General features: G+C 41.0%; 3 protein-coding genes across 3 annotated transcripts in view; 2 read left to right on the forward strand and 1 right to left on the reverse strand.

Annotated features, from left to right (window-relative positions):
- The window catches only part of LOC133536650 (protein-lysine 6-oxidase), a 6,816-nt gene extending 3,799 nt beyond the window's left edge, over window positions 1–3,017 (forward strand). Inside the window, exons 3-4 of the mRNA XM_061877271.1 lie at window positions 1,155–1,270; window positions 1,339–3,017. Of these exons, the coding sequence (XP_061733255.1) occupies window positions 1,155–1,270; window positions 1,339–1,345 (123 nt within the window). The 3' untranslated portion in view covers window positions 1,346–3,017. The remainder of the gene's footprint in view (window positions 1–1,154; window positions 1,271–1,338) is intronic.
- Window positions 3,018–11,678: 8,661 nt separating this feature from the next.
- On the forward strand, window positions 11,679–29,635 carry LOC133536099 (sorting nexin-24-like). Its single transcript, XM_061876301.1, has 7 exons — window positions 11,679–11,880; window positions 17,931–18,014; window positions 19,935–20,039; window positions 22,431–22,525; window positions 22,598–22,627; window positions 22,707–22,771; window positions 28,574–29,635. Exons 1-7 carry the CDS (start codon window positions 11,812–11,814, stop codon window positions 28,642–28,644), a joined length of 519 nt encoding a protein of 172 aa, XP_061732285.1. The 5' UTR covers window positions 11,679–11,811; the 3' UTR covers window positions 28,645–29,635.
- A 2,541-nt stretch (window positions 29,636–32,176) lies between these two features.
- Window positions 32,177–59,825, reverse strand: LOC133536098 (vitamin K-dependent gamma-carboxylase-like). The gene is given in 16 exon segments (XM_061876300.1): window positions 32,177–33,375; window positions 37,996–38,200; window positions 38,268–38,415; window positions 38,488–38,618; window positions 42,431–42,600; window positions 44,393–44,544; window positions 45,802–45,933; window positions 46,019–46,299; window positions 50,961–51,038; window positions 51,041–51,074; window positions 51,076–51,124; window positions 51,190–51,296; window positions 51,358–51,436; window positions 51,501–51,666; window positions 59,404–59,562; window positions 59,632–59,825. Coding segments are annotated over 16 exon segments (2,169 nt in total). The 5' UTR covers window positions 59,747–59,825; the 3' UTR covers window positions 32,177–33,212.
- Between the last annotated feature and the right edge of the window lie 5,528 nt (window positions 59,826–65,353).

Raw genomic sequence — 65,353 nt, forward strand, 5'->3', positions numbered from 1 at the left:
TTTCACTGGCGTCCCACTGGATGTGAATTCTCCCTGCCCACTGGGTGTGAGTTTTCCTTGCCCCTTTTGTGGGTTCTTCCGAGGATGTTGTAGTCGTAATGATTTGTGCAGTCCTTTGAGACATTTGTGATTTGGGGCTATATAAATAAACATTGATTGATTGATTGATTGACAATATGTCACATCATCATATATTTGTGTTTATTATGGGAGTCAAATGGGGGTAAAAAGTGTGTGCAAATATGCCAATCAAATCTTTTTTAACCCTTGAAATAGGCGGTCCATGTAGTTTAATTATTATATATATATATTTTATATATATTATCCCGGAAAAGGGTGGAGTGCCATCTCCGGGTTGGGGAGGAGACCCTGCCCCAAGTGGAGGAGTTCAAGTACCTAGGAGTCTTGTTCACGAGTGAGGGAAGAGTGGATCGTGAGATCGACAGGCGGATCGGTGCGGCGTCTTCAGTAATGCGGACGTTGTACCGATCTGTTGTGGTGAAGAAGGAGCTGAGCCGGAAGGCAAAGTTCTCAATTTACCGGTCGATCTACGTTCCCATCCTCACCTATGGTCATGACCTTTGGGTCATGACCGAAAGGACAAGATCACGGGTACAAGCGGCCCAAATGAGTTTGGGTCTCTCCCTTAGAGATAGATTGAGAAGCTCTACCATCCGGGAGGGACTCAAAGTAAAGCCGCTGCTCCTCCACATGGAGAGGAGCCAGATGAGGTGGTTCGGGCATCTGGTCAGGATGCCACCCGAACGCCTCCCTAGGGAGGTGTTTAGGGCACGTCCAACCGGTAGGAAGACCCAGGACACGTTGGGAAGACTATGTCTCCCGGCTGGCCTGGGAACGCCTCGGGATCCCCCGGGAAGAGCTAGACGAAGTGGCTGGGGAGAGGGAAGTCTGGGTTTCCCTGCTTAGGCTGCTGCCCCCGCGACCCGACCTCGGATGAGCGGAAGAAGATGGATGGATGGATGGATATATATATATTTTTAAACAAACTAACCTTAGCCTTTAAAAGTTTTTATTTTTAATATGTGTAGCGAAGCCTATTTAAATCCAATTTTTTTTTTTTTTTTTTAACAAAACTCTGTCAAGCAAAGTGTTTAGGAATTTCTGAGTAATCTCAAGCGTGGATCCGTCCACAGGTCAGCGTCAACCCCTTCTACCAGGTGCCCGAGGAGGACTACACCAACAACAACGTGCGCTGCGATGTCCGCTACACGGGGAACTACGCCTACCTCTCCGGTTGTCACGTGTCCACGTGAGTGACGTGTTGCATTCAAGGACCCTCGTCAACGATCACTTCATCTGGTTTCTGTTTGTCGGCAGGTATTAATGGAGGAGGACTGGCGGCTGTGTGACGGACACTGAGGAGGAGCGCATATGAAAGTCTTTACAAGTTTGTTTAGTTTAGACGTGACTAGAATCTGACTGTTGTCTCTGCATGCTGTGTTCCTTCTTTGTGTGAAAGCCATTGATTTGCCTCTTTTCTTGTTTCCCTTTAAAGCAGGGGTCACCAACCTTTTTGAAAGCAAGAGCTACTTCTTGGGTACTGATTAATGCCAAGGGCTACCAGTTTGATACACACTTAGATAAATTGCCAGAAATAGCCAATTTTCTCAATTTACCTTTAATAAATAAATCTATATATATATATAAAAAAAATTGGTTTTTCTGTATGTCATTCCGTCGTACATTTTTTTTCTTTTACAGAAGGTTTTTTGTAGAGAATAAATGATGAAAAAAACACTTAATTGAATGGTTTAAAAGAGGAGAAAATGTGAAAAAAATGCAAACCTAATTTTGAAACATAGTTTATCTTCAATTTCGACTCTTTAAAATTCAAAATTCAACCGAAAAAAATGAAGAGAAAAACGAGCTAATTCGAATCTTTTTGAAAAAATTAAAAAAAATAATTTATGGAACATCGTTAGTTATTTTTCCTGATTAAGATTAATTTTAGAGTTTTGATGAGATGTTTTAAATAGGTTAAAATCCAATCTGAATTTTGTTAGAATATATAACAAATTGGACCAAGCTATATTTCTAACAAAGACAAATCATTATTTCTTCTAGATTTTCCAGGACACGAAATTTTAAAAGAAATTCAAAAGACTTTAAAATAAGATTTAAATTTGATTCTACAGATTTTATAGATTTGCCAGAAAATTTTCTTGGAATTTTAATCATAATAAGTTAGAAGAAATATTTCAATAATATTGTTCGTCGTAAAAACAGAAGCTAAAATGAAGAATTAAATTAAAATGTATTTATTATTCTTTACAATAAAAAACGTTAATTTACTTGGAAATTGATTTAAATTGTCAGGAAAGAAGAGGAAGGAATTTAAAAGGTAAAAAGGTATATGTGTTTAAAAATCCTAAAAATCATTTTTAAGGTTGTATTTTTTCTCTAAAATTGTCTTTTTGAAAGTTATAAGAAGCAAAGTAAGAAAATAAATGAATTTATTTAAACAAGTGAAGACAAAGTCTTTAAAATATTTTCTTGGATTTTCAAATTCTATTTGAGTTTTGTCTCTCTTAGAATTAAAAATGTCGAGCTAAGCGGGACCAGCTTGCTAGTAAATAAATACAATTTAAAAAATAGAGGCAGCTCACTGGTAAGTGCTGCTATTTGAGCTATTTTTAGAACAGGCCAGCGGGCGACTCATCGTTGGTGACCCCTGCTTTTTAAAGCATCCAAAATCATAAAAAGCTTTAAAATTGTTTTGAAATGTAAAAAAAAAGAAGAAACATTTAGCCTTTTTTTTTTTTTTTTTTTTTTTAAATCACTGTCAATGTGACAGTCTAGTGCACGGGTGTCAAACTCAAGGCCCGCCACTTCATTTTATTTGGCCCTGGAAATAATATTTATAAATAAAGTACTGTAACTTTTCTTACTAAATGTATTATTTCTATCTATTTTGGGAGAAGAACTCCATTTAACCGCAATTTATGTTAACTTAAATATTGTCTAATTATGCAAATAAAAATATATTATCCATATTATATCCATCCATCTATCCATCCATTTTCTACCGCTTAGTCCCTTTTTTTGGGGTTGCGGGGGGGCGCTGGTGCCTATCTCAGCTACAATCGGGCGGAAGGCGGTGTACACCCTGGACAAGTCGCCACCTCCACACAGGGCCATCCATATTATATCCATCCATCCATTTTCTACCGCTTGTTCCCTTTTGGGGTCACGGGGGATGCTGGCGCCTATCTCAGCTTCAATCGGGCGGAAGGTGGTGTACACCCTGGACAAGTCGCTTCCTCAACACAGGGCCATCCATATGATATCCATCCATCCATTTTCTACCGCTTGTTCCCTTTTGGGGTCACGGGGGGTGCTGGTGCCTATCTCAGCTTCAATCGGGCGGAAGGCGGTGTACACCCTGGACAAGTCGCCACCTCAACACGGGGCCATCCATATTATATCCATCCATCCATTTTTACCGCTTGTTCCCTTTTGGGGTGACGGGGGATGCTGGCGCCTATCTCAGCTTCAATCGGGCGGAAGGCGGTGTACACCCTGGACAAGTCGCCACCTCAACACAGGGCCATCCATATTATATATAATTTATATATATAAATATATTATATAAATTATAAGATATCCATCAAATTGTACAATGTAAAAGTTGCAATACGGTAAAACTGTGACATTTGCTGTGGTTTTTACAGCATTTTTCTCTAAATGAAAAACACTTTTTTTTTTTACTATAATAAAACTGTAGTGCCGTTTTGGCATTTTTACAGTAATACAGCGAAAAATCTAGTTGTTGATTTGCGGTAGAAAAAAGAAACAAAAAAAATTGGCGGCTCAGGTGCCAAAATTTTACTGTAAAATTGCAGTTTTTTTTAATATACGGTAAAAGCACAAATGTAAAAATATACAACAACATTCTGGTAACTGAGCTGCCTTTTTTTTTTATACCATACAAACAACAGTAATGTTTTTCCATTTACAGTAAGATCAAATTATTACAGCTTTCCATATTTTATTTTATAGTTTAGTTTTTAAAAAATCGACTACTAAAATGCCCTCCATCCATCCATCCATCCATCTTCTTCCGCTTACCCTAGGTCGGGTCGCGGGGGCAGCAGCCTAAGCAGGGAAGCTCAGACTTCCCTCTAATATTATTCACATGCCAGAAGCGGCCCTCTGGGGCCGAACATAACTGCGATGTGGCCCTCAGTCAAAACGACTTTGACACCTCTGGTCTAGTGAGTCTACTTTGTTTTAGTGTTATTTAGTAGTGGGTTTAAACCGTGTTTTAGAATGAATTTAATTTGGAATAAAAGATGGTATTATTTACAAGAAATATTCATTTACCTGCCTTTGCAATTTGTCTCCCTCTATTTTTACCCACTATACTTCATTTTTTTACAAGGTAGTTTTGATCTTAAGGATGCAGATGAACCAGGTTGAAACGTGAGGTAAAAAATGGGGAATTTATTAATAAAAGAAATAAAAAGCAAGAGCAATGGGGAAGTACTCGGAAAAAAAAGGAAAAACACTTACGGGAAATGTGGAGAAGATGGCATCCACACATACGAGCACACTTGCAATAAGCATCAAAAAGTATCGTCTATGTTCACCAGAGTCGAGAATAGATGACATCATCAACAATGTCCCGACAAGCGAGGTAGAAAAAGGGTCAACTTAAATAGTTTTGATTGCAAAACCCAAAACAGGTGAAGGGAAATGCTCTGGGACAAAAGAGAAGCAGCCATTGGGAAACACCAACAAAACCGGAAAGGCCGCCAAAGTAAAAGCACAGGACAGGAACTAACACAAAACACCGGCGAACACCAACAAATTTTCTTGTCACTTCATCTTTACAGCACGTATTGAACTGAAAATCAAGCCTATTTATTTCCTCTAAGCCTTAAAAAATGACCATAAATGTCGTTGTTTTGCAAAAAAATAATTGCTAAACTAAATTTATAATCTTCATCCATAACAGTGTTTTTTAATGATTTTTTTTTTACATACACAGTTGCCAAAAACACAATCAAAAACATATAAAATGCTCTTTTTTTTGCCAAACAAGTAACCCACAAAAAAGATTTTAAATAAAATAAAAATAATGGTAAAAAAAATAACTTGCACCAAGCAAATGAGTACAGGCAAATATTGACAAAAGGCACTCATGGGAAAAATACAACAAAACCGAAAAAGCTGCCAACATAAAAGCACCGGACAGGAACTAACACAAAACACCGGAGAACACTTAACAAAACCCAACAAAGAGCCGGGACAATTTTGTTGTCACTTCATCTTCATAGCACTTAATGAATTGTGTTTAAAAAATTAGAATAAAAGTGGTTAGTTTGCGAAAAAGTGTCAGGTTCAAACACCAATGGCATCTATTAAACAGACAAGAAGCAAGGAATTAAATGGAGACAGGATTCAATTTAGCTCAATTGAGGAGAAACGTCTGGGCTGCAGCTCCGTAAATGGGTTGTACTTTTATACCGCTGTTCTACCTTTTTTTTTTAAGGAACTCAAAGCGCTTTGACACTATTTCCACATGCACGCATTCACACACTGATGTGCCATGCACGGCGCTAACCAGGACCCATCAGGAGCAAGGGTGAAGCGTCTTTCTCAAGGACACAACAGACATGACTAGGATGGTAAAAGGTGGGGATTGAACCCCTAACCCTCAGATTGCTGGCACGGCCACTCTCCCAACTTCGCCACTCCGTCCCTCGTACAGTTTTCCACCACGCTCCGACGGAAGAATTGCACGCCTTCTCTTTTATTTGGACTTTCCCTGATTACATGGCAACAGGGGTTTGTAAAGGGAGAGGGGGTCATAAACAGCCGTCGCCTTTGGTCACAAAACAGTTCGAAAAAAATACGCCTGGCGCTTGGGCAGGTCCTGCTTTCTCTCTGCTTTGTAGAACTTGGGTCAAGATAAGATCTTCCTGTGGACCATCGTACACAGCCGAGTTTTACAAGCCTTTTTGCTTGGTAGCTCATGTGATAACTTACATACAATTATGCTGACAAAAAGAATTGAATTAATAATCTTCATCCATAACAGTGTTTTTTTTAAACATTTGTTTAATATTTTTTGGGGACATACACAGTTGCCAAAAATACAATCAAAAACATATAAAATGCTCTTTTTCCCCCCAAACGTATAAAATTAAAATATTGGGACGAATAAATACTGAGTACAGGCAAATATTGACAAAATGTCACTCCTGATTGGGCCCAACAAGGTGCAACAATACGCGAAAGTAAACAAAAGGCTCATCAATTATCTCTATTTAAGTTATGTTTCGATCAGTTTTTTATTTGGTTAATGACTTTTACAGACCCATTTAACTCCACTAGCATAGCTCGGTTGGTAGAGTGGCCGTGCCAGCAACTTGAGGGTTGCAGGTTCGATTCCCGCCTGTGCCATCCTAGTTACTGCCGTTGTGTCCTTGGGCAAGACACTTTACCCACCTGCTCCCAGTGCCACCCACACTGGTTTAAATGTAACTTAGATATTGGGTTTCACTATGTAAGGCGCTTTGAGTCACTTGAGAAAAGCGCTATATAAATATAATTCACTTCACTAATTGCATTCATGTTGAGTTTAAGCACATATTTAATTCCATATTAAAACTGTCATAGGCTAAAATAGTTTTCTGCAGCTATAAGATGCTTCCTAATGCAACTTAAAACAATGTAAGTTGTTATTTGTAGTCAAAAGCGTACAATTGTTTTAATAGACAAAATTGTAGGCATTTGATAAAAAAAATTATGTTGAATAGTTGAAAATTTTACATTAACTCTGGCCAAATTAAGCACTAATGGAATCATAACAAAACAAGAATGCGAGGAAGTTTTTCAAATGCAATAAACATATTTTTCATTTTTTGTACTATTTTATACTACTGTAATTGGAAGGGGAATAATTTGATTAGTCTCAATAGGTAAAATAAAATGGACTCTCAATATTTGTGTGATTTGAAGTGAAGTATATTTATATAGCGCTTTTTCTCTAGAGACTCAAAGCGCTTTACATGGGGAAACCCAATATCTAAGTTACATTTAAATCACTGGGAGAAGGTGGGTAAAGGGTTTTGCTCAAGGACACAACGGCAGTGACGAGGCTGGCGGAAGCGGGGATCGAACCTGGATCCTCACGTTGCTGGCCAGGCCACTCGACCAACTGAGCTATACCGACCCCCATTTATCATAAATATCAAACACCTTAAAAAGCAGTTTTTCCCGCTAACTGGACAAACTGAGTGGAGTGGTTTGTTTTGTTGTCTTTTGTGTTGCCAATTGCAATGCTATTGATTTTTTTTTGTCTATAGATATCTTAGTTAATATGTTTTTTAATGCCATTTTCGCATTTTTCAAAAAAAACAATTTTTTATGAAACCCTGTAGTCTGTCGTAAACTGATACAACATCCATCCATCCATCCATCCATTTTCTACCGCTTGTCCCGTTCAGGGTCGCTGGCACCTATCTCAACTGCATGTGGACGGAAGGCGGCGTACACCCTGGACAACTCGCCACCTCATCACAGGGCCAACACGGATAGGCAGACAACATTCCCACTCACATTTACACATTTTCCCCCCTAATTGGACAAACTGAATGAAGTGGTTTGTTTTGTTGTCTTTTTTGTTGCCAATTGGAAAGGTATGGATTTTTTTGGTCTTTAGAGATCTCATTTAATGCTTTTTAACGCCATTTTCGCAAAATTATTATTATTTTTTTTTTTTCAAATAAAACCCTGTAGTCTGTCACAAACTGATGCAACATCCATCGATTTTATACCGCTTGTCCCATTCAGGGTCGCAGGGGGTTGCTGGAGCCTATCTCAGCTGCATTTGGGCGGTAGGTGGTGTACACCCTGGACAAGTCGCCACCTCATCGCAGGGCCAACACAGATAGACAGACAACATTCACAATCACATTCACACATTTTTTCCCCCTAATTGTACAAACTGAGTGGAGTGGTTTGTTTTGTTGTCTTTTTTGTTGCCAATTGTATGGATTTTTTTGGTCTTTAGACATCTTATTAAATGCTTTTAATGCCATTTTCGCAAAATTCTAACTTTTTTTTAATGAAACCATGTAGTCTGTCGTAAACTGATGCAACATCCGTCTATCCATCGATTTTATACCGCTTGTCCCGTTCAGGGTCGTTGGAGCCTATCTCAATTGCATGTGGGCGGAAGGCGGCGTACACCCTGGACAAGTCCTCACCTCATCACAGGGCCAACACAGATAGACAGACAACATTCACACTCACATTCACACATTTTTTCCCCCTAATTGTACAAACTGAGTGGAGTGGTTTGTTTTGTTGTCTTTTTTGTTGCCAATTGTATGGATTTTTTTGGTCTTTAGACATCTTATTAAATGCTTTTAATGCCATTTTCGCAAAATTCTAACTTTTTTTTAATGAAACCATGTAGTCTGTCGTAAACTGATGCAACATCCGTCTATCCATCGATTTTATACCGCTTGTCCCGTTCAGGGTCGTTGGAGCCTATCTCAATTGCATGTGGGCGGAAGGCGGCGTACACCCTGGACAAGTCCTCACCTCATCACAGGGCCAACACAGATAGACAGACAACATTCACACTCACATTCACACATTTTTTCCCCCTAATTGTACAAACTGAGTGGAGTGGTTTGTTTTGTTGTCTTTTTTGTTGCCAATTGCAATGGTATGGATTTTTTGGGGTATTTAGACATCTTATTTAATGATTTTTATGCCATTTTCTCAAAATTCAATTTTTTATTTTTATTTTTATAAAACCCTGTAGTCTGTCATAAACTGATGCAACATCCATCCATCCATCCATTTTCTACCGCTTCTCCCGTTCAGGGTCGCGGGGGGTCGCTGGAGCCTATCTCAAGGAAGGCGGTGTACACCCTAGACAAGTCGCCACCTCATCACAGGGCCAACACAGATAGACAGACAACATTCACACTCACATTCACACATTTTTTCCCCCTAATTGTACAAACTGAGTGGAGTGGTTTGTTTTGTTGTCTTTTTTGTTGCCAATTGTATGGATTTTTTTGGTCTTTAGACATCTTATTAAATGCTTTTAATGCCATTTTCGCAAAATTCTAACTTTTTTTTAATGAAACCATGTAGTCTGTCGTAAACTGATGCAACATCCGTCTATCCATCGATTTTATACCGCTTGTCCCGTTCAGGGTCGCTGGAGCCTATCTCAATTGCATGTGGGCGGAAGGCGGCGTACACCCTGGACAAGTCCTCACCTCATCACAGGGCCAACACAGATAGACATACAACATTCACACTCACATTCACACATTTTTTCCCCCTAATTGTACAAACTGAGTGGAGTGGTTTGTTTTGTTGTCTTTTTTGTTGCCAATTGTATGGATTTTTTTGGTCTTTAGACATCTTATTAAATGCTTTTAATGCCATTTTCGCAAAATTCTAACTTTTTTTGTTGTCTTTTTTGTTGCCAATTGTATGGATTTTTTTGGTCTTTAGACATCTTATTAAATGCTTTTAATGCCATTTTCGCAAAATTCTAACTTTTTTTTAATGAAACCATGTAGTCTGTCGTAAACTGATGCAACATCCGTCTATCCATCGATTTTATACCGCTTGTCCCGTTCAGGGTCGTTGGAGCCTATCTCAATTGCATGTGGGCGGAAGGCGGCGTACACCCTGGACAAGTCCTCACCTCATCACAGGGCCAACACAGATAGACAGACAACATTCACACTCACATTCACACATTTTTTCCCCCTAATTGTACAAACTGAGTGGAGTGGTTTGTTTTGTTGTCTTTTTTGTTGCCAATTGCAATGGTATGGATTTTTTGGGGTATTTAGACATCTTATTTAATGATTTTTATGCCATTTTCGCAAAATTCAATTTTTTATTTTTATTTTTATAAAACCCTGTAGTCTGTCATAAACTGATGCAACATCCATCCATCCATCCATTTTCTACCGCTTCTCCCGTTCAGGGTCGCGGGGGGTCGCTGGAGCCTATCTCAAGGAAGGCGGTGTACACCCTAGACAAGTCGCCACCTCATCACAGGGCCAACACAGATAGACAGACAACATTCACACTCACATTCACACATTTTTTCCCCCTAATTGTACAAACTGAGTGGAGTGGTTTGTTTTGTTGTCTTTTTTGTTGCCAATTGTATGGATTTTTTTTGGTCTTTAGACATCTTATTAAATGCTTTTAATGCCATTTTCGCAAAATTCTAACTTTTTTTTTAATGAAACCATGTAGTCTGTCGTAACCTGATGCAACATCCGTCTATCCATCGATTTTATACCGCTTGTCCCGTTCAGGGTCGCTGGGGCCTATCTCAGCTGCATTTGGGCGGAAGGCGGTGTACGCCCTGGACAAGTCGCCTCCTCATCACAGGGCCAACACAGATAGGCAGACAACATTCACACTCACATTCACACATGTTATTCCCCCTAATTGGACAAACTGAGTGGAGTGGTTTGTTTTGTTGTCTTTTTTGTTGCCAATTGCAATGGTATGGATTTTTTTTTGTATTTAGACATCTTATTTAATGCTTTTTAATGCCATTTTCACAAATTTCAAACATTTTTTTTTAATGAAACCGTGTAGTCAGTCATAAACTGATGCAACATCCATCCATCCATACATTTCCTACCACTTGTCCCGTTCAGGGTCGCAGGGGGTTGCTGGAGCCTATCTCAGCTGCATTTGGGCGGAAGGCGGTGTACACCCTGGACAAGTCCCCACCTCATCACAGGGCCAACACAGATAGGCAGACAACATTCACACTCACATTCACACATTTTTTTCCCCCTAATTGGACAAACTGAGTGGATTGGTTTATTTTGTTGTCTTTTTTGTTACCAATTGTATGGATTTTTTTGGTCTTTAGACATCTTATTAAATGCTTTTTAATGCCATTTTCGCAAAATTCTAACTTTTTTTTAATGAAACCCTGTAGTCTGTCGTAAACTGATGCAACATGCATCCATCCATCCATCCATTTACTACCGCTTGTCCCGTCTAGGGTCACTGGAGCCTATCTCAGCTGCATTCGGGCGGAAGGCGGAGTACACCTTGGACAAGTCCCCACCTCATCACAGGGCCAACACAGATAGGCAGACAACATTCACACTCACACATTTTATTCCCCCTAATTGGACAAACTGAGTGGAGTGGTTTGTTTTGTTGTCTTTTTTGTTGCCAATTGTATGGATTTTTTTGGTCTTTAGACATCTTATTAAATGATTTTTGCTGCCATATTCTAACATTTTTTTAATGAAACCCTGTAGTTTGTCGTAAACTGATGCAACATCTATACATATATATATATATCTACATATATGTAGATATATATATATATATTGTATTCTTGCATGCACGTTCTAAATTACACCACTAGAGAGCGCTAGTGAGTATTTATCCTGAGGGAAAAGGCATTGAAAGTTGTTAGTTGACTTTACTCCCCACTCCGCACTTTTTTAACTTCATCGACAATCGAACTCCGATTGTCCTGACTTATGTTTTATGTTCGTCTGCCTTACAATATCGTGTTTATGTGAAAATAAACGACCAAAGTACAATACCTGGATGTCCTCCACCCGGTTTATCCCAGTTCGCGGTGCATTCTGGGATTGGGCATCACAAGTGAGATGTGCGCATGTGCCTGAGTGATGTTCGGGAGCTATGACGTCATGAAGTCCGCCAAGTGTCCACTCGACGCCTGCGAATAAGTACACAAGTACGCACCAGCCTCCTCGCCGCCAGGCTATCATTATATGTTTAAATTTCACGACAATGCATGCAATCAGCGTGACTATTCCGTCTTTTCGCTCAGAGAACAACAACGTCGAGCGAGGATACACGGTGAGTTGTATGTTTGAGTCTCCTTCAGCCCCATTGATGGTTATCACGTAGTCCCTCCGTGCTGTCTTGTCCCACCCGCCACAGCCGTCTAATACCCGCAATTATGTCCACTAGTGTCGTCATTTCACGTCAAATATCTCGCCTTACATTGAACTGAATTACGTTGAAGGCGTGTGACATCACTCCCCGTCATTCCAAACACGGCAAGACGAGTTCGCCTACATATCCCAGAATGCACCGCGACACTGTTTACCCTTACAAAAACAATTGTTTATTATAATACACGGAAATAAAATACTTTTTGTAGCTTAATATGACAATACATGGATATACAGCCGTCTAATACCCGCAATTATGTCCACTAGTGTCGTCATTTCACGTCAAATATCTCGCCTTACATTGAAGTGAATTACATTGAATGCGTGTGACATCACTCCCCGTCATTCCAAACACGGCAGGACGAGTTCGCCTACATATCCCAGGATGCACCGCGACACTGTTTACCCTTGCAAAAACAATTGTTTATTATAATTCACGGAAATAAAATACTTTTTGTAGCTTAATATGACAATACACGGATATAAATTTAATTTTTGTGGTTTATATGATAATGCACCCGAGTAAATATACTTTTTGTAGTTTAAAGGATAATACACAAAATAAAGATACTTTTTGTTGTTTAAATTAGTGGTTCTCAAATGGGGGTACACGTACCCCTGGGGATACTTAAAGTATGCCAAGGGGTACGTGAGATTTAATAAAAATATTCTAAAAAATAGAAAAAATCCTTTATGAATATATTTATTGAATAATATTTCAAGAAAATATAAATGTAAGTTCATATACTGTGAAATGAAATGCAACAATGCAATATTCAGTGTTGACAGCTAGATTTTTTTGTTGACATGTTCCATAAATATTGATGTTAAAGAGTTAGTTTTTTGTGAATAAATGTTTAGAATTAAGTTCATGAATCCAGATGGATCTCTGATACAATCCCCAAAGAGGGCACTTTAAGTTGATGATTACTTCTATGTGTAGAAATCTTTATTAGGGACCGAATGTCCCTTTGAGACAGAGGACCCTATTGAATTTCTAGCGTTTTATTCTTACTTTATTGTTTTTATTCCGCAGCTTTGAGCTGTAATTTGACCCCCTTAACATGCTTCAAAACTCACCAAATTTGACACACACATCAGGACTGGCAAACATTGAGATTTAATCAAAAATCCCAACCTCAAAACTAAAAATTGCGCTTTAGCGCCCCTAGGAAGAAAACAGACAAAACTGCCTGTAACTTCCAGTAAGAATGTCGTAGCGACATGAAACAAAAACCTCTATGTAGGTCTCACTTAGACCTAGATTTCATACACTGACATCCTTCAGCAAAAATCAACAGGATGTTTAAAATTCCCCCTTCAAAACAAACAATTGTAAAAACACTCACCATTGCCTCTTTGAGCTGTAATTTGACCCCCTTAACATGCTTCAAAACTCACCAAACTGGACACACACATCAGGACTGGTGAAAATTGTGATCTAATCAAAAAAACCTAACCCCAAAACTCAAAATTGCGCTCTAGCGCGCCCTAGGGATAAAACACAGACAAAACTCCTGGGAAGAAAACACATACAAAACTGCCTGTAACTTCCAGTAAGAATGTCGTAGCGACATGAAACAAAAACCTCTATGTAGGTCTCACTTAGACCTAGATTTCATACACTGACATCCTGCAGCAAAAATCAACAGGAAGTTTGCAATTCCCCCTTCAAAACAAAAATTTGTAAAAACACTCACCATTGCCTCTTTGAGCTGTAATTTGACCCCCTTAACATGCTGCAAAACTCACCAAACTGGACACACACATCAGGACTGGCGAAAATTGTGATCTAATCAAAAAAACCTAACCCCAAAACTCAAAATTGTGCTCTAGCGCGCCCTAGGGATAAAACACAGACAAAACTCCTGGGAAGAAAACACATACAAAACTGCCTGTAACTTCCAGTAGGAATGTTGTAGCGACATGAAACAAACACCTCTATGTAGGTCTCACTTAGACCTAGATTTCATACACTGACATCCTTCAGCAAAAATCAACAGGAAGTTTGCAATTCCCCCTTCAAAACAAAAATTTGTAAAAACACTCACCATTGCCTCTTTGAGCTGTAATTTGACCCCCTTAACATGCTGCAAAACTCACCAAACTGGACACACACATCAGGACTGGCGAAAATTGTGATCTAATCAAAAAAACCTAACCCCAAAACTCAAAATTGCGCTTTAGCACGCCCTAGGAATAAAACACAGACAAAACTTCTCCTAGGAAGAAAACACATTCAAAACTGCCTGTAACTTCCAGTAGGAATGTCGTAGCGACATGAAACAAAAACCTATATGTAGGTCTCACTTAGACCTAGATTTCATATACTGACATCCTTCAGCAAAAATCGACAGGAAGTTTGCAATTCCCCCTTCAAAACAAAAGTTTTGTAAAAACACTCACCTTTGCCTCTTTGAGCTGTAATTTGACCCCCTTAACATGCTTCAAAACTCACCAAACTGGGCACACACATCAGGACTGGCGAAAATTGTGATCTAATCAAAAAAACCTAACCCCAAAACTCAAAATTGCGCTCCAGCGCGCCCTAGGAATAAAACACAGACAAAACTGCCTGTAACTTCCAGTAGGAATGTTGTAGCGACATGAAACAAAAACCTCTATGTAGGTCTCACTCAGACCTAGATTTCATACACTGACATCCTTCAGCAAAAATCAGGAAGTTTGCAATTCCCCCTTCAAAACAAAAGTTTTGTAAAAACACTCACCTTTGCCTCTTTGAGCTGTAATCCGACCCCCTTAACATGCTTCAAAACTCACCAAACTGGACACACACATCAGGACTGGTGAAAATTGTGATCTAATCAAAAAAACCTAACCCCAAAACTCAAAATTGCGCTTTAGCACACCCTAGGAATAAAACACAGACAACACTTTTCCTAGGAAGAAAACACACACAAAACTGCCTGTAACATCCAGTAGGAATGTCGTAGCGACATGAAACAAAAACCTCTATGTAGGTCTCACTCAGACCTACATTTCATACACTGACATCCTTCAGCAAAAATCAGGAAGTTTGCAATTCCCCCTTCAAAACAAAAGTTTTGTAAAAACACTCACCTTTGCCTCTTTGAGCTGTAATTTGACCCCTTTAACATGCTTCAAAACTCACCAAACTGGACACACACATCAGGACTGGCGAAAATTGTGATCTAATAAAAAAAAAAACCTAACTCCAAAACTCAAAATTGCGCTGTAGCGCGCCCTAGGAAGAAAACACATACAAAACTGCCTGTAACTTCCAGTAGGAATGTTGTAGCGACATGAAACAAACACCTCTATGTAGGTCTCACTTAGACCTAGATTTCATACACTGACATCCTTCAGCAAAAATCAACAGGAAGTTTGCAATTCCCCCTTCAAAACAAAAATTTGTAAAAACACTCACCATTGCCTCTTTGAGCTGTAATTTGACCCCCTTAACATGCTGCAAAACTCACCAAACTGGACACACACATCAGGACTGGCGAAAATTGTGATCTAATCAAAAAAACCTAACCCCAAAACTCAAAATTGCGCTTTAGCACGCCCTAGGAATAAAACACAGACAAAACTTCTCCTAGGAAGAAAACACATTCAAAACTGCCTGTAACTTCCAGTAGGAATGTCGTAGCGACATGAAACAAAAACCTATATGTAGGTCTCACTTAGACCTAGATTTCATATACTGACATCCTTCAGCAAAAATCGACAGGAAGTTTGCAATTCCCCCTTCAAAACAAAAGTTTTGTAAAAACACTCACCTTTGCCTCTTTGAGCTGTAATTTGACCCCCTTAACATGCTTCAAAACTCACCAAACTGGGCACACACATCAGGACTGGCGAAAATTGTGATCTAATCAAAAAAACCTAACCCCAAAACTCAAAATTGCGCTCCAGCGCGCCCTAGGAATAAAACACAGACAAAACTGCCTGTAACTTCCAGTAGGAATGTTGTAGCGACATGAAACAAAAACCTCTATGTAGGTCTCACTCAGACCTAGATTTCATACACTGACATCCTTCAGCAAAAATCAGGAAGTTTGCAATTCCCCCTTCAAAACAAAAGTTTTGTAAAAACACTCACCTTTGCCTCTTTGAGCTGTAATCCGACCCCCTTAACATGCTTCAAAACTCACCAAACTGGACACACACATCAGGACTGGTGAAAATTGTGATCTAATCAAAAAAACCTAACCCCAAAACTCAAAATTGCGCTTTAGCACACCCTAGGAATAAAACACAGACAACACTTTTCCTAGGAAGAAAACACACACAAAACTGCCTGTAACATCCAGTAGGAATGTCGTAGCGACATGAAACAAAAACCTCTATGTAGGTCTCACTCAGACCTACATTTCATACACTGACATCCTTCAGCAAAAATCAGGAAGTTTGCAATTCCCCCTTCAAAACAAAAGTTTTGTAAAAACACTCACCTTTGCCTCTTTGAGCTGTAATTTGACCCCTTTAACATGCTTCAAAACTCACCAAACTGGACACACACATCAGGACTGGCGAAAATTGTGATCTAATAAAAAAAAAAACCTAACTCCAAAACTCAAAATTGCGCTGTAGCGCGCCCTAGGAATAAAACACAGACAAAACTGCCTGTAACTTCCAGTAGGAATGTTGTAGCGACATGAAACAAACACCTCTATGTAGGTCTCACTTAGACCTAGATTTCATAAACTGACATCCTTCAGCAAAAATCAACAGGAAGTTTGCAATTCCCCCTTCAAAACAAAAGTTTTGTAAAAACCGGTCACCTTTGCCTCTTTGAGCTGTAATTTGACCCCCTTAACATGCTTCAAAACTCACCAAACTGGACACACACATCAGGACTGGCGAAAATTGTGATCTAATCAAAAAAACCTAACCCCAAAACTCAAAGTTGCGCTCTAGCGCGCCCTAGGAATAAAACGCAGACAAAACTTCTCCTAGGAAGAAAACACATACAAAACTGCCTGTAACTTCCAGTAGGAATGTCGTGGCGACATGAAACAAAAACCTCTATGTAGGTCTCACTCAGACCTACATTACATACACTGACATCCTTCAGCAAAAATCAGGAAGTTTGCAATTCCCCCTTCAAAACAAAAGTTTTGTAAAAACACTCACCTTTGCCTCTTTGAGCTGTAATTTGACCCCTTTAACATGCTTCAAAACTCACCAAACTGGACACACACATCAGGACTGGCGAAAATTGTGATCTAATAAAAAAAAAAACCTAACTCCAAAACTCAAAATTGCGCTGTAGCGCGCCCTAGGAATAAAACACAGACAAAACTGCCTATAACTTCCAGTAGGAATGTTTTAGCAACATCAAACAAAAACCTCTATGTAGGTCTCACTCAGACCTAGATTTCATACACTGACATCCTTCAGCAAAAATCAACAGGAAGTTTGCAATTCCCCCTTCAAAACAAAAGTTTTGTAAAAACCGGTCACCTTTTTTCAAACATGATCTCCTCTGAGCGAGGGTACTTGAATTAAAATAATGTTCACAGGGGATACATCACTGCAAAAAAGGTTGAGAACCAATGGTTTGAATAATACACCAAAATAAAGATACTTTTTGTAGGAAGCCGGCTTCCTCCCACCTCCAAAAACATGCACCTGGGGATAGGTTGATTGGCAAGACTAAATTGGCCCTAGTGTGTGAATGTTGTCTGTCTATCTGTGTTGGCCCTGCGATGAGGTGGCGACTTGTCCAGGGTGTCTGGATGGATGTAAATGGATGGATGGACAAGAAATGCTCTTCAGTGTGTTGACCTTCATTATATTCAGTGTTTGACACTGGATTTACAGGGTGTGTGTGGGGTGGAGGGAGATAGGAAAGAGAGGAAGTTGTTGTCCATATGTTTCCTCCTATAATCACTGACGCATCAACAATGTGGATCTTGACATCCCCACCCCAACCCCCCCTTCCCGCAATGGTTCCTCTTTTAGGTGTTCAGAGTGGACGTGCTGATGAGCGGAAGGCAACACAGCGTGGAGAAACGCTACAGTGAATTCTACACCTTACATAAAATGGTGAGACGTGACATCGCCAAGTTGCTAGTGTGTTTTAATGATATGATTATATAGTAATCATGATAATTGCCCTCCACTTAGTTAGGGCTGGGCGATATGGCCTTTTTTTTAATATCTCGATATTTTTAGGCCGTATCGCGATACAATATACCACGGGGTAGGGAACCTATGGCTTTAGAGCCAGATGTGGCTCTTTCGATGACTGCATCTGGCTCTCGGATAAATCTGAGCTGACATTGCTTAACACAATAAGTAATGAATAATTCCACTTGTAATCAAAGTGTTAAAAATAACGATTAAAATAGAAAACATGCTCTTGCATTTGAATCCATCCGTCCTTTTTTCTACCGCACTTATTCAAGAAGTTGCATTAAGGGTAAGAAGTGATTTATTTAATGTGGGTTAGTTTAGGGCTTGCTCTCCTGGGGGTTCTTCAGACCACCAAGCACCGACATGAGAGCCCGTTTCAGGGTTACAATATTTTTTATTTTTCAATAAGTCTCTTAGTTGGTTTCCAGCAATTGTCTTTTTCTTTCGTTCACGCTCGCGCTCTGGCTCCAGCTCCATCCCCGTCTCTACTCCTGGCTGCTGCTTATAAACAGAGCGACAGGGGATGAGATAACAAGGCCCAGGTGGGCCATCTACGCACCTGTCGCTGATTTCGAGGCTGGTCCTGGCAACACCCAGCTTTGAAGTGAAGTGAATTATATTTATATAGCGCTTTTCTCTAGTGACTCAAAGCGCTTTACATAGTGACACCCAATATCTAAGTTACATTTAAACCACGGTGGCAGAGGGGTTAGTGCGTCTGCCTCACAATACGAAGTTCCTGCAGTCCTGGGTTCAAATCTAGGCTCGGGATCTTTCTGTGTGGAGTTTGCATGTTCTCCCCGTGACTGCGTGGGTTCCCTCCGGGTACTCCGGCTTCCTCCCACTTCCAAAGACATGCACCTGGGGATAGGTTGATTGGCAACACTAAATTGGCCCTAGTGTGTGAATGTGAGTGTGAATGTTGTCTGTCTATCTGTGTTGGCCCTGCGATGAGGTGGCGACTTGTCCAGGGTGTACCCTGCCTTCCGCCCGATTGTAGCTGAGATAGGCGCCAGCGCCCCCCGCGACCCCGAAAAGGAATAAGCGGTAGAAAATGGATGGATGGATGGATGGATGGATAGCGCTTTTCTCTAGTGACTCAAAGCGCTTTACATAGTGACACCCAATATCTAAGTTACATTTAAACCAGTGTGGGTGGCACTGGGAGCAGGTGGGTAAAGTGTCTTGCCCAAGGACACAACGGCAGTGACTAGAATGGCACAAGCGGGAATCGAACCTGCAACCCCCAAGTTGCTGGCACAGCCACTCTACCAACCGAGCTATACCGCCCACATACCTTTGCTACAGGCCCGCAGGCCACGCCCCCTCACAGTTAGCTTCAGAATAACAATGTTATTACAAAGAATAAGAGACCTGTTATACTCTATGTTGGTCTTACTTAAAAATGCACACGGTTAGTCGTGTTCAGTGCTAAAAAATATTTTATGGCTCTTACGGAAATACATTTTTAAATATTTGGATTCTTGGCTCTCGCAGCCAAAAAGGTTCCCGACCCCTGCACTATACAGTATATATATCTCCATATTTTTGCCTTAGCCTTGAATGAACACTTAATGCTTATAATCACAGCAGTATGATGAAAATGTGAAATTCCATTATGTTTTCAAGGTGGTGTGTCATAATGTTTTTACCATCCAATAAGACATTATTGTGAGGTTTTTGTATAAGTGTTTTTCTTTAAAATTTGGCCATCCGAGTCAAAATAATTGCCCAGGCCTGGACGAACATGACCCCATTAAAAAAAAAAAAAGTAATTTTAATTGAGCTTGGTTCAGTGTCGGGTCTAACCCGGGTCCTTCTTTTTTCCAGCTGAAAAAGAGCATCAAACCGCCTGAGATCCCTTCCAAACATATCAGAAACTGGGTTCCCAAAGTGCTGGAGCAGAGAAGACATGGTCTGGAGTTTTACCTGCAGGTACACGCCTTATCACTCTTTTAGACTTCCTTTTATTGTCATTCCAATGTGAACTTTGCAGTACAGATAAGACGTACATTTCCCTGCATTAGCTCATGTTAGTGCAGGATAAAAGAGCAATAAGGTGCAGATGTAAACATTTATATCTATATAATAATTTTTGGAAATGTTAGCTCATTTGGAATTTGATGCCTGCAACATGTTTAGAAAAAAGTAGCAAAAAAGACTGAGAAAGTTGAGGAATGCTCATCAAACACTTATTTGGAACAACCCACAGGTAAACAAGCTAATTGGGAACAGGTGGGTGCCATGATTGGGTATAAAAGCAGCTTCTATGAAATGCTCAGTCATTCACAAACAAGGACGGGGCGAGGGTCACCACTTTGTCAACAAATGCGTGAGCAAATTTGTTTAAGAACAACATTTCTCAACGAGCTATTACGAGACATTTAGGCATTTCACCATCTATGGTCTGTAAAATCATCAAAAGGTTCAGAGAATCTGGAGAAATCACTGCAATGCCCGTGACTTTAGATCCCTCTGGCAGTACACCATCAAAAAGCAACATCAGTGTGTAAAGGATATCACCACGTGGGATCAGGAACACTTCAGAAAACCACCGTCAGTAACTACAGTTGGTTGCTACATCTGCAAGTGCAAGTTAAAACTCTACTATGCAAAGCGAAAGCTATTTATCAACAACACCCAGAAACGCAGCCGGCTTCGCTGGACCCCAAGCTCATCTAAGATGGACTGATGTAAAGTGGAAAAGTGTTCTGACGAGTTCACATTTCTAATTTTTGGGGGAAACTGGAGGAAAAGAACCAACCATACTATTATAAGTGCAAAGTTGAAAATCCAGCATCTGTAAATGGTAAATGGGTTGTACTTGTATAGCGCTTTTTTACCTTTTTTTAAGGAACTCAAAGCACTTTGACACTATTTCCACATTCACCCATTCACACACTGATGGCGGGAGCAGCCATGCACGGCGCTAACCAGGACCCATCAGGAGCAAGGGTGAAGTGTCTTGCTCAAGGACACAACGGACGTGACTCGGATGGTAGAAGGTGGAGATCGAACCAATAACCCTCAGATTGCTGGCACGGTCACTCTCCAAACTTCGCTACGCCGTCCCCCAGCTTTTTATCAACAACACCCAGAAAAGCTTAGTGGACTGATGCAAAGTGGAGAAGGGTTATGTGGTCTGACGAGTCCACATTTCTAATTTTTGGGGGAAACTGGAGGAAAAGAAGCATCCAGACTATTATAAGTGCAAAGTTGAAAATCCAGCATCTGTAAATGGGTTGTACTTGTATAGCGCTTTTCTACCTTTTTTTAAGGAACTCAAAGCGCTTTGACACTATTTCCGCATTCACCCATTCACACACTGATGGCGGGAGCTGCCATGCACGGCGCTAACCAGGACCCATCAGGAGCAAGGGTGAAGTGTCTTGCTCAAGGACACAACGGACGTGACTCGGATGGTAGAAGGTGGAGATCGAACCAATAACCCTCAGATTGCTGGCACGGCCACTCTCCAAACTTCGCTACGCCGTCCCCTAACTTTTTATCAACAACACCCAGAAAAGCTAAGATGGACTAATGCAAGGTGGAGAAGCGTTATGTGGTCTGACGAGTCCACATTTCTAATTTTTGGGGGAAACTGGAGGAAAAGAACCATTCAGACTTTTATAGGTGCAAAGTGTAAAAGCCAGCATGTGTGATGGTATGGGAGTGTATCCGTGCCCAAGGCTTGGGTAACTTTCACATCTGTGAAGGCACCATTAATGCTGAAAGGTACGTACAGGTTTTGGAGCAACATATGTTGCCATCCGAGCGACGTCTTTTTCATGGACGCCCCTGCTTATTTCGGCAAGACGACGCCATGCCACACAAGATTACAATCACAGCATTTAAACAGAGCGTTGTTGAACGTTTTTTTTTTGCATTGTTAGCTACCACAAAGTACCAGTTTGCCACTATTCACACCCCACAGAAAAGGGAAAGACGTGTCCGTGTCTCAGGTAGGGATTATGGATGATGTCGTGCCCAACACTCCAAAATTAAATTAGATTAGATTAGATTAGATAGTACTTTATTTATTCCGTCAGGAGAGTTCCTTCAGGAAAATTACAATTTTCAGCACAATCCCATTCAAGATCAGACAAACATTACAGGGAGACAGAACAGGATCGCTGACGGGTCTGCCGGCTTCCAGCGCCCCTTACAAAAAAGATGACATACAGGTAAACAAGGGGGAGGGGGATAGAAGATTAAAATAAAATTTAAAAAATCGTTCCCAAAAATGTTCCCAGCGTAGAGCGGGTGTGGTACGTGAGGATCAAAGTGTCACACAACATAACAATGCTGCAATTTGTTCTGGTCCAGACTATAATTATGGAGAACGAGGTTCTTCCAAAGATATTCCTGGACTTCCTCAATCTGCGCCATTTCCCCTCCTTGCCAAAAACCGAGAGCTGCGGGTAAGCCGAGACCGCGGAGCTTTATTTACCAGAAGGTTCTATGTCTGACTCCCCATTCCCCTTCCTTCCCAGGTCCTTTGATACCGACTCCATGGAATCCAGGTGACTCATTTTGCAAGTGACTTTTCCTGGCTTAAGTGTGCTAAAAATAAACTTTTTCTATTTTTTTGTTTTGTGTCAGCAAACTGTCGCACCAGCCGGTCATGGTGTTTCTGAACGACCCCTACCTGCGGCCCCACCCCCACGGTGAGTGCAGGACACAACATTAGGTACACGGCTTTGCCTGGGACCAGGGGTGTCCAAACTTTTTCCACTGAGGGCCGCACACTGAAAAATCAACGCGAGCGGGGCCCATTTTGATATTATTTTATTTCAAAAACCAATACAATATCCATCCATCCATTTTCTACTGTTTATTCCCTTCGGGGTCGCGGGGGGCGCTGGCGCCTATCTCAGCTACAATCGGGCGGAAGGCGGGGTACACCCTGGACAAGTCGCCACCTCATCGCAGGGCCAACACAGATAGACAGACAACATTCAATTTTAGTGTTGCCAATCAACCTATCCCCAGGTGCATGTTTTTGGAAGTGGGAGGAAGCCGGAGTACCCGGAGGGAACGCACCCAGTCACGGGGAGAACATGCAAACTCCACACAGAAAGATCCCCAGCCTGGATTTGAACCCAGGACTGCAGGAACTTCGTATTGTGAGGCAGACGCACTAACCCCTCTGCCACCGTGAAGCCCACCAATACAATATATGTGTAAAAATATACATTTAGGCCTCCACTCAGGCTTGGGACCCCACAAATTTTGGTCAAAAAAATATTTAAAATGTGTCATTATTTTGTATTATTGTTATTCAAGGTTTAAATCTCTAGAGCAGGGGTCACCAACGCGGTGCCCGTAAGGACCAGATGAGTCGCCCGCTGGCTTGTTCTAAAAATAGCTCAAATAGCAGCACTTACCAGTGAGCTGCCTCTATTTTTTAAATTGTATTTATTTACTAGCAAGCTGGTCTCGCTTTGCTGGACATTTTTAATTCTAAGAGAGACAAAACTCAAATAGAATTTGGAAATCCAAGAAAATATTTTAAAGATTTGGTCTTCACTTGTTTAAATAAAGACAATTTGAGAAAAAATACAACCTTAAAAATGATTTTCGGATTTTTAAACACATATACCTTTTTACCTTTTAAATTCCTTCCTCTTCTTTCCTGACAATTTATATCAATGTTCAAGTATTTTTTTTTTTTTATTGTAAAGAATTAATGTCATTTTTCATTTCAGCTTCTGTTTTTTTGACAAAGAATATTTGTGAAATTTTTCTTCAAACTTATTGTGATTAAAATTCCCAAAAATTATTCTGGCAAATCTATAAAATATTTAGAGTCAAATGTAAATCTTATTTCAAGTTCCTTTGAATTTCTTTTAAAATTTTTGTTCTGGAAAATCTAGAAGAAATAATGATTTGTCTTTGTTAGAAATATAGCTTGGTCCAATTTGTTATATATTCTAACAAAATGCAGGTTGGATTTTAACCTATTTAAAACATGTTCTCAAAATACTAAAATTAATCTTAATCAGGGAAAATTACTAAGGACGTTTCATAAATTCTTTTTTCAATTTTTTCAAAAAGATTCGAATTAGCTCGTTTTTCTCTTCATTTTTTTCGGTTGAATTTGGAATTTTAAAGAGTCGAAATTAAAACTAAACTACGTTTCAAAATTTCATTTTAATTTTTTTCGTGTTTTCTCCTCCTTTAAACCGTTCAATTAAGTGTTTGTTTCATCATTTATTCTCTACAAAAAACCTTCCGTAAAAGAAAAAAAAAAGTACGACGGAATGACAGACATAAATACCCATTTTTTATATATATAGATTAATTTATTAAATTTAAATTGAGCAAATTGGCTATTTCTGGCAATGTATTTAAGGGTGTATCAAACTGGTAGCCCTTCGCATGAATCAGTACCCAAGAAGTAGCTCTTGGTTTCAAAAAGGTTGCTGACCCCTGCTCTAGATCAACATTAGGTCTATCTGTCAATATAACGTTTTTAAAGATTTAAGTTGTATGCTCTTTTTGTCAAAGAAAACCCTGTTTTGTTACGGGGAAAAAAACACAAAATATGCAATAGTTTCCCTCAATAAAACTTTAAAGTGGAATATTTGAGATTATAGAATAATTGGAGCCTTAAAAATGCCATCACATAACACCATTGAATTCAATTTATTATTTTTTTTTTTTAGCAATGACACACACAAAAAAATCGCACTAAAATTATTGGGGATCCAAAAGGGTCCTACTCATTAAAAATAAAAATAAAACATTTTTTCACTGTTTATTTTAAACACAATTGTCTTGAGATCAACTTCAGATCCATCTGTCAATTATAGCTTTTATTGTTATTTATGTTTTTGGTTTGTTCTTAATTAGGCCCTTCTTTACAAAAAAATCATTTTTTGAATATGGCAAAAAACAAAATATGCAACATTTTCACAAAAAAATATCTCAAAGTGGAATATTTAATGTGACATTTATTTTGATTAACTATTATTTTTCTAAAGAAAATAACAGCCTGCATGGCAGCTTTGTGTTATTAGAGTCAACATTGCAACATTTTATTGTCACATTCCACCCGTTTACTCTTTTATACCACTTTTTCTGTTTTTTATTTTTTTAATTTTTAGAATGTGCCTGAGACGATAGAGACGACTATTAGCAAGATCGTCATATTTGTGTGATCATGGTTTTTTAGTTTGCACCAAGTAGGGTTCGTTAGAAAAATTGGGATTCATATCATTTTTCTTTGATTAATCATATGAGGGTAACTTCTAAAAAAATATTACACACACCTTTTATTAATACGCATGTTAAAAGTGCAATTTAAAAAAAAAAAATGAAGGTTGCAGCAAGCAGAAAAATGTCTAAAATACGCATTAGGCCTGTTAAGTGTGTTTTAGCATATTTGCTGGATCCAATTAATATTATTGATAACTCTATTACTAAAATAATTGATAGCTGCAGCCCTATTTTGCAGTGTTATGACTAAGGGGTACAGCAAAATATTGACAAAAAAAAAAGTTAGCATGATTGTATTAGCAGGCTAACATGCTAACAGTTGTGTCAAGTACCAAGTTTTATGGTTCTGAAGTGTTGAGCTGCAAAATTGGCTAAAAAGTTAGCATGTGTCAAGCACCAAATTACAAGACTGGGGTGTTGGGCTTAAAAAATGCGGAAAAAAAGTTAGCATGTTAATGTTAGCATGCTAACCGTTAGCATGACTGGGGTGTTGGGTTGAAAACATGGGGAACATTTTTTGCATGCTAGCAGCTGGCATGTGGCAAGTACCAAGTTATATGGTTCTGAGGTGTTCAGCTGCAAAATTTGCTAAAAAGTTAGCATGTGTCAAGTACCATGTTACCTGACTGTGCTGTTCGGCTGAAAACATGGGGAAAATTTTGCATGTTAGCAGACTAAGAGCTGGCATGTGGCAAGTAGCAAGTTATATGGTTCTGAGGTGTTGAGCTGCAAAATGGGCTAAAAAGTTAGCATGTGTCAAGTACCACGTTACCTGACTGGGGTGTTCGGCTGAAAACATGGGGAAAATTTTGCATGTTAGCATACTAAGAGCTGGCATGTGGCAAGTACCAAGTTATATGGTTCTGAGGTGTTCAGCTGCAAAATTGGCTAAAAAGTTAGCATGTGTCAAGTACCACGTTACCTGACTGGGGTGTTCAGCTGAAAACATGGGAAAAAATTAGCATGTTAGCATGCTAAGAGCTGGGATGTGGTAAGTACCAAGTTATATGGTTCTGAAGTGTTGAGCTGCAAAATTGGCTAAAAAGTTAGCATGTGTCAAGCACCAAGTTACAAGACTGGGGTGTTGGGCTGAAAAAATGCAGAAAAAAGTTAGCATGTTAATGTTAGCATGTTAACCGTTAGCATGACTGGGGTGTTCAGTTGAAAACATGGAACATTTTTTGCATGCTAACAGCTGGCATGTGGCAAGTACCAAGTTATATGGTTCCGAGGTGTTCAGCTGCAAAATTGGCCAAAAAGTTAGCATGTGTCAAGTAACACGTTACCTGACTGGGGTGTTCGGCTGAAAACATGGGGGAAATTTTGCATGTTAGCATGCTAAGAGCTGGCATGTGACAAGTACCAAGTTATATGGTTCTGATGTGTTCAGCTGCAAAATTGGCGAAAAAGTTAGCATGTGTCAAGTAACACGTTACAAGACTCGGGTGTTCAGCTGAAAACATGGGAAAAAATTAGCATGTTAGCATGCTAAGAGCTGGCATGTGGCAAGTACCAAGTTATATGGTTCTGAAGTGTTGAGCTGCAAAATTGGGTAAAAAGTTAGCATGTGTCAAGCACCAAGTTACAAGACTGGGGCGTTGGGCTGAAAAAATGCGGAAAAAAGTTAGCATGTTAATGTTAGCATGTTAACCGTTAGCATGACTGGGGTGTTGGGTTGAAAACATGGGGAACATTTTTTGCATGCTGACAGCTGGCATGTGGCAAGTACCAAGTTATATGTTTCTGATGTGTTCAGCTGCAAAATTGGCTAAAAAGTTAGCATGTGTCAAGTACCACGTTACCTGACTGGGGTGTTCAGCTGAAAACATGGGGAAAATTTAGCATGTTAGCATGCTAAGAGCTGGCATGTGGCAAGTACCAAGTTATATGGTTCTGAGGTGTTGAGCTGCAAAATTGGCTAAAAAGTTAGCATGTGTCAAGCACCAAATTACAAGACTGGGGTGTTGGGCTTAAAAAATGCGGAAAAAAAGTTAGCATGTTAATGTTAGCATGCTAACCGTTAGCATGACTGGGGTGTTTGGTTGAAAACATGGGGACATTTTTTTGCAAGCTTACAGCTGGCATGTGGCAAGTACCAAGTTATATGGTTCTGAGGTGTTCAGCTGCAAAATTGGCTAAAAAGTTAGCATGTGTCAAGTACCACGTTACCTGACTGGGGTGTTCGGCTGAAAACCTGGGGAAAATTTTGCATGTTAGCATACTAAGAGCTGGCATGTGGCAAGTACCAAGTTATATGGTTCTGATGTGTTCAGCTGCAAAATGGGCTAAAAAGTTAGCATGTGTTAAGTACCACGTTACCTGACTGGGGTGTTCGGCTGAAAACATGGGGAAAATTTTGCATGTTAGCATACTAAGAGCTGGCATGTGGCAAGTACCAAGTTATATGGTTCTGAGGTGTTCAGCTGCAAAATGGGCTAAAAAGTTAGCATGTGTCAAGTACCACGTTACCTGACTGGGGTGTTCAGCTGAAAACATGGGGAAAATTTTGCATGTTAGCATACTAAGAGCTGGCATGTGGCAAGTACCAAGTTATATGGTTCTGATGTGTTCAGCTGCAAAATTGGCTAAAAAGTTAGCATGTGTCAAGTACCACGTTACCTGACTGGGGTGTTCGGCTGAAAACATGGGGAAAATTTAGCATGTTAGCTTGCTAAGAGCTGGCATGTGGCAAGTACCAAGTTATATGGTTCTGAAGTGTTGAGCTGCAAAAATGGCAAAAAAGTTAGCATGTGTCAAGTACCACGTTACCTGACTGGGGTGTTCGGCTGAAAACATGGGGAAAATTTAGCATGTTAGCTTGCTAAGAGCTGGCATGTGGCAAGTACCAAGTTATATGGTTCTGAAGTGTTGAGCTGCAAAAATGGCAAAAAAGTTAGCATGTGTCAAGTACCACGTTACAAGACTGAGGTGTTGGGCTGAAAACATGCGGGAAAAAAGTTAGCATGTTAATGTTAGCATGCTAACCGTTAGCATGACTGGGGTGTTCAGCTGAAAACACTGCAAAAAAAAGTTAGCATGCTAGCATGTCAACCTTAGCTAGCCTGCGACTGCAAAATTAGCCAGTAAAATTAGCATTCCAACTGCTAACAGTTAGTATGTGTCACATACTAAGTTATAACTCCAAAGTGTGAGTTAAAAAAAAAAGTAAAATTAGCTAAAAAATAAAATAAAAAGTTAGCATGCTGATGGTGTATAACTAATATTTCTTGTTATTTTCTTCTTTTCAGATGCTTTCTCAAACGTTGTGATCGAAGGCGTCATACATGGAGTTTTCTACGCTGACCTCCAGCCCAGGTAGAACTTCTTGCCCGGACAGAAAGACGCAGCACATTTTAGAGCAACCGAAGCTTACTTGCATCTTAACATATTTTTGCACATTTATCACCGCCGACCTGAGCCAATCAAATCAAAATAAGTTCATTCTAATGTTAAAAACCTCTAAAAGCTTAGTGGCCACATGCGTGGACAGCACCTTTTAGATATTATTTCCAAAATTGTGTACACTACTGAATTGGGGTCTTATGGCCACTTATGTGGACACTTATACTGCCATCTGGTGGTGTCAGAAGAGTATAACATACAATGGAATTTGGAAAAATAAGAATTAGCATGTCACTAAATACGAAGTCCACGTTTGTGTACTTATGGACTAAGTACATCATATCAAAAGATGATTTTTCGTTTTTAATTCTAATTAGGGTCCAATAAGCCGAAATAGCAAAGAGAAATACAACAAAAAAGCATGTAAACAAACAGCTTGGGCCTTAAGAGTAGAAAAGGGGATTTATTTGACGGCAGCTGTGAGAGAACCAGAAGGGAAATGAGGCGTTCAGGGCCTCTTGGGACAACTGCGGAGCTGGTTGAGAGCCCGCCACTCCCTGAAGAAGACCAGCGCCAGGGTCACAGCGGTGAACGCTAGCGGTCTGCCACCGGGAAGGATCATCGGGTTCATTTGGGACGGACTTTGACTTCCACCATGAGATTTTTTTTGTGACACTTGTTCCTCGGCCAGTATGGGACATGTTATTATTATTTCATGAGTTGTGCAATATGAAATCTTTATTTTTAGCCAGTGTATGAAATAACGTCTACCATTTTTATACGCCACCGGACCTCACTAACATCTGCACATTTGCTTTGAATCACTACAAATCCTCAACTCTGCCGTAGATTTGTGGTGTCGCTGTACTGATCGAACCACGTGAAGAGTCGTATTGTGCCATAAAAAGGGATGAAGTATGAAAAGCACTGAGTACATTTTTTTATGATTAAAAAGAATGTCAATGACATGGAAGGATTTTTATTGTGTTTTTATAAAAGTAGAAATGGGAAGTCTTACTCACAGTATGGAGATGTGCAGCAGAAAAACAACAATATTTCCTCAAATCCAGGCTTCAGTTACTATTTTTTCCTCCTGATTAAACAAACCCCATTTCCATGAGTTGAGAAATTGTGTTTGATGTAAATATAAACAGAATACAATGATTTGCAAATCCTTTTCAACCCATATTCAGTTGAATGCACTACAAAGACAACATTTTTATTTTTTTGCAAATAATAATTAACTTAGAATTTCATGGCTGCAACACGTGCCAAAGTAGTTGGGAAAGGGCATGTTCACCACTGTGTTACATCACCTTTTCTTTTAACAACACTCATTAAACGTTTGGGAACTGAGGAAACTAATTGTTGAAGCTTTGAAAGTGGAATTCTTTCCCATTCTTGTTTTATGTAGATCAGGGGTGTGAAACTCAAATACAGAGTGGGCCAAAATTTTAAACTGAACAAAGCCGCGGGCCAAGGTTGAACAAATTAACCTTTTAATAGGGATCCAAACAAGTTTTGCATTGAATATTGAACAAGTGAGACTTATATAACTTTATAGTGACATGCAAAATCCAGTTTCAAATAATACTAATAATTTAAAAAATAGCAATGGCATCCATCCATCCATCCATTTTCTACCGCTTATTCCCATTCGGGGACACGGGGGGCGCTGGCCCCTATCTCAGCTACAATCGGGCGGAAGGCGGAGTACACCCTGGACAAGTCGCCACCTCATCGCAGGGCCAACACAGATAGACAGACAACATCCACACTCACATTCACACACTAGGGCCAATTTAGTGTTGCCAATCAACCTATCCCCAGGTGCATGTCTTTGGAAGTGGGAGGAAGCCGGAGTACCCGGAGGGAACCCACGCAGTCACGGGGAGAACATGCAAACTCCACACAGAAAGATCCCGAGCCTGGATTTGAACCCAGGACTGCAGGACCTTCGTATTGTGAGGCAGACGCACTAACCCCTCTGCCACCGTGAAGCCATGGCATATCAAATCAAATTTAAATACAAATTGAATGCCTCTTTCCTATTTGCAGCCTTCTCAGGTAAATCAAAATAAACTTTTCCCACAGGCTAATAATACATTTTATATTGTAGCGTCCAGGAAGAGGTAGTGCTGCAAGGGATTCTGTGTATTTGTTCTGTTGTGTTACAGTGCGAATGTTCTCCCGAAATTTGCTTGTCATTCTCATTTAGTGTTGGTTCACAGTGTGGCGCATATTTGTAACAGTGTTAAAGTTGTTTATACGGCCACCCTCAGTGTGACCTGTATGGCTGTTGACCAAGCTTGCATTGCATTAGCGTGTGTGTGTAAAAGCCACATATGTCATGTGACTAGGCCGGCACGCTGTTTTTACGTAGGAAAAGCGGACGTGACGAAAGGTTTTAGAGGACGTTTGAGGCAGTGCCTTTAAGGTACGCCCCCAATATTGTTGTCCAGGTGGGAATGGTTGCCCCCTGTGATTTTCATGAGGGGCACTGAAATTTATGGAGTCTCCTTTGAAAATCGGAGACTCCATATGAGTATTAGCGGTGAATGCGGCGCTACAGTGACACTGCCGCTGTTTAACACCGTCGGGCCAGCTCTAATGTTAATTTGATATTGCCTCAAGGGCCAGAGTTTGACACCCATGATGTAGAGCTTCAGTCGTTCAACAGTCCAGGGTCTCCACTGTCGTATTTTAGGCTTCATAATGCACCACACATTTTCCATGGGGGACAGGTCTGGACTGCAGGCGGGCCAGGAAAGTACCCGCACTCTTTTTTTACGAAGCCACGCTGTTGTAACACGTGCTGAATGTGTTTTTTTGTGGTCACGGTCATTCAATGTCGGGTTTCCGGCCATGCCGCTTACGTGGAGTGATTTCTCCAGATTCTCTGAACCTTTTGATGATATTATGGAGCGTAGATGTTGAAATCCCTTAATTTCTTGCAATTACACTTTGAGAAACGTTGTTCTTAAACTGTTTTGCTCACGCAGTTGTGGACAAAGGGGTGTACCTCGCCCCATCCTTTCTTGTGAAAGACTGAGCATTTTTTGGGAAGCTGTTTTTATACCCAATCCTGTTCCCAATTAGCCTGCACACCTGTGGGATGTTCCAAATAAGCGTTTGATGAGCATTCCTCAACTTTCTCAGTATTTATTGCCACCTTTCCCAACTTCTTTGTCACGTGTTGCTGGCATCAAATTCTAAAGTTAATGATTATTTGCAAAAACAAATTGAACATCAAAATATGTTGTTTTTGTCGCATATTCAACTGAATATGGGTTAAAAAATTATTTGCAAATCATTGTATTCCGTTTATATTTACATCCAACACAATTTCCCAACCCAACGGGGTTTGTATTTGAGAACGCAAAGAAACTTCATTTCGACCCATTTCATCCATTAAAAAATATCATTTGAAAAGAAAAGACATGACGTATTGTCAGGTTAAAAACACGGATTAAACAAGACAAGAAGCAAGGAATTAAACAGAGCCAGAATTAATTTGAGCTCATTTGAGGAGAAAAGCGGAGACACTGTACCCCTGTACAGTGTCGTCCACGCTCTGACAAAAGATTGTACGTCTCCTCTTTTATTTGGACTTTCCCTGATTTCATGGCAACAGCTGTTTTTTTAAAAGGGACTGAGGGTCATAAACAGCCGTTGCCCTCGGTCACAAAACAGTTCAAAGGAAAGGTGCCTGGAGGGGGGTCAGGCCTTGCCTCCTCTCCGCTTTGTAGATCTCGGGTCAAGACCAAATCTTCCTGTGGATTACAATACATCAAAGAAACCCACACCTTCATGTCGCTCCCCATCATACACAGTGGAGTTTTACAAGCCTTTTGATGGGTAAGATCAAAGACGGCTTTTGTCTGTTCGCCGGGAACTCATTGAAACACAAAGTTTTGTGATAACTTAGATACAATTATTCTGACACATGTTTTAATACTATGTTAAGGATTATTTGTTGATTGTGAAAAATATCAATTTTTTTTTTTAATATTACAATTCGAGGAGAATCTTTGAGGAAAAATTGTACCCAATTTCCAAACTGCTTATTCAACGTAACCATTTCCAAACAATAAAAAGGCACTGACAGAATCACTAAGGATTGAATGTGTAACTTTTCAGTCAAAGTAAAAATATGCAAAAATTCCTGCTAGTTGTCACATTAGCTTAGTTAGCAAAATACTGCCTTTGTATTTGGAAATAATCTGAAATGGCAAACATTTTAGTAACATGTGTCCCCTCCTGTCGTAGCGCAGTAAGGAGGGGATTCATATGGCCCCGCTCCTCACGGTTTACCTGACACGTGAAACGTGACAAATTGGGGGGTTGCACTATCTAGTTTAACCCACAGATAGTAGAGTGTTGAATATCTTATTAATTTGACCACAGCATCATTTGCTCTGTCGAGTGGCGCTTTCCGTCATTTTCAGCAGACCGCATTGAAAAATGATTCCTTGGAACGGGGCCATGTAAATTTCCTCCGTACTGCAACAGTCCAGTCCAGGCAACGTGAGCGGGGACGTCTCCCTAGAGTTCTCCGTGACCGACTTCATCTTTGAGCTGCTCCGCCCCCCGTCCTTCTTCCGTTTCCGGTTCTTTCATGTTGGCGAACGCCACTTCCTGCGTCAGCTGATCCAGCGGCGGCAAACCCACTGCCAGGTTTCTCACGGCGATGGCCGTCATCAAGAATCTGAACCACGAAGAGGACGCTCAGACAAGTTGATGCTGCCCACAGTTACCGTATTTTTCGGACTACAAGGCGCACTTAAAACCCTTTCGTGTTCTCAAAACTCGACGGTGCGCTTATAACCTGGTGTGCTTAATTTACGGAATCATTCTGGTTGTACTTACTGACCTCGAAGCAATTTTATTTTGTACATGGTGTAATAAGTCTGACCAGTAGATGGCAGTCACACATAAGAGATACGTGTAGATTGCAATATGACTCAAGTAAACAACACCAACATTTTATGTTCCATTGAAAATATACAACATTACACACGGCAATTAAAAATCCATCAAAATATTTTAGTGCGACTTTGGTAAGCTATGAAGCCACACCGCTCGATGGATTGTACTGTGCTTCAACATACAAGTATTATTATGGTGTGTGTGTAAGGCAAGACATTACCTGGCATTTTTTTTCATAATATCATGCAAAAGAATCTTTTCTTACCTTCTGGTACCTGCTGATCTCTATTTGGGATCTGCATAAGCCCTGAAAATGCGCGCACATCCGCCTTTATAGTCCATGCTGACACCGAAGTCGATAAGCTTCTTCTTTTTCTCTATCTTCTTGTTATGGGACGTTCATCCTCCGCTTTTGCCATTTCTAATATAAAGTTCTTACTTATATCTGCCATGAAAGCACTAAAACATACCGGTGTAGTGAGTTCACAATATTCACCCAAGGAACTTTAGTAATCAGAGAGTTCTGGTCAGACAGTTTTTCACGGGACACATTACGGGTGTTGTTGTTTCCGGATGAGGAGATGCTGCTCCGTTATTGATTGAAGTAAAGTCTAAATGTTATTAAATTAGTTAGCTCTATCGTTTGACACTTCTTCGACCCCCGTCCTTGCACGCTACACGGCTACAACAAAGATGACGGGGAGAAGACTCAGTCGAGGGTGAGCCACGTAAATAAGACCGCCCACAAAACGGCGCATCCTGTAGCGATTTAAAGGCCTACTGAAAGCCACTACTAGCGACCACACAGTCTGATAGTTTATATATCAATGATATAATATAATAATAAATAAGTTGTACTTGTATAGCGCTTTCCTACCTTCAAGGTACTCAAAGCGCTTTGACACTACTTCCACATTTACCCATTCACATACACATTCACACACTGATGGAGGGAGCTGCCATGCAAGGCGCTAACCAGCAACCATCAGGAGCAAGGGTGAAGTGTCTTGCTCAGGACACAACGGACGTGACGAGGTTGGTTCTAGTTGGGATTTGAACCAGTGACCCTCGGGTTGCGCACGGCCACTCTCCCACTGCGCCACGCCGTCCCTACAATGATGAAATATTAACATTGCAACACATGCCAATACGGCCGCTTTAGTTTACTAAATTGCAATTTTAAATTTCTCGCAAAGTGTCTGTTGAAAACGTCGCGGAATGAAGACGCGTGGCCGTGACGTCACCGGTGGTAGCGGATATGTTCTTCCAGCATCGATCACGGCTAAAAGTACTCTTTTATCGCATAGTTACACAGTATTCTGGTCATCTGTGTTGCTGAATCTTTTGCACTTTGTTCAATTAATAATGGAGACTACAAAGAAGAAAGATGTTGGTGGATTGCAGCCGGCTGTAGCAACACAAACACAGCCGGTGTTTCTTCGTTTGTTGTGAAGCTTTAATACGGAACAGAGCGGTCAAGCGAACATGGTTCCCTACCACATGTCAACCGGCAGCTTTCGGTGAGAAAATTGTGCTAATAAGTCGGCTCTTGCCGTAAAAATGAGCGGAGCTTGTGTCGTTCCTCCTGCAGCTGTCAAAGAGGCAGCTGCGACTTTCTTGGCTCCACCGTGGCTTCCCTCAGAGACACTGGCAGTCACCACACCCCTTCGACTTTCAGGTATGACTATATAATCTCACTAAAACACTAGTAACACAATAAGCAGATAAGGGATTTTCCATAATTATCCTAGTGTTTAATAACATCTGAATCGCTCCCACTGCCCTCGTCTTTTTTTTTTTCTTCTAGTTTTTCACTCTCACTTTCCTCATCCACGAATCGTTCATCCTCGCTCCAATTAATAGCGAAATTGTCGCTTTTTCGGTCCGAATCGCTCGCGCTGCTAGTGTCTATGATTGTAAACAATGTGAGGATGTGAGGAGCCCTCACACCGGTGAAGTCACACGCACATCGTCTGCTACTTCCGGTACAGGCAAGGCTTTTTTATTAGCGACCAAAAGTTGTGAACTTTATCGTCGATGTTCTCTACTAAATCCTTTCAGCAAAAATATGGCAATATCACGAAATGATCAAGTATGACACATAGAATGGACCTGCTATCCCCGTTTAAATAAGAACATCTCATTTCAGTAGGCTTTTAATATAGCTCTTGTCTCAAAGTAGGTGTACTGTCACCACCTGTCAAATGACACCTTTTTTTGCTGTTTTCCTGTGTGTAGTGTTTTAGTTATTTTCCTGCGCTCCTATTTTGGTGGCTTTTTCTCTTATTTTTTTGGTATTTTCCTGTAGCAGTTTCATGTCTTCCTTTAAAGGGGAACATTATCACCAGACCTATGTAAGCGTCAATATATACCTTGATGTTGCAGAAAAAAGATCATCTATTTTGTCAACCGATTTCCGAACTCTAAATGGGTGAATTTTGGCGAATTAAACGCCTTTCTGTTTATCGCTCTGGAGGCGATGACGTCAGAATGTGACGTCGCCGAGGTAACACAGCCGCCATTTTCATTTTCAACACATTACAAACACCGGGTCTCAGCTCCGTTATTTTCCGTTTTTTCGACTATTCTTTGGAACCTTGGAGACATCATGCCTCGTCGGTGTGTTGTCGGAGGGTGTAACAACACTAACAGGGAGGGATTCAAGTTGCACCACTGGCAAGAAATCTGCCGCCAGACCCCCATTAAATGTACCAAAGTGTCTCCACATTTGACCGGCGATGCTAAGACAGACATGACACAGAGATGTATGGATAACCTGCAGATGCATTTGCAACCATTAAGTCAACAAAATCACAAAGGTGAGTTTTGTTGATGTTGACTGCCAGCTAATTGATACGAACATGCTACGCTAATCGATGCTAACATGCTATTTACCGGCGGTGCTGAGGCAGACATGGCACAGAGATGTATGGATAACCTGCAGATGCATTTGCAACTATATTACGTTTCCTTCCACCCACATTTAATGCGAAACAAACACTTACCAATCGACGGATTTAAGTTGCTCCAGTGTCAAAAGATGTGAAAGTCCTGATCGTTTGGTCCGCACATTTTACCGGCGATGCTATGACTATGAATAGCGTCAATAGCTATTCGCTCAATAGCTTCAGTTTCTTCTTCAATATTTTCATACTCCCACCATCTGTTTCAATACATGCGTAATCTGTTGAATCGCTTAAGTCGCTGAAATCCGAGTTTGAATCCGAGCTAATGTCACTAGATCTTGCTGTGGTATTACATTGGCAGCACTGTGTGACGTCACAGGGAAATGGTCAGTGTCTTCGCAGAGAGCCGAAAATAAGGCACTTTAAAGCTTTATTTAGGGATATTCCGAGACCGGTAAAATTTTGAAAAAAACTTCAAAAAATACAACAAGCCACTGGGAACTGATTTTTGTTTTTAACCCTTTTGAAATTGTGATAATGTTCCCCTTTAAGTGATATTTTCCGCATCTACTTTGTTTTAGCAATCAAGAACATTTCAGTTGTTTTTATCCTTCATTGTGGGGACATTTTTGATTGTCATGTCATGTTCGGATGTACATTGTCTTCGCTCCACAGTAAGTCTTTGCTGTCGTCCAGCATTCTGGGTTTTTTTTTACCTTGTAGCCATCAGTTTTTAGTTTTGTTCTGCATAGTCTTCCCTAAGCTTCAATGCCTTTTCTTAGGGGCAGTCACCTTTTGTTTATTTTTGGTTCAAGCATTAGACAGCTTTTTAACTTCCTCCTACTGTTCGCAACATCGACAAAGCAATTAGCTACCGGCTGCCACCTACTGATATGGAAGAGTATTACACGGTTACTCTGCCGAGCTCTGGACAGAACCAACACATCATTTGCAGACTATAATTACTGCTTTGCAAAAAATACTTTTAACCAAAATAGGTGAATTTAGATAATCTCACGCGGCACAGTGGTTGAAAAACACTGATGTAGACCACTATGAAGTCTAACATTTACAAAAATGATAATAATATGGGGCGGTTTAGCTCGGTTGGTAGAGTGGCCGTGCCAGCAACTTGAGGGGTTGCAGGTTCGGTTCCCGCTTCTGCCATCCTAGTCACTGCCGTTGTGTCCTTGGGCAAGACACTTTACCCACCTGCTCCCAGTGCCACCCACACTGGTTTGAATGTAACTTAGATATTGGGTTTCACTATGTAAAGCGCTTTGAGTCACTAAAGAAAAAGCGCTATATAAATATAATTCACTTTACACTCCTTTTTGTGCCCTATATTATAAACCCTAAATTATAATAATATGACTCCTTTTTGCACCCTATAATCCAATGCACCTTTAGTATGAAAAAAGACCTGACTAGACCCGTTCATCGGCACTGCGCCCTACGGTCCGGAAAATACGGTAAGTCCTCGCTGTACTCACCCTCGCCGTATGCTGTAGTACTTCTTCACAGCAAAGCGCCGCAGACGCTCCAGCACGCCGGCCTCCCGCCGCCTCTTCACCTCCTTCAGGCGCCGCTGCCTCTTCAGGAAGAGCTTCACCACGGGGTCAGTGGCGTCCACCTCGGTGCCGTCCTCGCTGTCCGCCCACAGGAGAGGCTGCAGCTCGGGTGGGAGAGGCTCCGTCTCTGTGGGAGTTAGACTTGATTGGTTAGTGTTTTCTTTGTCTTGTATAATAGCTTTCCTATACGTCACCTGTCCCGTTCCGAATGCGCTCCTGGAGGTCCAACAGCTTGGTGAAGTTCTGCTGCAGCGCCGCCTCCGTGGTGTTGACGTAGATGTACATGTAGCAAGATGGCCCCTGGGACACCGTGTACACTCTATGGTAAGCTCCGGCGGGAACCTGCACGTATCAGGAAGGGGTTCAACGCTCCACTCTTGCCAAGGTAGCGACAGGCGAGTAAAACACTGTCACCGTCATCTTCTCCCCGGCTTGCAAGGTGTAGTTCTTCTTCTCCTCCACCACCTCCACCTTCACGCCGCCCTGCAGCAGGTGGATGCTGGTGTTGCCCAGGTCTTCGCTCACAAAGTTCTCTAAGTGGAGGCCTGCAAGGACACGTGGCGCAAGTAAGTACACACCTGGGGGGGGGGAGATTCCTATTCATGGTCAGCGCTCAATGTGTGTGTCAGATGAGCGCCCTCTGCAGGCGGGATACAGATTGGAAAAAAAACTGCACACACTAGACCAGGGATCAGCAACCCAAAATGTTGAAAGAGCCATATTGGACCAAAAACACAACAAAAAAATCTGTCTGGAGCCACAAAAAATTAAGCCTTATATAAGTGTTATAATGAAGGCAACACATGATGTAAGTGTCTATATTAGCCTACTATCAAATTGGCTTTAAAAGTCTTATATAAGTGTTATAATGAAGGCAACACATGATGTAAGTGTCTATATTATCCTACTATCAAAATGACTTTAAAAGTCTTATATAAGTGTTATAATGAAGGCAACACATGATGTAAGTGTCTATTTTAGCCTACTATCAAAATGACTTTAAAAGTCTTATATAAGTGTTATAATGAAGGCAATACATGATGTAAGCGTCTGTATTAGCCTACTATCAAAATGACTTTAAAAGTCTTATATAAGTGTTATAATGAAGGCAACACATGATGTAAGTGTCTATATTAGCCTACTATCAAAATGGCTTTAAAAGTCTTATATAAGTGTTATAATGAAGGCAACACATGATGTAAGTGTCTATATTAGCCTACTATCAAAATGGCTTTAAAAGTCTTATATAAGTGTTATAATGAAGGCAACACATGATGTAAGTGTCTATATTAGCCTACTATCAAAATGGCTTTAAAAGTCTTATATAAGTGTTGTAATGAAGGCAACACATGATGTAAGTGTCTATATTAGCCTACTATCAAAATGGCTTTAAAAGTCTTATATAAGTGTTATAATGAAGGCAATACATGATGTAAGCGTCTGTATTAGCCTACTATCAAAATGACTTTAAAAGCCTTATATAAGTGTTATAATGAAGGCAACACATGATGCAAGTGTCTATATTAGCCTACTATCAAAATGACTTTAAAAGTCTTATATAAGTGTTATAATGAAGGCAACACATGATGTAAGTGTCTATATTAGCCTACTATCAAAATGGCTTTAAAAGTCTTATATAAGTGTTATAATGAAGGCAACACATGATGTAAGTGTCTATATTAGCCTACTATCAAAATGGCTTTAAAAGTCTTATATAAGTGTTATAATGAAGGCAACACATGATGTAAGTGTCTATATTAGCCTACTATCAAAATGGCTTTAAAAGTCTTATTTAAGTGTTATAATGAAGGCAACACATGATGTGTTTATATTAGCCTACTATCAAAATGGCTTTATAAGTCTTATATAAGTGTTATAATGAAGGCAACACATGATGTAAGTGTCTATATTAGCCTACTATCAAAATGGCTTTAAAAGTCTTATATAAGTGTTATAATGAAGGCAACACATGATGTAAGTGTCTATATTAGCCTACTATCAAAATGGCTTTAAAAGTCTTATATAAGTGTTATAATGAAGGCAACACATGATGTAAGTGTCTATATTAGCCTACTATCAAAATGGCTTTAAAAGTCTTATATAAGTGTTATAATGAAGGCAACACATGATGTAAGTGTCTATATTAGCCTACTATCAAAATGGCTTTAAAAGTCTTATATAAGTGTTATAATGAAAGCAACACATGATGTGTCTGAATGTTTCTCTGAACAGAGTTCATATTGAACAAGTTAAAGAGGCCAGGTTGCTGGGAGTTACAATAAATTAAAGACTATCTTGGGCCACTCACATTAAAAACATCCATCCATCCATCCATTTTCTACCGCTTATTCCCTTTTGGGGTTGCGGGGGGCGCTGGCGCCTATCTCAGCTACAATCGGGCGGAAGGCGGGGTACACCCTGGACAAGTCGCCACCTCATCGCAGGGCCAACACAGATAGACAGACAACATTCACACTCACATTCACACACTAGGGCCAATTTAGTGTTGCCAATCAACCTATCCCCAGGTGCATGTCTTTGGAAGTGGGAGGAAGCCGGAGTACCCGGAGGGAACCCACGCATTCACGGGGAGAACATGCAAACTACACACAGAAAGATCCCGAGCCTGGATTTGAACCCAGGACTGCAGGAACTTCGTATTGTGAGGCAGACGCACTAACCCCTCTGCCACCGTGAAGCCCCATTAAAAACATAGTTAACAAAAATGAGCAGAAACATTTCAATCATAAGAAGAAGTGCCTATTTTTTAACTAACACAACTACGAAGCAAGTTATACAATCCCTTGTATTGTCACATATTGACTACTGCCCAGCAATCTGGTCTAATGCATCTAAACAAGATCTGAATAAAATCCAGCTAACCCACAATTCCAACCCTTGATGCTGAGAGGTAATGGGTCCCATTTTTATAGTCTTTGGTATGACAACCTATTAACACTCAGGGCGGACACTCTATCCACTAGATCAGGGGTGCCCATTACGTCGATCGCGAGCTACCAGTGGACCGCGGGGGGTGTGTCAGTCGATCTCCAGCCAGGCTTTTAAAAAAAATAGACCTAAAAATGAGTGATCATCAATCTTCACCAAGACGTCACTTAAATGACATTCACGGTACCGGAGGGTCTTGTGAGATGACGCTGGCTGCTGCAAGATCATTATTATGAAAATATGACCGAGAGGAAGGCGAGAAACACTTTTTATTTCAACAGACTCTCGTGCCGTACCTTCCGTCAAAACTCTAAAGGCCGACTGCACATTTCCTATCTTCACAATAAAAGCCCTGCTTCATGCTGCCTGCGCTAACTAAATACAGAGTCTCGGAAAACTGGCGTGCACAAGCGATCCCTCAGAAAGCTTTCCGAGACTCTTATTTTGTTAGCGCAGGCAGCATGAAGCAGGGCTTTTATTGTGAAGATAGGAAATGTGCAGTCGGCCTTTAGAGTTTTGACGGAAGGGACGGCGCGAAAGTCTGTTGAAATAAAAAGTGTTTCTCGCCTTCCTCTCTGTCATTTTTTCATAATAATGAACTGGCAGCAGCCAGCGTCATCTCACAAGACCCTCGGGTGCCGTGAATGTCAATCAAGCAAGCTACGGAATTTGCCGCCAATGTTTTTTCTTGTAAGTGTATGGAAGCTGGATGAATTAGATGCCAAAAACCAACCACTTTCATGTGGTATTGTACAGAAAGGACAACTTTTTTTCTCCTCCATTTGAAAATGTGGGCGTTATCATCATTACTGTCTGATTCCAATCAATGCAAGTCATCAGAATCAGGTAATACACCAACTTATATTCTTGTCTTTGTGAAAGAAAGACATCTATATGTGTTACACATGCTTGTATTATCATTAAACACATTTAACTTGTTTACAAAAATGTCTCTTTCATAAATAAATAAATATAAATGATATATATAAATGAGGTAGATCCCCTCGAGTTGGTCAATTGAAAAGTAGCTCGCCTGCATCCACTTGACAAGCTATATGATATTAAAACTCAAATTCTGGCTGCTTTATATTAAATCTGTCAGCACTTTGTGTAAAAAACTTTTATCAAAACAACGGCCTGTAGCTTTTAGCACCCCACTAGGCCGAATGCTGACGCTGGTTCGAGCACTTGATGGAACATTAACGCAACTGTTTATGATTCAATTGTCTAGATATGTTAATTCCATCTCTAAAAAGCTAAATCACGCTAATTAAATAATGAGTTGTTAGTGCATGTAAACACCATTTCGGACTAAGGCTGTAACATAAAATGTGGAAAACGTGAGACGCTGTGAATACTTTCCGGGTGCACCGTGTGTGAGGTCATAAATAAGTCACATTAAAGTCACCTGGAAAATCTGCGATAAAGACAATCTCTGTCTGGTTGTCCAAAGAGCTCTCGATCTCCTGGAACTTTGTCCTCCAGGGCGAGAGATCCACCAGCAGGGGCATCAGCCACGGGTTCGGTCGGAACGGAGACCAGTCAGCCTTCACGATGTCCACGCGGGGGTCGAATATCCTTGGAAGAGAGCGAAGTCATTGTTAATTGCATGTAGTGGTACCGGTTCCCAAATGTATTTTGATACTTCTGTCCATCTATCCATTTACTACCGCTTGTCCCTTTTGGGGTTGCGGGGGGTGCTGGAGCCTATCTCAGCTGCATTCAGGCGGAAGGCGGTCCTTTTTTTTTTCCCTTTGTCATGAAAAAGGGACGTTGTTGTGGTTGGTGCACTACTTGTAAGTGTATATTGTGTTTTTTATGTTGATTTAATAGAAAATTTAAAAAAAATATATTTTTTTTTTAATAAAAATGAATAAAAAATTCTTCCGCGGCCCGGTGGTTGGGGACCACTGTTCTAAAGCACCTCTTCCTGAGGGCGTTTCAGTGTTATAACTTCATCTTTAACCTTAGTTTTCACTATTATGTTAGATCCACTATGGACTAGACTCTCACTACTATGTTAGATCCACTATGGACTGGACTCTCCCACTATTATGTTAGATCCACAATGGACTGGACTCTCACTATTATGTTAGATCCACAATGGACTGGACTCTCACTATTGTGTTAGATCCACTATGGACTGGACTCTCACACTATTATGTTAGATCCACTATGGACTGGACTCTCACACTATTATGTTAGATCAACTATGGACTGGACTCTCACTATTATGTTAGATCCAATATAGACTGGTCTCTCTCACCATTATGTTGGATCCACTATGGACTGGACTCTCACACTATTATGTTAGATCCACTATGGACTGGACTCTCACACTATTATGTTAGATCCACTATGGACTGGACTCTCACACTATTATGTTAGATCCACTATGGACTGGACTCTCACTATTATGTAGATCCACTATGGACTGGACTCTCACTATTATGTTAGATCCACTATGGACTGGACTCTCACTATTATGTAGATCCACTATGGACTGGACTCTCACACTATTCTGTCAGATCCACTATGGACTAGACTCACTAAATTTGGAACACAGCATCATCGTTTTCACAGCGTTTTGGTTGTTAGAGGTAGAGAGTGTTTTAATGTAGAGTTCTAAATCTTTTTAAAGGCACAAAAAACAGGTCGGGTATTGAGAAACTTACATTTATGAATATAAAGCTTAGCCAATAGTATAATGAGGTTGCAAAGGTAAAATTCATTTTCAAATTTTTTTTTAATTCAGTGTAAAACTAAATATACATTATTTAATATATAATATTGTTTTAGTTGCTTAAGAGATATTTGTGGCTCTGAATTTGTTTATTGCTATTTTTATGCTTTTGTGCATTACTAGTTGCCGTCATCATTAAACGAACAGGTTACTCATCAGTTAGTACTTGAGTAGTTTTTTCACAACATACTTTTTACTTTTACTCAAGTAAATATTTGGGTGACTAGTCCTTACTTTTACTTGATTAATACATCTCTAAAGTAACAGTACTCTTACTTGAGTACAATTTCCAGCTACTCCACCCACCTCTGCTTGTATAGCGCTTTTCTACCTTTTTTTAAGGAACTCAAAGCGCTTTTACACTATTTCCACATTCACACACACATTCACACACTGATTGCGGGAGCTGCCTTGCAAGGCGCTAAACCGGACCTATTAGGAGCATGGGTGAAGTGTCTTGCTCAAGGACACAACGGACGTGACTAGGATGGTAGAAAGTGGGTATTGAACCAGTAACCCCTCGGACTGCTGGCACTGCCACTCCCCCAACTTCGCCACGCCATCCCCCAAAGTACCGGTATACCGTACCACCCTAGTTGAACACTTCTACAAAACGTGCTGCCCTACCTTTGCTGGAAACGTTCATTGATGGACACCCAGATGTCAAAGTAGATTTCCGGGGCGGAGATGTTGTAGCGAGGCAGCAGGTCGCTGAGGCAGGTGGCGTACTGCTTCAGCATGTCGCCGTGGTCCTTCCAGCGCCGACTGTGAGTGAATACCTATCGCACAACCACAGTGTAGAGACACACATCGTCTACTGCAGTGTTTTTCAACCACTGTGCTGTAGCCGTGAGATACTGTCTGGTGTGCCGTGGGAGATTATCTAATTTCACCTATTTGGGTTCAAAATATTCCTTGAAAACCAATAATTATAGTCTGCAAATGATGTGCTGTTATGGAGTGTGTGTTCTTTCTAGAGCTCGGCAGAGTAACCGTGTAATACTCTTCCTCCATATCAGTAGGTGGCAGCTAATTGCTTTGTAAATGTAGGAAACAGCGGGAGGCACCGTGCAGGTAAAAAGGTGTCCAATGCTTAAACAAAAAGTAAAAAAAAGGTGAGTGCCCCTAAAAAAAAGGCATTGAAGCTTAGGTAAGGCTATGCAGAACGAAACTAAAACTGAACTGGCTACAAAGTAAACAAAACAAAATGCTGGACGACAGCAAAGACTTACAGTGGAGCAAAGACAGCGTCCACATTGTACATCTGAACATGACATGACAATCCACAATATCTCCACAAAAAAGGATAAAAACAACTTAAATATTCTTGTTTGCTCAAAGGAAAACATGAAACTGCTACAGGAAAATACCAAGCGCAAAACAAGAACTAAAACACTACACACAGGAAAACACCAAAAAACTCCAAATATGTCACGGCGTGATATGACAGGTGGTGACAGTACACCTTTTATTAGACAAGAGCTATAGTGACGCATGCTTGGTTATGGTTTGAATCCATATCCATCCATCCATCCATTTTCTACCGCTTATTCCCTTTCGGGGTCGCGGGGGGCGCTGGCGCCTATCTCAGCTACAATCGGGCAGAAGGCGGGGTACACCCTGGACAAGTCGCCACCTCATCGCAGGGCCAACACAGATAGACAGACAACATTCACACACTAGGGCCAATTTAGTGTTGCCAATCAACCTATCCCCAGGTGCATGTCTTTGGAAGTGGGAGGAAGCCGGAGTACCCGGAGGGTAGAACATGCAAACTCCACACAGAAAGCTCCCGAGCCTGGATTTGAACCCAGGACTGCAGGACCTTCATATTGTGAGGCAGACGCACTAACCCCTCTGCCACCGTGAAGCCCCGAATTCATATCCAACAATTGAACTTTTACTGTCAACTGTGTTTCGTTTTTTCAGGATTTTTGCTGGTGGTGTGCCTCCGGATTTTTTCAATGAAAAAAATGTGCCTTGGCTCCAAAAAGGTTGAAAAACACTGGTCTACTGTACGTGTCTGTGTAACTCACCCCCGGGTTGAGGTATCCAATGTCCCCGGTTTGGCCGTCCTTGTAGGTGATCTTCACGTGCTGGTGGCTGCGTGAGTGCACCATCATGTCCCAGGAGTAGCCGTACAAGCCGTTGGTCCAGTTGTTGTAACCCTGGCAGACCCAAAGCAGACCATCAGACAATTGAGCAAAGGGGATGAGGCTTTGTCGACAGTAAAGCTGCCCAAATATGACACACCTTAGTGATGAAGTGGGAGTACGGCAGGAAGAACTGCTCAAGCAAGTAGACCACAGCAAAGAAGGCCGCCAGTTTGTGTTTGAACCTCGTCTTGGAAGACTTGGCGACACCCTGCTGCCGGCCGGCCTCCTGGTAAATGCAGGAAGAGCTGGGCTGGGGGTCGGGCGTCGTGTACGGGAGGACGCTCCGGAGGAACGCCGGAAAGCGGGCAAAGAACCGCCTGGGCCAGTCGGCGTAGAAGAAGAGCGGACTGGTGGCCAGCATGGCGTAGGGGAACATGCCTGATGGGAGGATGGGGCACCGTATGAGCGAACCGATGAAAAACAGCAGAGGACAAACTAGAACTGGACGATGTACTCGATATATCACAGGTTTGACTTTGTGCGATATAGAAAATGACTATAATCAATCAATCAATCAATGTATACTTATATAGCCCTAAATCACTAGTGTCTCAAAGGGCTGCACAAACCACTACGACATCCTCGGTAGGCCCACATAAGGGCAAGGAAAACTCACACCCAGTGGGACGTCGGTGACAATGATGACTATGAGAACCTTAGAGAGGAGGAAAGCAATGGATGTCGAGCGGGTCTAACATGATACTGTGAAAGTTCAATCCACAATGGATCCAACACAGTCGCGAGAGTCCAGTCCAAAGCGGATCCAACACAGCAGCGAGAGTCCCGTTCACAGCGGAGCCAGCAGGAAACCATCCCAAGCGGAGGCGGATCAGCATCGCAGAGATGTCCCCAGCCGATACACAGGCAAGCAGTACATGGCCACCGGATCGGACCGGACCCCCTCCACAAGGGAGAGTGGGACATAGAAGAAAAAGAAAAGAAACGGCAGATCAACTGGTCTAAAAAGGGAGTCTATTTAAAGGCTAGAGTATACAAATGAGTTTTAAGGTGAGACTTAAATGCTTCTAAGGTGGGATTAGAGTATAAACTTTCACACAGTTGCTTATACAGTAGCTGCTGGCATTACACTACACGCCTTTCTCACTCTTTTGTGTGACATAAAACAAGCGCACCTTCTTACATTTGTCACGCGTGCAACGTCACACGCCGTCCCCGAGCAGACTTGTAGCTACATGGGTGACATTAGCTGTGATGCTAACGGTGCGTTGCGAGTGGTAATACGAGAGAGAGAAGGTGAGAATCTGGTAAGAAATGAAGGAAGAATTAATTCCCAAGAAAAACAGCACGGAGTCCATCGTCTGGCGGTGGTTTGGCTTCAAGCAGGAATATGTTGAACAATTATGCGGCAAAAGCGTTGCTACAAAAAGTAGCGGCACCGCTAATTTGTAGCATCATTCGAAAAGTCACCCGCGAGAGCAAGGGTCAGGAACCTTTTTGGCCATGAAACTCAAATATTTTTAAATGTATTTCCATGAGAGCCATATAATATTTTTCAACACCAAATACAACTAAATGCGTGCATTTTTAGGTAAGACCAACATTTTTAAATCATGATAAGTCTCTTATTCTTTTTAATAACATTGTTATTCTGAAGCTAACCAATTAGGAATAAAATACTTCTTACCATTAAAGGGGAACATTATCACCAGACCTATGTAAGTGTCAATATATACCTTGATGGTGCAGAAAAAAGACCATCTATTTTTTTAACCGATTTCCGAACTCTAAATGGGTGAATTTTGGCGAATTAAACGCCTTTCTGTTTATCGCTCTTTTTGCGATGACGTCAGAACGTGACGTCTCTGAGGTAATACAACCGCCATTTTCATTTTCAACACATTACAAACACCGGGTCTCAGCTCTGTTATTTTCCGTTTTTTTGACTATTTTTTGGAACTTTGGAGACATCATGCCTCGTCGGTGTGTTGTCGGAGGGTGTAACAACACTAACAGGGAGGGATTCAAGTTGCACCACTGGCCCGAAGATGCCAAAGTGTCTACCGCCAGACCCCCATTGCATGTGCCAGAGTGTCTCCACATTTGACCGGCGATGACAGACATGGCACAGAGATGTATGGATAACCTGCAGATGCATTTGCAACGATAAATTCAACGAAATCACAAAGGTGAGTTTTGTTGTTGACTTATGTGCTAATCAGACATATTTGGTTGCGGCGTGACTGCCAGCTAATCGATGCTAACATGCTACGCTAATCGATGCTAACATGCTATTTACCGGCGGTGCTAAAGCAGACATGGCACAGAGATGTATGGATAACCTGCAGATGCATTTGCAACTAAAAAGTCAACAAATTCACAAAAGTGAGTTTTGTTGATGTTGACTGCCAGGTAATCGATGCTAACATGCTACGCTAATCGATGCTAACATGCTATTTACCGGCGGTGCTAAAGCAGACATGGCACAGAGATGTATGGATAACCTGCAGATGCATTTGCAACTAAAAAGTCAACAAATTCACAAAAGTGAGTTTTGTTGATGTTGACTGCCAGGTAATCGATGCTAACATGCTACGCTAATCGATGCTAACATGCTATTTGCCGGCGGTGCTAAAGCAGACATGGCACAGAGATGTATGGATAACCTGCAGATGCATTTGCAACTATATTACGTTTCCTTCCACCCACATTTAATGCGAAAAAAACACTTACCAATCGAAGGATTTAAGTTGCTCCAGTCGCAAGAGATGCGAAAGTCCTGATCGTTTGGTCCGCACATTTTACCGGCGATGCTAACGCAACTATTCGGCCATGCTATGGCTATGAATAGCGTCAATGGCTATTCGCTCAATAGCTTCAGTTTTTTCTTCAATACTTTCATACTCCAACCATCCGTTTCAATACATGTGTGATCTGTTGAATCGCTTAAGACGCTGAAATCCAAGTTTGAATCCGAGCTAATGTCGCTATATCTTGCTGTGGTATCTGCCATTGTTTGTTTACATTGGCAGCACTGTGTGACGTCACTGGGAAATGGATAGTGGCATCGCAAATAGCGAAATTCAAGCATTTTAAAGCTTTTTTTAAGGATATTAGGGGACCGGTAAAATTTTGAAAAAAAATTCAATGAATACAACTAGCCACTGGGAACTGATTTTTATTGTTTTTAACCCTTTTGAAATTGTGATAATGTTCCCCTTTAATGTGACTTTTTGAACATATGCAGTAGAAAACGAATGGATGGATTAAAATGCATGAGAATGTTTTGTATTTTGAACGTTATTTTTATCTGTGATTAGCGGAATTATTCATTACTTCTCGTGTTAAGCAATGTCAGCTAAGATGCAGTCATCAAAAAAGCCACATCAGGCTCGAGAGCAATAGGGTCCCTACCCCTGCGCTAGAGAATGGAGAGTGCTTGAAACTCCGCATGTCAACATCTCCGTCCGGTGCAACACTCACAAAATGCCAAAGCAACAATTTCCAGATCAACACCGTATCAAAAAAAAATCAACAACAGAAGGAGATAACGTCCGCAGGAACCTACCACATAGCGAAGGACATACGCTATTTGATTTCCAATTATGCAGCTCATTTTTATTTGACAGTTTTTGAAATATCTTGTGTGACATCATGCACAAAAGTGCACTTTATTTCTTTTAAACTATAGTAGTGGCGTTCTGTAGAAAAAGTGCACTTTAATTTTGATGCTTTTGATGCGTTTGTTACGTCTCGCCTCGACTACTGTAACGTATTATTTTCGGGTCTCCCCATGTCTAGCATTAAAAGATTACAGTTGGTACAAAATGCGGCTGCTAGACTTTTGACAAGAACAAGAAAGTTTGATCACATTACGCCTGTACTGGCTCACCTGCACTGGCTTCCTGTGCACTTAAGATGTGACATCAAGGTTTTACTACTTACGTATAAAATACTACACGGTCTAGCTCCATCCTATCTTGCCGATTGTATTGTACCATATGTCCCGGCAAGAAATCTGCGTTCAAAGGACTCCGGCTTGTTAGTGATTCCCAAAGCCCAAAAAAAGTCTGCGGGCTATAGAGCGTTTTCCGTTCGGGCTCCAGTACTCTGGAATGCCCTCCCGGTAACAGTTCGAGATGCTACCTCAGTAGAAGCATTTAAGTCTCACCTTAAAACTCATTTGTATACTCTAGCCTTTAAATAGACTCCCTTTTTAGACCAGTTGATCGTGCCGTTTCTTTTCTTTTTCTTCTATGTCCCACTCTCCCTTGTGGAGGGGGTCCGGTCCGATCCGGTGGCCATGTACTGCTTGCCTGTGTATCGGCTGGGGACATCTCTGCGCTGCTGATCCGCCTCCGCTTGGGATGGTTTCCTGCTGGCTCCGCTGTGAACGGGACTCTCGCTGCTGTGTTGGATCCGCTTTGGACTGGACTCTCGCGACTGTGTTGGATCCATTGTGGATTGAACTTTCACAGTATCATGTTAGACCCGCTCGACATCCATTGCTTTCCTCCTCTCCAAGGTTCTCATAGTCATTATTGTCACCGATGTCCCACTGGGTGTGAGTTTTCCTTGCCCTTATGTGGGCCTACCGAGGATGTCGTAGTGGTTTGTGCAGCCCTTTGAGACACTAGTGATTTAGGGCTATATAAGTAAACATTGATTGATTGATTGATTGATTGATAATTTAGTGTTGTTTTGATATGTCATCTTAGTGACATCATGCACAAAAGTGCACTAAAAGCTTGTTTTAAAATGTCTCTGACAATCTTGCACTTTCTGTTTTGGAAATGACATGAATGTTTGTGCCACTGCTTAATAACTGTTTAATAAATACTCTTTTAGTTGGAATTTCCCTCTCTGCATGAAAGTTTAAAAGTAGCATATATTAATGCAGTATGAAGAAGAATGTTTTTGTGTAGACACATAGAATCATTATACTGCTGTGATTATATGTATCAAGTGTTCATTCAAGGCTAAGGCAAAATATGGTGATATATATCATGTATTGTGACATGGCCCAAAAATATCGGGATACTAATAAAAGGCCATATCGCCCAGCCCTAGGACAAACTCACCGATGCTGAAGAGCTGAGAGTTCATGAGGTGGAAGTAGGTGACGAAGACAACCGCGTAAGGTCTTGTGGCGTCAAAAAGAGCAGGTAGCCGGCGCTCAGGTCCAGAATTAGACCCGCCGCCGTGGACCACCAGCAGACTGATTAACTCCACGGGAAGAATCATCCTGCAACACCACAACCTCAAATGAGTCTGGACTCTATGGGACACCTGTGAGCTGTTCAGTGATACCTGAAGGGATCGAACAGCCAATGATGCGCCAAATAGGACATGGAGTAGCCCTCCATCCAATCAGCATCCAGCTTCTTAATTCCAGCGATGAAGTAGACTATAAATACCTACAAGAGACACTTTCATGAGCTGAAAAAAACTCTACAACAAGACGAAGGATGTTCTAACCTGCGTCCTCAACAAGGTGTAGTTCCACAGCGGCACGTGTGCGTTTCTTATGGCGGCTCTCCTCAAGCCGTCCACTGACCTAAAGAGAAGAAACGCTTGCTCGTGTTTGGGAAGAAGAGAGAGGGCGAGTACGCTCCACTCACCAGTATCTGTTGGCGTCCATGAGCGTGAGCTGAAACCCGATGAGGCCGTAGAGGTAGGAGTGGTTATTCCACGCCGTCTTGTCCAGGAAAAAGACGTACCAGTATGTGGACACGAACATCAGGCAGGACAGGCGGTACAAGCAGCCCAGCATGATGCCCAATGAGCCTGCGCACACACACACACACACACACTCACACACACACACACACACACACACACACACACACACACACACACACATGAAATGGTCACGCTTCTTTCACCTTCTATGACCACTTTTAAACGTTTTATGACAGCCGAATAATAACATAATAATCTTTTCCTCAGAAGTAATTTTTAAGGCGTCTTTCAGGGGGGGTCCCACAAAACAGCTGCATCAAAACCCTAACAATATACCGTATTTTCCAGATTATAAATCGCAGTTTTTTTCATAGTTTGGCCGGGGGTGCGACTTATGCTCTGGAGCAGGGGTCACCAACGCGGTGCCCATAAGGACCAGATGAGTCGCCCGCTGGCCTGTTCTAAAAATAGCTCAAATAGCAGCACTTACCAGTGAGCTGCCTCTATTTTTAAGATTGTATTTATTTACTAGCAAGCTGGTCTCGCTTTGCTGGACATTTTTAATTCTAAGAGACACAAAACTCAAATAGAATTTGAAAATCCAAGAAAATATTTTAAAGATTTGGTCTTCACTTGTTTAAATAAATTCATTTATTTTTTTACTTTGCTTCTTATAACTTTCAGAAAGACAATTTTAGTGAAAAAATACAACCTTAAAAATGATTTTAGGATTTTTAAACTCATATACCTTTTTACCTTTTATATACCTTCCTCTTCTTTCCTGACAATTTAAATCAATGTTCAAGTATTTCTTTTTTTCAATGTAAAGAATAATAAATACACTTCAATTTAATTTTTCATTTTAGCTTCTGTTTTTTCAACGAAAAATATTTGTGAAAAATTTCTTCAAACTTATTATGAATAAAATTCAAAAAAATTATTCTGGCAAATCTAGAAAATCTTTAGAATCAAATTTAAATCTTATTTCAAAGTCTTTTAAATCTCTTAAAATTTTTGTTCTGGAAAATCCGGAAGAAATAATGATTTGTCTTTGTTAGAAATATAGCTTGGTCCAATTTGTTATATATTCTAACAAAATGCAGATTGGATTTTAACCTATTTAAAACATGTCATCAAAATTCTAAAATTATTATTAATCAGGAAAAATTACTAATGTTCCATAAATTCTTTTTTTTAATATTTTCAAAAAGATTCGAAGTAGTTACTTTTTCCTCTTCTTTTTTTGGTTGAATTTTGAATTTTAAAGAGTCGAAATTGAAGATAAACTATGTTTCAAAATTGAATTTTCATATTTTTCCTGTTTTCTCCTCTGTGAAACCGTTCAATTGAGTGTTTTTTTTTTCATCATTTATTCTCTACAAAAAAACTTTCGTAAAAGGAAAAAAAATATACGACGGAATGACAGACAGAAATACCCATTTATATATATATATACATATTAAAAGTAAATTGAGCAAATTGGCTATTTCCGGCAATTTATTTAAGTGTGTATCAAACTGGTAGCCCTTCGCATTAATCAGTACCCAAGAAGTAGGTCTTGGTTTCAAAAAGGTTGCTGACCCCTGCTCTGGAGGGGCTTATGTGTGTAATTATTAACACATTACAGTAAAACAGACCTGGACAAATTAAGGCCCGAGGCCACATGCGGCCCGATAAGCTTTTCAATCTGGCCCGCCGGTTATTCCCCAAAAATTTTTTTATATCTTTAAGATGCAAACTGTCGCAGCCATTATGATTTGCAGGTGATGTTTTCAAATGAATGTAAGTCTTGAACTATACAAAGTATTTCAATGGTTGGAATCTGTGCTTTTGCATTAAAAACTAGTTATTATTTTAATAAATAAATGATAAATGGGTTGTACTTGTATAGCGCTTTTCTACCTTCAAGGTACTCAAAGCGCTTTGACACTACTTCCACATTTACCCATTCACACACACATTCACACACTGATGGAGGGAGCTGCCATGCAAGGCCCTAACTATGACCCATCAGGAGCAAGGGTGAACTGTCTTGCTCAGGACACAACGGACGTGACGAGGTTGGTAATAGGTGGGAATTGAACCAGGGACGCTCGGGTTGTGCACAACCACTCTTCCACTGCGCCACACCGTCCATAATATAAGTCACAGCAGCTCAGATGAGGCACCAAGCAGTGTGGGTGGGGAGCGTTTCCACAGAGTGTTTCCAGAGCGACCAACCTGAAATGTGGGTGTCAGGGACAGCCGTGGAAGGAGATTTTTACAACAAAGTTTTCAAGTTTAGTGATATATAAGATGTATCAAATTGTAGGTGTTTTTTTTTTACCCTTCGCGTTCATATTTTGCTGTTTGTTGCATTTTTGTTGCGTTTTGCTTGATTGTAAAAGATGTCGATCAAGAAGGGGTGTGGTGTTCATATGTTGTCAATAATCAGTGTTTTATTCTTCATAGTTAATATTGAGTGGGAACCGCAGGTGCAGAAACTGGCAGGGAAAATGTCCATGCAACGTTCATATTGTTGTCACTCAGCCAGCGTTTGTGGGTCTGATGGACCCGTTGCATTTTGTGGCTTTTAATGCCTCACAATCAAACACTTTTATGTCCATCCATCCATTTTCTACCGCTTATTCCCTTTCGGGGTCGCGGGGGGCGCTGGCGCCTATCTCAGCTACAATCGGGCGGAAGGCGGGGTACACCCTGGACAAGTCGCCACCTCATCGCAGGGCCAACACAGATAGACAGACAACATTCACACACTAGGGCCCATTTAGTGTTGCCAATCAACCTATCCCCAGGTGCATGTCTTTGGAAGTGGGAGGAAGCCGGAGTACCCGGAGGGAACCCACGCAATCACGGGGAGAACATGCAAACTCCACACAGAAAGAACCCGAGCCTGGATTTGAACCCAGGACTGCAGGACCTTTGTATTGTGAGGCAGACGCACTAACCCCTCTGCCACCGTGAAGCCAGATATTTACCATATCCCAATAAACACCTGTTCAGTATTTTAACATAAAAGTGGTTGATTGTGAAGCATTAAAAGCCACAAAATGCAACAGGTCCATCAGACCCACAAACGCTGGCTGAGTAACAACAATATGAACATTCCACAAGGGTTAAAGGTGCACACACTCCTTGTGTTTCATGATATATGGTTTGACCCACCCTCGTCGTGTGTGTGTGTGTGGGCGCTTTCACACATTTATGTGAGTAACCATGCAGAATAGTCACTTATTCAGGCAGTTCGAAAGGAAGTTTAGAAGAAGCAGCTCGACAAAAATAAACCTGATATAGACAACTTTAACGACGCATTAAAGCACAGGTGTCAAACTCAAGGCCCGGGGGCCACGAATAGCCCGCCGCATTATTTAATGTGTGCCTGGAAATAATATGTGCCAATAAAGTACCTTATCTTTTCTTACATGTATTCGTTCTTCCCATTTTGACAGAAAAAATATATATGTACAGCATTAAATTGCATACATTGGAAATTTTAATGTTATCCAATATTGCAACAGATATATTGTCATAATGTTCCCTCAAAAATGTGTCAAAATGGAAATAAATACCGAAATATCTGCTGGACTTACGATTTCATAGTCAAATTAAAATGTGCAATGCAAAAATAATAGATTTTTCTGTACAATTTACAGAGTTTTTAACAGCATTCATCCATTTTCTACCGCTTGTCCCTTTTGGGGTCACGGGGGGTGCTGGAGCCTATCTCAGCTGCATTCGGGCGGAAGGCGGGGGTACACCCTAGATCAGGGGTAGGGAACCTATGGCTTTAGAGCCAGATGTGGCTCTTTTGATGACTGAGTCTGGCTCTCAGATTAATCTTAGCTGACATTGCTTAACACGATAAGTAATTAATAATTCCGCCTGTAATCACAGTGTTAAAAATAACGTTCAAATTATAAAAAATTCTCGTGCATTTTTGTCCGACCATCCATTTTCTATCGCACCTGTTCAAGAAGTCGCTTTAATTGTAAGAAGTATCATATTTATTATTGGTTAGCTTTCTTGGGGACTGCGTGGCAAAGTTGGGACAGTGGCTGTGCCAGCAATCTGAGGGTTACTGGTTCAATCCCCACCGTCTACCATCTTAGTCACATCCGTTGTGTCCTTGAGCAAGACATTTCACCCCTGCTCCTGATGGGTGGTGGTTAGCGCCTTGCATGGCAGCTCCCGCCATCAGTGTGTGAATGTGTGTGTGAATGGGTGAATGTGGAAGTAGTGTCAAAGCGCTTTGGGCTCCTTAAAAAGGGGTAGAAAAGCGCTATACAAGTACAACCATTTACCATTTTTAAAAAGAATAAGAGACTTATTATACTGTAAAAATGTTGGTCTTAAAAATGCACGCATTTAGTTGTATTCAGTGTTTAAAAAAGATTATATGGCTCTCACAGAAATACATTTTGAAATATTTGGCTTTCATGGCTCTCTCAGCCAAAAAGGTTCCCCACCCCTGCCCCTGGACAAGTCACCACCTCATTGCAGGGCCTGTAAATGTAAAAACTCTACCACTGTACGGTAAAATTCTGTTGACTGAGATGCTAGTTTGCTGTACATATAAAATCTACGATAGTTGTTTTCACGATTTATTACTGTAAATTAAAAAACGGTGCCACATTTTTTTTTTTTTACGGTAAAAAGCTGAGCTCAGTTTTTAGAATAAAAAAACTGGGGTACTGCTTTCCCATTATGTTGTAAAAAAAAAAAAAAACAACCACTGTATATTGTACACTTACATTTTGGTGACTGAGTTGCCTTTTTTTTTGGTTTGTTTTACAGTACACGTAAAAAAATATGTAATAAAATGCATAGGCAAATTCAAATAATACTCGCTGTTCCAATTGGCCCTCTGAGGGCTGTGATGTGGCCCTCAATGACACCCCGGTATTAAAGGAAACGATTATGGATTTTTAAACATTAACATGTCCATCCATCCATCCATCCATCCATTTTCTACCGCTTTTTCCCTTTCGGGGTCACGGGGGGCGCTGGCGCCTATCTCAGCTACAATCGGGCGGAAGGCGGGGTACACCCTGGACAAGTCGCCACCTCGTCGCAGGGCCAACACAGATAGACAGACAACATTCACACTCACATTCACACACTAGGGCCAATTTAGTGTTGCCAATCAACCTATCCCCAGGTGCAGGTTTTTGGAAGTGGGAGGAAGCCGGAGTACCCGGAGGGAACCCACGCATTCACGGGGAGAACATGCAATTTAGGAAAAAAAATATTTCTGTCATTTTACAAAACCAGTAAAGTTGTCATGTTGTGTAATTTGTAAATAAAAACAGAATACATAAATTTGCAAATCCTTTTCAACTTATATTCAATTGGGTAGACTGCGAAGACAAGATATTTTATATTCGAACTGAGAAACGTATTTTTTTTTTGCAAATAATCATTAACTTAGAATTTAATTGCAGCCCCACACTGCAAATAAATTGGCACAGGGGCATTTTTACCACTGTGTTACCTGGCCTTTCCTTTTAACAACATTCAGTAAATCAGTCCATCTTAGATAAGCTCGGACTCAGCATTTCTGGGTGTTGTTGATAAACGTCTTTTGATTTGCATCATAGAGATTTTAACTTGCACTCACAGATGTAGCGACAAATTGTAGTTACTGACAGTGGTTTTGTGAAGTGTTTCTGAGCCCATGTGATGATATCCTTTACACACTGATGGAGTACCACCCGAGGGATCGAAGGTCACAGGCATTCAATGTTGTTTTTTGGCATTGCAGTGATTTCTCCAGATTCTCTGAATTTTTGTATGATATTATGGACCCACCGTAGATGATGAAATCCCTAAATTCCTTGCAATATATTGTTGAGAAATTATGTTCTTAAACTGTTGGGACAATTTGCTCACGCATTTGTTGACAAAGTGGTGACCCTCGCCCCGTCCTTGTTTGTGTATGACTGAGCATTTCATTGGAAGCTCCTTTTATACCCAACCATGGCACCCACCTGTTCCCAATTAGCCTGTTCACCTGTGAGATGTTCCAAATAAGTGTTTGATGAGCATTCCTCAACTTTCTCAGTCTTTTTTGCCATTTGTGCCAGCTTTTTTGAAACATGTTGCAGGCATTAAATTTTAAATGAGCTAAAACTTGCAAAAAATAACAAAGGTTTCCAGTTTGAACGTTATATATCTTGTCTTTGCAGTCTATTCAATAGAATAGAATAGAATAGAATAGAATAGAAAGTACTTTATTGATCCCTGGGGGAAATTCAGCACCACAGTTCGCTCACAATAGACAACAATAATAATAAATAATGTCTAACATATATTATATATATAATATATGAATAATATAAATATATTCTACATATATTCTACAATATAGATTGAAAAGGATTTGCAAATCATTGTATTCTGTTTTTATTTACCATTTACACAATGTGACAACTTCACTGCTTTTGGGTTTTGTACGAACAGTTTTAGGCAGACGGTCTTAAAAGGGGCGAATGTGTGCTTTCATGTCCAGCTTCCCCACAGAGTACATCCCCTCCGGCAGTGTTTTTCAACCTTTTGTGAGCCAAGGCACATTTTTTTGGTGTTGAAAAAATCCAGAGGCAGACCACCAGCAGAAAACATAAAAAAACTCAGTTGACAGTAAAAAGTTGTTGTTGCAATTGTTGGATATGACTTTAAAGCATAACCAAGCATGCATCGATATAGCTCTTGTCTCAAAGTAGGTGTACTGTCACCACCTGTCACATCACGCCCTGACTTATTTGGACTTTTTTGCTGTTTTCCTGTGTAGTGTTCTACTTCTTGTCTTGCGATCCTATTTTGGTGGCTCTTTCTTTTTTGGGGGGTATTTCCCTGTAGCAGTTTCATGTCTTCCTTCGAGCGATATTTCCCGCATCTACTTTGCAATCAAGAATATTTCAGTTGTTTTTATCCTTCTTTGTGGGGACATTGTTGATTGTCCTGTCATGTTCGGATGTACATTGTGGACGCCGTCTTTTCTCCCCAGTAAGTCTTTGCGGTCGTCCAGCAATCTGTTATTGTTTACTTTGTACCCAGTTCAGTTTTAGTTTTGTTCTGCATAGCCTTCCCTAAGCTTCAATGCCTTTTCTTAGGGGCACTCACCTTTTGTTTATTTTTGGTTTTAGCATTAGACACCGTTTTATCTGCACGCTGCCTCCTGCTGTTTCCGACATCCATCCATCCATTTTCTACCGCTTATTCCCTTTCGGGGTCGCGGGGGGCGCTGGCGCCTATCTCAGCTACAATCGGGCGGAAGGCGGGGTACACCCTGGACAAGTTGCCACCTCATCGCAGGGCCAACACAGATAGACAGACAACATTCACACTCACATTCACACACTAGGGCCAATTTAGTGTTGCCAATCAACCTATCCCCAGGTGCATGTTTTTGGAAGTGGGAGGAAGCCGGAGTACCCGGAGGGAACCCACGCATTCACGGGGAGAACATGCAAACTCCACACAGAAAGATCCCGAGCCTGGATTTGATCCCAGGACTGCAGGACCTTCGTATTGTGAGGCAGACGCACTAACCCCTCTGCCACCGTGAAGCCCCTGTTTCCGACATCTACAAAGCAATTAGCTACCGGCTGCCACCTACTGATATGGAAGAGTATTACACGGTTACTCTGCAGAACGCTGGACAGAACCAACACATCATTTGCAGACTATAATTACTGGTTTGTAAAAAAATATTTTTAACCTAAATAGGTGAAATGAGATCATTTAAGTTGAAAATCACTGCCCTACAACAATAGCCAAAGAATGGGAGTGCGGCGCGGGTGCGAAAACAACAACAACAACAACAACAAAAAACCAACACCCCACCGATGAACATCACCAGATAGACCATGTACATCCAGTCCATGGGCAGCGGCTTGAGGAAGTTGAAGAGCGGGAAGCGGCACACGGGGGCGCCGTCCAGGTACTTGTAGTCCACGTGACTCAGGCCCCGCTCCTGTGTGATGTCGATGGCCATCAGCAAGCCTGCACAGACACACGTGATGATATCTCCCTCATCGCGCAGGTTTATTTGTAGCTTTACTAGTCATTCACCAAACATGCAGCGAAAGATGCCCAGGGATGCAGGGTCCATGGGGCGGTTCAGGAGGGTCACCAGGCTGCGCCATGACGTCACATCTTCCTTCTTGAAGCCGAAGAGTTGCTCCATCTTACTTTTAGGTGGATGTAGTTTCTTAGCGGTGGAAGTTTTCTTTGCAGTCTTTTGCTCGCCATCATTGCCCAGGAGAGCACCTTTGATTGATTGAAACTTTTATTAGTAGATTGCAGAGTAAAGTACATATTCCGTACAATTGACCAGTAAATGGTAACGCCCGAATACATTTTTCAACCACTTTAATCAGTTCATGGTATAAACATATTGTTTATACCATATATAAACATATAGTTTATATATGGTATAAACTATATGTTTATATAGTATAAAAATACTAATCGTGTTTTTATCACCTTCGTCTTTTAGTAAAGGTTAAACCGTTTTTATCTTTTAACCTTTTTGAAGAAGTCGTGCATGCTTTTATTTCAAGTGGCCTGGACTACTGCAATGCACTTTATGCTGGCATTAGCCAGAAAGCTCTCTCCCGGTTGCAGTTAGTCCAGAACGCGGCAGCAGGACTTTTAACAGGGGCCAGGAAACGCCAGCATATAACCCCAATTCTTCAGAGTTTGCACTGGCTCCCTGTTCATTTTAGAATTGATTTTAAAACATTGCTGTTTGTTTTTAAATCTTTACATGGACTGGCACCTCAATATATCTCGGACCTCATCCAAATTTACATTCCTGCGCGCGCTCTGAGGTCCGAGAGCCAGTTCAAACTGCTTCCACAGTGGAGTGTTTTAAGTCTTGTCTTAAGACCCACTTTTATTCTTTGGCTTTTAACACTACGTGAGTTGTGTGGTCCTCTGTTGTCCTCTGTGTTTTTTTATACACTTTTATTTTTATTTTACTGTTTTAATTGATTTTACCCTTTAAAATAGTTTTTAATCATATTTGTTTTTATATTGTTTTTATTGGTTTTATTTTTATTCATTTTTTGTTTTATTCAGTCATTGGTGGAGCATAATATTGTTTTTAACATGGCTGTGCAGCACTTTGGAAACGTTATTGTTGTTTAAATGTGCTATATAAATAAAGTGGATTGGATTGGATTGGATATACTATCAACATAATACAGTCATCCCACAAATTAATCAAAAGAGTATATTAAGGGTGTAACGGTACTGGTATTTTATCGAACCGTTTCGGTACGGGGTTTCCGGTTCGGTGCGGAGGTGTACCGAACGAATTTCCACACGGACATATTAAAGGCCTACTACCGACCACGCAGTCTGATAGTTTATATATCAATGATCAATCAATCAATCAATCAATGTTTACTTATATAGCCCTAAATCACTAGTGTCTCAAAGGGCTGCACAAACCACTACGACATCCTCTGTAGGTCCACATAAGGGCAAGGAAAACTCACACCCAGTGGGACATCGGTGACAATGATGACCCAGTGGGACGTCGGTGACAATGATGACTATGAGAACATGATACTGTGATACTGATGATACTGATGACTATGAGAACATATGAGAACATGATACTGTGAAAGATCAATCCATAATGGATCCAACACAGCCGCGAAAGTCCAGTCCAAAGCGGATCCAACACAGCAGCGAGAGTCCCGTTCCCGTTCACAGCGGAGCCAGCAGGAAACCATCCCAAGCGGAGGCGGATCAGCAGCGCAGAGATGTCCCCAGCCGATACACAGGCAAGCAGTACATGGCCACCGGATCGGACCGGACTCCCTCCACAAAAGGAGAGTGGGACATAGAAGAAAAAGAAAAGAAACGGCAGATCAACTGGTCTAACAAGGGAGTCTATTTAAAGGCTAGAGTATACAAATGAGTTTTAAGGTGAGACTTAAATGCTTCTACTGAGGTAGCATCTCGAACTGTTACCGGGAGGGCATTCCAGAGTACTGGAGCCCGAAATGAAAAAGCTCTACAGCCCGCAGACTTTTTTTGGGCTTTGGGAATCACTAATAAGCCGGAGTCCTTTGAACGCAGATTTTTTGCGGGTACATATGGTACAATACAATCGGCAAGATAGGATGGAGCTAGACCGTGTAGTATTTTATACGTAAGTAGTAAAACCTTAAAGTCACATCTTAAGTGCACAGGAAGCCAGTGCAGGTGAGCCAGTACAGGCGTAATGTGATCAAACTTTCTTGTTCTTGTCAAAAGTCTAGCAGCCGCATTTTGTACCAACTGTAATCTTTTAATGCTAGACATGGTGAAATATCAACATTGCAACACATGCCAATACGGCCTTTTTAGTTTACTAAATTGCAACTTCAAATTTCCCGCGGAGTTTCCTGTTGAAAACGTCGCGGAACCAATGACGCGTGTTTGTGACGTTATTGGTTGGAGGGGACATATTAGCCAGCACCACTTACGGCTAAAAGTCGTCTCTTTTCATCGCGCAATTACACAGTATTTTGGACATCTGTGTTGCTGAATCTTTTGCGATGTGTTCAATTAATAATGGAGAAGTCAAAGTAGAAAGATGGAGGTGGGAACATTTTAGCCTTTACCCACACAAACACACGATGTTTCCTTGTTTAAAATTCCCGGAGGTAAAGCTTTACTATGGATCAGAGCGGTCAAGCGAACATGGATCCCGACTAAATGTCAACCAGCAGTTTTCGGTGAGAAATTTGTGGTAATAAGTCGCCTCTTACCGGAGATCAGCAGAGCTTCTGTACTGCTGAAACTTCGTGACTTCCCTCAGAGACTGGCGTCAACACACCCGTGGCCACACCCCTCTGACTATCAGGTACTATTTAACTCACTAAAATACTAGCAACACAATAGAAAGATAAGGGATTTCCCAGAATTATCCTAGTAAATGTGTCTAATTAAACATCTGAATCGCTCCCAATGCAATCGCCTTTTTTTTTTTCCTAGTCCTTCACTCTAAATTTCCTCATCCACAAATCTTTCTTCCTCGCTCAAATTAATGGGGAAATTGTAGAGATGTCAAGCGAACACGGCTGGATTGGACCACACACACAAATTACAGTGTATTACCAGCAATCATTTCGAAAAATAAATAACATTTTACCATTCTGTATTCTCAAGGCGATCTATAGCGTGTGCTACTCCAGCGTCAATATCAGCAGCGTCCTCCTGACCGTCAGCGTCTGGTTCAAAGCGGTACGGCTCTATCCCTTGTAGTGGTTGGGCCTGGCCAAGTGGTCCTGCCATCCCCACGGCTGCCACGGCGCCTCTCACAGCATCTTCCCTATCTGAATTGCTCCCACTGCCCTTTAGTCATTTTTTTTCCCCTAGTCATTCACTCTCGCTTTCCTCATCAAAGAATCTTTCATCCTCACTCAAATTAATAGGGAAATCGTTGCTTTCTCGGTCCGAATCGCCCCCGCTGCTGGTGGCCATGATTGTAAACAATGTTCAGATGTGAAGAGCCCTCACACCCGTGACGTGACGCACACATCGTCTGCTACTTCCGGTACAGGCAAGGCTTTTTTATTAGCGACCAAAAGTTGCGATCTTTATCGTGGATGTTCTCTACTAAATCCTTTCAGCAAAAATATGGCAATATCGCGAAATGATCAAGTATGACACATAGAATGGACCTGCTATCCCCGTTTTAAATAAGAAAATCTCATTTCAGTAGGCCTTTAAGTAGCGTACTGCACGTTGTGTAAACAATACTCAAAATGCCGGACATTTGCGGCATTTAAGAAACTCCGTCCCGGCAGCTCCGCAAAAGTGGACATGTCTGATGAAAATAGAATGTATGGTCAGTCTATGACCTAGCCCGGGCTAGGTCCTGACCACACGTCCTTCCCTCACCGGACCCAAACCCCACCCCCCATCCCCTCTACCTTGCTGTCACGCTCGCTATCTGTCGCTGCTCTCCCTCACGATTGTTGCTGCGTGTCCGACCCTGAACGTATATTGGAAATACACGCAATCTTGACACAAAAAGCCGGACATTTGAGGCATTTAAGAAACCCCGCCCGGACACCCCAGACAGTCCTGCAAAAGAGGACATGTGCGGGGAAAAGAGGACGTATGGTCAGTAGGGCTGGGTATTGCCAAGGACCTCACGATACGATACGCATCACGATACATGTGTCACGATACGATACGATATTGCGATATTAAAAGTTTTGCGATACATGCGATATATTGCAATATTCTACATAGTTAACTGAAAAATGTAAAATGCATTATGCATCTTAAAATTTGATAGTGATAATTCACGGAACAAACTGAGGCAAATGTAATTCAAGTTACCCATGCCATTTTATTTTAACTATACAAGCACAAGTTACAACATATTTGCATGGACAACACACTGTCTGAAACACATTGAAAAGTGCAGTGTGCATTATTATTATTAGTCTCCCTGAGCACAATGACACAAAGTGCAGTGTGGGTCAGTGTCCACAAACTGAACTGAAACCTCAGTGCATCATGTTTCTTCTGAACTTAGATTAAATACTCCAAATAAAATGCAGTGTGTCACACACACTGAAATTGAAAATACAAAATAAACTGCAGCTTCTTCCCTTTGACCTTAAATGACAAAATTAAGTTCACACACTTGTCTCCCTGGACAAGAACTATTTGTGACTGTTTGAACACTTCACTGAATGTATGTAGAAAAGTAAAATATGTCTATGCATACATATTGCAGAAGCACTTTAATGTTACTTAACACACAGAGCTGAAATGTATGAGAAAAATTTAAAAAAGCGCATAGTCTTTGTCCAGCTAAATTGTGTGCTCTCTTTTCCTTTGGAATCCAAAATACTTCCAAACATCTGCCTTAAAGTTCGAGGGCGTCTCTAGTTTAAGTTTACCTTCCATGCTTGCTTGTTTTGTTTTGGGGTTTTTTCAGCTCCACTGCCTCACTGCAACAGCCGGGGAAAAACGAGAAGAAGAGTGCAAACGCGTTGCAGTGAGGTAGCGGCACAGCGACACCTGGTGGAGCGGAGGTCGCACTGCATTTACAGTCCGTCGAAAAAACATGATTTTTTATTTTTATTTTTATCGATATTCAAACTTGGAGTATCGATATTGAATCGGAAGAGAACGTATCGCGATGTATTGCTCTATCGATATTTTTGCCCACCTCTAATGGTCAGTCTAGTTTTACCTAAGTGTCTGGATAGCTTGTTGTCAGCGAGCCAGGTGCAAATTCTACAGAGTTCGGCATTGAGGATTTTTTCTACCTGTGACTTGTCCTTGCAAACAGGAACTATTCACAGTCGCATGCTGATGACATGTCGATAACGTATATTAGGAACAGTAAAGGCCCTAGTATACTGCCTTGGGGGACTCCACAGCTTAATGAGAAGGGGGGGGACACGGTGCTGTTCACCTCTACCACCTGTTTCCTCCCCTCCAAGTAAGATTATAGAGAGTAAAGATTATAGAACCTTCCATCCATCCATTTCCTACCACTTATTCCAGGGGTGTCCAAACTGCGGCCCATTTGCAGCCCACAGGTCATTCTTTGAACTATTGACCTATTCAAGGCTTCAATTACATAATATTAAATTGTCCACTTTGAGATATTTTTTGGGTAAAATGTTGCATATTTTGTGTTTTGCCATATAAATAACTGAGCTGTTTTATTAAAGAAGGGCCTAAAACAAACACAAAAACATAAACAACAATAAAACTTAAAATTGACGGATATATCTGAAGTTGATCTCGAGATTATTGTGCTAAA

This window comes from Nerophis ophidion, linkage group LG17, assembly GCF_033978795.1.
Source record: "Nerophis ophidion isolate RoL-2023_Sa linkage group LG17, RoL_Noph_v1.0, whole genome shotgun sequence".
NCBI lineage: Eukaryota > Metazoa > Chordata > Actinopteri > Syngnathiformes > Syngnathidae > Nerophis > Nerophis ophidion.

What these genes read in the sequence shown, in the direction of transcription:
- LOC133536099 (XM_061876301.1), top strand. Translation starts at nt 11,812, where the DNA reads ATGCATGCAATCAGCGTGACTATTCCGTCTTTTCGCTCAGAGAACAAC. An exon ending in ACGTCGAGCGAGGATACACG is followed by an intron (nt 11,881 to 17,930) that starts GTGAGTTGTATG and finishes TTCCTCTTTTAG; the next exon opens with GTGTTCAGAGTGGACGTGCT. An exon ending in ACCGACTCCATGGAATCCAG is followed by an intron (nt 22,628 to 22,706) that starts GTGACTCATTTT and finishes GTTTTGTGTCAG; the next exon opens with CAAACTGTCGCACCAGCCGG.